The 72089-nt window shown below is 33.9% G+C and overlaps 1 protein-coding gene across 8 annotated transcripts; it reads right to left on the reverse strand.

The window, feature by feature from the left end:
- Nucleotides 1–23480: 23480 nt before the first annotated feature.
- POSTN (periostin) lies at nucleotides 23481–59181 on the reverse strand. Of its 8 annotated transcripts, XM_007097677.3 has the most exons (23): nucleotides 59015–59181; nucleotides 57609–57707; nucleotides 52492–52556; nucleotides 50566–50723; nucleotides 48015–48179; nucleotides 46962–47108; nucleotides 46321–46462; nucleotides 44981–45193; nucleotides 44266–44400; nucleotides 42946–43094; nucleotides 41705–41841; nucleotides 40390–40520; nucleotides 39720–39850; nucleotides 39511–39613; nucleotides 39337–39404; nucleotides 38567–38612; nucleotides 35030–35110; nucleotides 31813–31902; nucleotides 31055–31144; nucleotides 30247–30324; nucleotides 29772–29855; nucleotides 25437–25478; nucleotides 23481–24255 (listed from the first exon to the last, which is right to left on the reverse strand). In XM_007097677.3, exons 1-23 carry the CDS (start codon nucleotides 59131–59133, stop codon nucleotides 24218–24220), a joined length of 2511 nt encoding a protein of 836 aa, XP_007097739.1. In that variant the 5' UTR covers nucleotides 59134–59181; the 3' UTR covers nucleotides 23481–24217. The 8 variants fall into 8 exon arrangements, with proteins under 8 accessions (XP_007097739.1, XP_007097740.1, XP_007097741.1 ...); XM_007097678.3 differs by lacking the exon at nucleotides 35030–35110 and having other exon boundaries at nucleotides 23482–24255; XM_007097679.3 differs by lacking the exon at nucleotides 29772–29855 and having other exon boundaries at nucleotides 23482–24255.
- Between the last annotated feature and the right edge of the window lie 12908 nt (nucleotides 59182–72089).

The following is a 72089-nucleotide window of genomic DNA, read 5'->3' on the forward strand; positions in this document are numbered from 1 at the left end:
GGTTTAAATGATTCTAAGTTGCCACAGTGCCCAGATCTGTGCCTCAATAAAATAAACTTATCAAAAAAACTCTCTCTTTGAAAAAATTTTTCCAATAAGTTAATTGATTACAGGCTCTCCAGATCTGATATTGCCAACACTTACTAGTCTACCATGAATCATATATATGGCTAATGGAAAAGGACTATAGTTTGGGTGATAGTTTCCACATTCAATGATTTTAATTATAGTTACATTATGACTACAGAGCACATTACCTTCAAAATTAACTTTCTCCAAAGCTTCTTCAATCATCTTCAAACTCCATGACATTTCTTCATTATGTCATCTTAGTAGTACACAATCAGTATTTGTATATTGTTTTGATCTTTCTTAACATCACAAAGAAGAAAAATCGCAACCATATGCCTTTCTTTCCCCAGTTAGGTAACATTTGAGAGCACAGGTTACTTTTTCTTCCTGTTTTAAATCCCTTATAACAATCTAGTCCAGAAATAGAAATTAGTGTGATGAAGTTCTTTGTCATGTTCGATACCAACCTAAATCTGTGGGCAGATTTATTTGGTATGTTGATTTCCATGTGATGAACGTTCTTAGGGTATATCCAAATATCTAATATATCAAATCCTTTTGGCAATTACACATTATATATACTTAATATAGAGTCATGATTTGCAAACCACTGTGCTAGGCATTGGGGAGTAATAAATAAAGGTTAACATAAAGATGGTGCTCTCTGCCTTTAAAGTGAGATTAATTGAAAAGGGGTTGGGGGTATGGTAAAGCATACAGACTGAGAAGCAGTCTTATTTAATTTACCTTAAATAAGAACAAGGCCAGTCCTTGCACTGGAGAACCAGCAATGGTCCAGGCCAATTCCATTGCCCCCGGATATCTATAGCAGCACCTATTTTTTCTACCATTATTATTCCAATCTTTTAGGACATTAAAATTTTTCCTCTTTATAAAATCCTTTTTAGAACAGAAATAGTCCTTGAAGGATCACATTTAAATTATTGCTAGCTAATTTTAGTGATCTGGCAAAATTTTGGAAAGAATTAATTAGATGCTCAGAATAAAAATGGAGACCAAAACAGATTTTCAGTGGAGTTCACAAGGACACTAAGAGAACAGGTAAAAGTGCCAATTCATTTGTGATGTATTTCAGTGTTCTGTGAGGAAGAAAATGACAACAACCAAAAATAGATGATGGTGTTACCGTATAAAGAGAATAATTAAAATGCTGTTTTAGAGGTGTCGTTTTTATCAAGGAGAGATGTTTGTTTGTAATACGCCATAAAGTGAAAAAAGGATTTTTTTTTGAAGTGCTACAATATGAATATTTACTTTGTTGAAATACATATATGAATAGAAAAAATTGAAAATATATAGACCAAAAAATGTGTTAACCCTGAACAGTTGGATGAATTTATGGTTAATGTTTTAATATTTTTCTTCCAATATTTGGAGCAAGTATTACTCTGTACTTTTTCTACCATTTTTAACTTTTTAATTGATATACAATAAAGGTATATAAATGTGTGCAAATCATAAATCAACAACTTGATGCCTTTTCACAAATCGAGTATGCCAGTGAACACAGTACCCAAATCAAGAAACAGAACATTATCAAATATCTCAAGAGTAGCCTATTTCCTTCCACCTCCTTCCATTTACTGCCTTGTAATAATTTTCTTAAAGCTATTAACTTCAATCTTGGGTAGAGGTCTGTATGAACATACAGTATTATGTTAACGCACATACAACTTGCCAAATTCTTTTTGTGGTTAATACATGTTGGGTACACAAAGTTTCACATGTTTAACTGAATCAGTATTTGTGAATGTACTTGTAGACCCAAACTACATCACGCAAATGCCAGTAATTATTATTTTATACTTCTCTGACCTGAGAAGCAAAGACATAAACTGACTTGCTTATAATTTTCCTTCCCATTTTTTTAGTTAACTAATATTTATTTCACACAATTTGAGGTTGATCATGTAGGTAACAGGATCTAATGGAATACAATTCAAGGCTCCTGATGTGATGCCTTTTTCCTATTCCAACTCAAGGACTGGAGATTTGGCCATTTTTGTCAAAGTGGATGACTAGTTTGGAAAGATTACAGTTTAGATTGGATGCTCTTTCCTTAAAGAATCTGTGCTTGTCAGCTTCCCAAACTGGTCAAATCAGTGACCAAATCCCCATGAGACTGCACACATGTAAATGATATTTGTAAAGTCTCTCGGAGTTAATGAATGTGAAATTTATAGCAGCCTCTCATTTGGGGAACTAGCCTTCTGGATGGATGTCAGTTTTAACCCAGTAATTACTTCTCCGGATTTCTCTCAATTCCTCTAAGACCAGAGTATTTTCACAACTGGAAGACATCCATCTATTATTTGAAATCATGATTCTCAAATTTTGAATTAATAAAGTATAACCAAAGTAAATTATGCTAATTTTGAAAATGTATTAAATTATCATATATGGTAAACATAAAGGAAGCTAGTTATGAGAATATTTAAGATATTGACCAACAGCTAAATAAGTGTATCCTTTTACTTCTTTCTTTAGTAACAGTTTATATTAACTGACAAATTGTGAAGCCAGCTTGTATCAAAGAAGAATGCTTCTACAAAATGTAGGAGGTTTTGAAAAGAATGAAATAGTTCTGTATATACCAATAGGGAAGATCTTTACAATATATCACTATTTAAAAAAAAAAGATTGGCATAGGAAATAGTTTTAATATGCTACCTTTGATGTATAGAATGAATAAATAGATGAGTAGATAGATATGCTCATATTTACACAGTATAGTTTTGAAGGCAACACAGAAAATTGGAGAGAATGGTTAGAGGTAGGAAGGAAATGTTCTTTTTAAAAATAGGATAATCTGGGGGCACCTCGGTGGCCCAGTCAATTAAGCGTCCAACTTTGGCTCAGGTCATGATCTTGCTGTTCATGAGTTTGAGTCCCACGTCAGGCTCTGTGCTAACAGCTCAGAGCCTGGAGCCTGCTCCAGATTCTGTGTCTTCCTCTCTCTCTGCCCCTCCCCCACTCACACTCTGTCTCTATCTCAAAAATAAATAAACATAAAAAAATAAAATATATATATGATAATCTATATTTTGTATTTCATTCCATATGTATTTATTATCTCTACTGAAACATATTATGAAAAAAAGAACACAAAATACTCTGGACTGTACAATTTAGGACCCTAAGAACAAAACCAGACCTATAAACCCTTTATTCCAATATTTAATCCTTGCTTCCTAATGAAGTTGTCTTCTTTCTGTTTTGTCACACTGTCACTCAAGGCTACAGGTCTTTCATAAGTAATTTTTCTTGGTTTCTTCCTTAGTGTTTTTTCAAATACATGTTAATTAGTGTCTGTGACCAATCATGCATGGTAAGAGTGAAAGAATCAAGTATATGTAAAGGCAATGTATTCAGTTAATGAAGGTATTTGGACTCACAATAGGTTTTTGTAGTGTTCCAGTTGATGTCAGAGCCTATATACAATGGTCACTAAATCAATCACCCAGTTAGTTTATACTCTTCTCACAGATACTGTATTGCACAAAGAGGTGGTCAGTATTTCCATGGTTTATAGACTTTGCTATTATTTTTATATGGGGTAAACTTTTGTATTGTTTCTAAAGCTTCGTGTTCTGTTTTGTAAGAGTCACTGCTTTAAATGATCAAACTTACTTTTAACAAACATTTTATTTACTTATTTCTGATCTATTTATGTGTGACCCAAATAAGATTCAGTAGAAGGTAAAAACCCAAACAAAAGATTAAAATTTAAAAGATCAGTAAGGTGAAATACAACCAGATCAGGTGTTTATTTGAATCTTAAAAAAAAACCCTACTTTTGGGCAGCTGGTCCCATATAATACAGTCTCTATTTTAACAAATCCACTCTTTCAACTTCATGATTTTCTCTTCTTGCCATGTTCCAAGAGGTGATAGTCAATTAGTTTCAACTCAAGTGAATATTCTGAAGAATTGACTTTTATTTTATATTTTGTATACACTCTTCAAATTTATGCCAAATTGTTCATCTTTCCTGCTCTCTCACTCACTCTTGTGAACTTATTTTTCTACCTTCATTAAGACTCTTTTTAAAAAATCTAGTTTCTCATGCAGTTCTTAGTTTTATATTAATTCCATAGAGTATTAACTGTGCTTCTCTAGCTCTGTCAGCTCTTGTAGCCACAAATTTCCTCTTGTTCCTGCTATCCTGATTCCTAAAATTACATAGTAAACCTTCTTTGTATCTCCTTCTGGTGGTTTTGAGCTGATTAAGAAAATCACAGTATCTTTAGGATCATTGCCAGTATAAATATGTGGTCTAAATTGGAAAGTGATTGCCAACCAACAGATGAGGGTATATGGGGCATCCTTACAGGTATCTTGAAAGCTAGTGTGGCATATTTAACAACATGTAATTCAATATTCAGGGCACTAAAAAAAATCACAAATTTTATTACCTTGTCTTGGTAATACAAATCATAGAGTCAACTTCAACAGAATTTTGAAGCTAATTTCTTAACTCTGGGTGAGAAGCATTTAATTGTGACAAGTGTTTCCATAAAAACAAGAAAAAAATGGATAAATTACATAGATCATATTCCACAGAGAACTTTAGAAAGAATGAGTACTCGATGAGATAGTGTTCCAGAGAGTAGAGAACCTTTTTGTTCCTCCAACCCTAGGGACATTTGTTGATTCTTTGGGAAAGCTAATGATTGGGCCTGATCTTGACAGAAAATTTTTTTTGGGGAGAGGAAGCCAAAGTAGCACTTTTAGTAGTCATGCTAAGCTACAGTGACAATTTGGAAAGTTGAGACATATTCAGGGGGCATTTGATGACTGAGGCTCAATAGAAGGCTAGGGAGCTAGAATCGGCCTTCCAAAAGACAGAATGAAATCTTTCTGGCATAGTTTAAGAAGCCAAGCCTTCAAGTGGGAAGAGGCCAACTTAATCTCACTGTCAATCTCCACCTCAAGACATCTGTCAGAGTTTGAAGCCATATTGGCAAGAAGTTGGAAAGCTTGGCTAGAAATCTTTAATATTCAGTTAATGTTAAATTCAAATATTAATATCTGTTTTTAATATTTAATATTTTTAATAATCTACAGAATTTCAAGACTGATGAGATAGATACCTTCTAGGTGATTTCAATCTAAATCAAGGACACATATGCTAGAAAAACAGAGTTGACCCAGAAGTAGATAGATTCAAACTAAATCTCTAAAGATATGCAGAACAAGCTTATTTTTATTCTTAATTGACATAGTCAGCAACTTAGATAATTTGCCTGACAGAGGAAAAGGGCAACACTCTGGTGGAAGATATCATCTGTAATCTCAGGTTCTTTTGTACATGGTACTTATTCTGTGAGCAAATATTTATGACAATCATAAAATTACAAAAAATATGACTACAAATGAAAATTTTAAAAATAACTGACAACAAAGTCACAGTTAATCCAGATGTTGTAGTTAGCAGTCAATGACTTGAAATAACTTGATTACTGTTTTCAAGAAAATAGACAAAAAGTTGGACCAAGTAGATGAAAGTATACAAATAACATCAGAAAATTATAGAATGAATCACATTGATATTCTACACTTGAAAAAATGTGATATCTAAAATTAACAAGTCAATCGATGAGTTTACCAGCAGATTAGATGTATTAGAAAACAAGATTTGTAAAGTGAAAAAAGCACAATAGAACATAGCTGAACTGAAACACAGAATAAAAAGCATGGAAACCACTGAACAGAGCAGAAGTGTTTGACATCCTAGAATAATGTAACATACATTAATTGAAGTCTCAGAAAAAGAGATAATAAGAAAGAAATGATATTGAAGAGTTATCAGCCAAGAAATTTTTAAAAGAAATTTTAAATGAAAGACACAATACAGCTGTGTTCAAAAGCCCAGATAACCCAGAGCTAACAAAAAGATACCACATAATCAAATTGCTGAAAACCAAAGACAGAGAAGATCTTAAGGGCAGTCAGGAAACAAAACAAAACAAAACAAAACAAAACCAAAAGAAGACACATTACTATCAAGGAGCAAAAACTACTAACTTCTCACCAGAAGTGTTGAAAACCAGAAGATAATATGACATAGTTGCTTGAAAGAACATAATTACCATTATTATTCCATACTCTGTCAAGATATCTTTCAGAAAAGTGACATAAAGCATTTTCAGGAAGGGAAAACATGCCATATCCAGTCTGAACCAAAGTCAAAAACTAAAGGTTGTTGTTTTTTTTTTCAGGCAGAAAATTAAAAAGTTAAAAACTCAAACGAGCAGGAGGGAGTAAAGAACAAGAGAATAAGCATGTTGTAAACATAAATGAATATTGACTTTACTATGCCAAAATTATGTGTGCAGTTAAAATGCCTGACAATGCTAATGCAAAAGTTCAAAGTATGAAAGAATAGAGCTGAAAGGTTCTAAAATTTGAGCAGTATTAAGGAATTGGAAACTTCTTGTCATTATCCCTGTGATTATTCTAAATTTCTGTTATTCTCTTATAACACTCTGACCAATGCCTTTCCCTTTAAACCCATGATAACAGATGAATTTACTTTCTATCATAAAGAATATTCTGACATTTTCATTTTGGTAGTTACAAATAATAGACTATTAAAAATACTTGTTTTTCTCTAGAAATGGAATATGGAAGTGATACATTCTTTATACTGAAGTAACTTCTGTTTCTCTGCGTTGTAAACTCTTACTGGGTTCTGTTTCTTTATTGTGTGTTAAAGCCAGACGTTCCCAAAACTTTTTGCTGACTTTTTTGACATAGTTCCTAGACTTCACATTTTTTTTTCCTTCATTTGTTTATTATCAAAGCACTGATGACTGATTAGATATAGTCTTTCATATGTTCTCTGGGTTTGGCTTACATAGGCTACTTCATAGCCTCTGAAAATTGGAAGCAGTTAATATATAAGCTTGTACAGATGGTAATCAAGTGATGTTTCGGTTGTCTTGAATCCCAAAGGGCAGATCTCAGAATGTAATGGCATTTTTAAATAATGGCTCATGAAACTATGTGGATGTTCAAAAGCTATGTGGTTATTTTTTCGAGAATGAAAAGAGATCCAGACTTGAGTCTAGATATTCTGCATATAGAAAAAATATAGTTTGGAAATGTTTTACAGAGCTTATTACTGGTAATGGAAATAAATGTTCTCTTCTTTAGTGCCTTTTCCTCTTTTTTTTTTCCCACTCTCCACTTGCACTTTTAGTGCCAATGACACATAAAGCTGGATTTAGGCTTGATTTTTAATATATAATTCCAATTATCAATTTTACTTCATTATTTTAAGTGTCATAGGCAAAGATTTAGAGGAATTTTGATCAGAAAAAAGTATTTTTTGAAAATCAGGGTGTTGGATAATGTAGTTTCGCAAATTTTGCATTTGCCTGACTTGTCCAAATGAAGATCTTGCCTGTCCCAAATGAGCCTGACCATAAATAAAATAATGTCAAAAGCTAAATATCCATAAAAAAGAGAAACAAAAGAACACCACATATCTAAAACAAGTCTTTAAAAATGCATACCTGAGTAGAGAAAATTGTTTCAGGAAAATTATTTTCTAAATTTAATTTTAATAACTTTCATTTTCTTTAATTCCCTTCCAGTATTAAAAAAAACCCTGATTTCTATAACTATATTTCTTGGTGTGCAAAGTACATTCTCAGAGGGAAGCTTTATTTGTCTATAAAATAATGTCATCTCATTGTGGTGGCAAATTTTGAATTCTCTGTCTTGACTGTAACCAAGATGGCACAGCTGTTTTGAGGACGATCAGGAGTGAGATTCCTCAGTTCATTTCTCATTTCGCCAAGAACCTGGCTTAGAGATAGGATGAGAACTGAGTATGTGCTGCCAGAATAAGGTGAGGAGCAGGCGTAGGTATTATGGATGTGGAAGGAGACATGGGCAAATAAACAAGATGACCTCAAGGATGTGGAGGGGATCAGAGATGGATTCATCAGATATGTCAGAAGTGAGAAGGCAGGAGACCTAAAAATCAATGGACTTCACTTTAATAGATGCAGCTCTAGCGGTGCCTGGGTGGCTCAGTCAGTTAAGTGTTTGACTTTGGCTCAGATCATGATCTCACGGTTCGTGGGTTTGAGCCACTCGTGGGTTCTGTGCTGAAAGCTCAGAGCCTGGAGCCTGCTTCAGATTATGTGTCTCCCCTTCTCTCTCTGCCCCTCCCTAGCTTGTGCCGTTTGTCTGTCTCTCTCTCTCAACAAATAAATAAACTTAAAAAAAATTGCAGCTCTAGAATTACATTGTCTAAGACGCGCTGAAACTTGTGTTTTACTGTGGTTTATTCTAAGTTTTCCTATAGCAAAACGGCATGTCCTTTTAGAAGCCAACTACTCAGCCCATATATCTTTATGATTAAATAATTCTGAACATGATAATCAGGCTCTGAATATTTAGGATCTGTAACTAATCAGAAGTTCACAAAATAAGGAGTAGAATATATATACCTGTTCTTTTCCCCTTTCGTGGCAATCTGAGTGTAAAAAACAAATTCTGAGTATATTTGCGGCCAGCAGACTGTTCTGTTACCTGTAGTACACTTCAGAGAACAGAAGGTATGAATAGAGAACTTGAGTAGGGAGACAGAAGTGAACAGAATATATATTTTTGAAGGTGTAATCAATTTTGAAAAAGTATACATAAGACATACATGTGCCAGGATATTTTTGTTGTTCTTTTGCCATAGTATTTAAGGCTTGAATAGCCTTTAAACATTTTGTTTTGTTTTAACACTAACACCAAAGAATATGCCACATCAAAACTTGCAAGGGATCGTTTTGCTTGGATTAGCCAAACAATAAAAAATAAAAGTTTTCTTCAAAAAATATGCAGCCCATTTTGAAGAAAATATGGTTATTATTACTGATACTTTTTTATTTTCCTCCAATCTTCTATCTGGTTCAAGTAGTGAATTTAAAATTTCTGTTTGGTAAGCTAATTGCAAATGTGCCAGAATTTGACATCTGCAATTCTTAGTATATGCTATGTTAAGAAAAACAAAGTGTTCTTTTAATTAGGTATGATTTCAGACCCATAAACAAAACAGTGAAGTAATTTTTTCCTTTTGCTTCCTGAGAATGGATGTTCATCCAGATCAGTAGTTCTCAAATAGTTCTTATATTGGAATTAAGATTCATTTGGAGAATGTCTATAAATTGTAAATCCTTCTTTTCTCCACCTGATACCCTTTCGAGCTTCCTTCCAGCTATATTGCTATACCCTATGTTACAAACAATTACCAGGCATTATGCTTTGTCCAGGTGCCACGAGATTCATGAACCTTTGCTCTTGCCTTCAGGGATCTTCTGGTTTCGTCCAATTCTGACAAGAAAACCAATCATAAGATACAATGAGACGAATGCTATGATTTACAAAACGTGCTTTATGGAATCAGAATCTAAAATAAACAGATTAAGGAAAGCTTGCCAGAAGAGGTGCATTTGAGTTAAGAGTTGAAAGACAAGTAAATGTAAAAGGAGTTCTTATGTGAAAGGCTGTGTGTATTTACAGGTATGATTTGAGTATTGGGATTATTGCAGAGGACACTCTGAGCAAATGTGTATTCTAAGCTTATGCAAAAGTATGAAGGAGGAAGAATATATCGAATAAATAAATCATTGTAGTTTGGGTAAATGGTGCATGATAAGTGAAGTGAGAGATGTTCAGTAGGTAGGGGCTGATTTAATGGTTTAAAGTAAGGAGTTCAGCCTTTATCCCGAAAGCTTTAGATTTTACCTTAAGAGATGATGAGACATTTTTAAGATTTTGAAAGGTTTCTGATAATAAAGAAGCAAGGCTAGAGACAGTGAGAGGTTACTGTAGTAATCCAGATGAAAAATTACAGTAGAAAAATTAATGTCATAAAAGAGATAATGAAGAAAAGGTGACAGAAAGAAAATATTGAATCCGTATTTACCTCAACTGGATGTATATTAGATTTTAAAAGGTCTTTTAGATACATTTTTAAGTGGTCTATCTTCCAGAACATTTTCATTAACGGGTTGTAACTCAAAACATCTTGTTTCATATAATACTTAAAATTTACATTAATTTCTTCTTACTGAATGATTTTAGTAACAAAATTTGTAATGAAAGCTTTTCCTTAACAAATCTCTTCCCTTGATTTCTCAGCCTTCTTCAAGTACCGCCTCATTTTCTTTTGCCTCCAAAGACAAATTTGTCAAAATGTATCTATTTCTGCTGCTTTCATTCTCTTACTTTTCATCTTCTTGTCATTGACATTTGGCTTTTGTTCCCACCCCTTGCCAGGACCCACAGTGACATTTCTGTTGGAATATTCAAAGGGTGCACTTCTGTCATCCTTCTTCTTTTTGCCCCACTATTGACCAACACACCCATCGACTCTGTTCTTGAGACCCTTGCTTCCCTTGAGAGTTATGATCTTGGTTTCCCCCCTACGTTTGTTGTCGCTGTGTCTTAGTCTCCTTTCCTAGCTCCTCCTATTCTGTCTGATCTCCAGCTACTGAAGTTCTTCAGGATATATATCCTGCCTTTCTTTTCTTCCTCTTGTCCCCTAATCAAATTCATTTTATAAATTCAAAAAACATCAATGTGTCAATGCATACACAATTTATATCAACTCTAGTTAGAGGATCTTCTCTGAATTTTTCTGTCAAAAAACCTATTAGATATATCCATTTGTATGTTTATAGAGATCCCAAGAGTAATCAAGTCCAAAATTTATCTCTTGATTTTTCTGTTCATCTCCTTTCTCCCAAACTTTCCTATTTTATTAAATGACTTACCCATCAAGCCAATTACTTGAGCCAGGAACCTGGGAATTAGCCTTGATTTTTTTCTCTTCCTCTACCTTCCACTATCCACATGTCATTTCTACCTTCAAAATATGTATCAAAATCATCACCTTCTTTTCATCCTCATTGCCACTACCTTTGTTCAGGCCACCAGGATTTCTCACCCAGGTTATCTCAGTAGCTTTCTATCTGGTTCTCATTTTTCTTTTCTAGTGAACAGTACACCAGATGTTCTACCACTATCCAATCAAGGAAAGCTTTACAGAGTCTTTCACCTCCTTTCTGCTTTTATAAGCAAATGGTAATCCCTATCTTTATAAACAGAAAATAATACCTATCCTAACCTCTCCTTTTATTTATACCCGTAAATTGGAAGAAATGTTCTTTATCTGTCTTTATTTCTGCCTTCATAAACATCACCATATATTCTTTCACAGTTGGATGGAGTGCATGTAAATATATTAGCACAAAATTGAATATCTAAAGATTAATTTTTATAACTCTTTTATTATAACAGTGATGCATATTATTTTTTAAAAATTATGAAGCATAAAAAGTGTTTACCAGTAAAGAGAATCACTTTTAAGATATTGCCAAAAGTTGTATTTTTTCCTACGCATACATATTTTACTCAAATGGATCCATTCTGTATGTTCTTTGTAGTAACCTGTTGTATAACATTATTCTATTGTTCTTTGATCATTCTGTCAGATTCTTTAATGAGAGCGTATTAAAACCTTTTCTGCCTGAATATCATTCTCATAACCATAATTTAACATTTCTTTTAACTGAACTGAACTGAAAATTTTAATAAGTATGTAGTGTGCTTTTCTATTTCTTTTAAATAAATTACTGTAAGTTGAATTACTGGGCCAAAAGATTGGCATGTTTGTAATTTTAAATGACACTTAGAAAAACTGGTTCTATTTCTGCTTTTACCAGCATAATGTAAAGGCACCCAGATGAACTGTCAGGTAAGGTGAGGGGAAATAACTAAAACCACATCGTATGAGAACAATACTAAAGTTATGATTATAAAACATTTTGTAACTTCTGTGATATGGATAACTTTTCTGTTAGTAGCCAATCATCAGAGAGTTGTTAACTGTTATGGTACATATGTAGTGGCCATAAGCCCAAAAGTTTCAGCGATAAGTATTAGGGGAAATGTCTAAAATTCACGAGAAATAATAGTATTCTAATAAGCAGACACTAGCTTGAGTAACTTGCAGCTTGTGACTTAATAAAGACTGAAAATTTGCCTTTGGTTAATAAGTTAAATCTGTGTTTTGGTGATGCATGTTAAAATAAATTCCAACAAGTATTTTCCCAAATAGGACAGATCATTTTCCCTTTATATTATGATATACTCCATTAAAATAGTTTATAGCTAGAAGTATCAGAGTAGTTTATAGCAGATTTTTAGATCACCCGGGTATAAATAACACCTAGATATGGAAAGGACTAATAAGGCCTTGATGATTTCTTATAAGTGATGTGTATCTTCATATGTTTCTTACATTTTGAACAGTGACTAATGTTTTATTTAAACTATCAAATTTTGTTTTAAAAGTTATAAGAATCAGAAATTAGAAGGAAGGTTTTCACAGCTCTCATTTCCTTACCCAGACAAGGACACCTGTTCAGAAAAAGCAGTGAAGTCAGGTAAAGGGGACATCAGGTAAAGAGGCTGTTACGCATAGGATGGGTGCAACATATATAGTCACAAATGAGGTGGTAACAACAGAAACATCCAGCACCTTTCATCTCCCACTTTGAGAGAATGTCCGAACTATGATTAGTTCTTTCAGTGCCCAGAAACTCAATTTTACCTAACCATACATATTAAAATGGTATCACACTATTAAGATCCCATGTTGTTCATCCAAACCTCAACTCTCTCTACAAAGCATAGACTCCCCTGGTTACTATGTTATCTTGCACTTTCCATGCTGACTTTGTCACACAAGTCCCCAACATGTTACACATTGTTGTACATTGTGGTAGTTTTTCTTGGGAGAGATCTGGGTCTTCACAAAGTTATATGCATCCTTATTACTACATTCTCCTTCTCGCAGTGACTGGTCCGAGGAGTGGACACATAACTCAGGAAAATCAGTTGGTCTCCTTTGTAGGCACTGAAATATACAACCATTCTTTCTTCTGGGCTTTCTGGACTGGGATAATCAGTAACCATGTTTCATACTGTGGGAACACCCAGAGACAAAAAACAAAAACAAAACATCCAGGAAGAGTTAGACTTTATTTGCACTGAGTTTCCAGTTCCAGTTTCTAAGGTTCTGGTCTACAGCTTTATTTTTGAAACTTAGGAGCTATTTTATTATATTTACTAGTATATAAACTAAAATGCTTATTGTTTTGGTTCAGTTTATTATGTGTTGACTTTCTATTGTTTATAAGCTAATGACTCCTGAAAAATAAACACATGAATAAAAAAACTAAGAAGTTTGGGTTTAAAAAAGTAATGTGTAATATTCGATTAGATAATGTGAGAGCATGACATTTAACTTAAAAATTTTAGCTCTCATTTGTAGGGATTCATAATATTGAGAGAAATGGCATACTGCATTAAATTTAGTATCATTCTGAATTCTGTGTCCATGCATTTGTATATGCTCTGTGCACAGGCCTGACAAGTATTTATTATTATGCTTATGAATATATAATGATTTCAGTATTTTTAGAATAAAATTCTATAAGTTTATGAATTTTCAGGAGCTTATATTTGTCCTTGGGTCTGTGTTAGTGAGATCAGCATCATAATGGGGCTATCACTTTTGCCAAATGCAATTGTTCATTAACAACACACTATTAAAAACCAAATAATTTCTCAAAACCCCAAAATGGTAAAAATATGCAGTGATTTCAAAGTAATATCTCTGTGTGAAATGTTCTTCTTGCTGAAGGAAAGAAAAAGGACATGTGGAGTTCCCAGAACTATGTTCAACCTGACATTGATTATGGGCTTGTGAGCTTTACCAATATGAAAATGAGCAGGAAGCTGAGTTTTTGTACATGAGAAGGACTAGTATACCCAGACTCTAATGATGGTTGGCTAATATAAAAAGACTTTGAAGCAGAACTTAAATAAAACTTGTAACTCTTAGACATTTTCCTGTGACCAATAATGACCAACAGATGTATACAGATGAGCAACAGCTTGAGAAGATCTTGAGACCACTTTTTCCCTACAAATGCCTTGTGAACAGCCTTACTGTTGAGGAATGACTGTTAAAAATGGAGAGAAAGTGGACTGATTCACAGCTGGAAACACTACAACTTTGATTTAGGAGAAGTTGCTGAAAGGTATTCAATACAATTTTGAACAAACAAAAAGTATTTATTTCTCTTTTTTTCCAAAAGTATTTATTTCAATCATCATTAAGTATAATCTATGTAAAACTCACCTGATTAGGAGCCATAGGGATTTTCAGAAGATTAAAAAAGTGGTACTTTCTCTAAAATCTAACACTTTGTAGGAAAAATGACCATGAATATATAGCTTTATGTTTGCTGAATGAATTACCATAGGAGAAATTAAGATTGGCTATAATGTGTGACAAAAGAGAGGTTCCACTAAAGCAGTATGTGAGATCAGAAGAGGAAAGGAGGGTTGATTAGACAAATCAAGATGGGTGCTATGGGCAAGTTGTTATGGATTGAGCTGAGGCTTCACAGCATGAAGAGGAAAGAGATGTGGTAAACACCATAATAGGCACGTCTAGGAGGTCAGGAGTAATACATTAGTTGGTGTATTCAGGATTTGTCAAGTGAGTTAGGTTAATGTTGATAGGCATCCTGTATGCCTCAAAAGAAATTTAGACTTTCTTCTCTAGTTAAGTGAAAGTGTTCAAAGTTGCTGAGCAATGGAATGATGCTATCAGAGTTGGATTTTAGGAATAAAAATGAGTTGAGTTTTTACACAGGAAATAGGACCAAGAAAGAGACGCTAGAAGAATGATGCCCAGTTGGGAAAATATTGCTATAGTCCAGAAAATAAATCATAAGGATCCAAAGGATAGTAATGAGACTCAAGGCCAGATTCAGGGAAAACTGAGAAAAGAGATTCAGCAAACTTGAGCACAGGGTTCAAAATTAGTCTCCACATTAAAATAGCCTAGAAGTCTGGGAAAAGAGAAGCAAACAAAAACTATGGCTCAAGTGCTTGAAATTCAAGGATTGAATTTAGGAGAAATTAAATTGTGTTCTCTTAGAGCAAGATAAATTAGTTAATTTCAATATTTTAAAAAATGAAATGATGTCTTGCTTTGCCATATTAAGAAAAATATAGATTTTTATGATAAAGTTTTAGCCTAATAAACAGTTTCTGAAGTTTAATCAAATTAAGTTCGAGCTCCTTTTCAGAAATAATTCATTCAGCACTTGTTAAAATTCCTTTAATTGAGCTGGATACTTAATTTATACATTGTTTATTGATCCTACTTCTGTTCAGTTTTTTTTTTAATTCACGTGGAATATTTCTTTTTGAAAAAATCATTCATTGAGTTTATTCTTGGATTGCTTGATAGGATATAAATGAATTATCTAAATTATTGATGTCACTATTCCCCCCATGTTTTTCTTTCATACAATTAGGAAGAACAAATATGCTGATTCAAGTACATTTGAATCCATTTCAAGCCTGGATATTATTTTAATGATGACTTTGTATGTAGGTATCATTTGTAATTAGGCATAATGCCTTTCTAGGTTTTTTGAATAAGCTAATTCTAAAAATGGAATATTTCTTTAGAAGTAATATACATTCATTGCCTGGAATAGCAGGTATGTATGTTCTTGAAACATATACAATAGAGTTCTAATGTTATCAGTAAGCTTCCTTTATTGAAGCAGCCAGCTCCCCCTCGCACAAGGCATTAGCGCCTCACTAGTTTTCTGCTGATTCCTCCAGATGACCTGTCTTCAGTGTCTCAATTTCACTTTGCTTTTATTTCTTCTTTTTTTTCTTTTTAATTTATTTATTTAAATTCAAGTGAGTTATCATACAGTGTATGATGCAGAGTATCATACAGTGTAGCATTGGTAGAACCCAGTGATTCATCACTTACGTATAATACCAGTGCTCCTCCCAACAAGTGCCCTCCTTAATGCCCATCATCCATTTAGCCCATCCCCTCACCTCCCTCCCTTCCAGCAGCCATCAGTTTGTTCTCTGTATTTAAGTCTCTTATGGTTTGCCTCCCTCTCTGTTTTATATTGTTTTTCCTTCCCTTCCCCTATTTTCATCGTTGTTTCTTAAATTTCACACATGAGTGAAATTATATGATATTTGTCTCTCTGACTGACTTATTTTGCTTAGCATAATACACTCTAGTTCCATCCACATTGTTGCAAATACAAGATTTCATACATGGAATATTTCTTTTCTTTCCAAATTAAGTGTTCTTGTCAATTACTTGAAGCTTGTAATTATGGAATTGTTCTATTTATCTTTCATTGAATTCCATAATTACTCTTTATTTTTCATATTATTCTGTGTTTCCATAGCTTTTTGTGAGACTTCATAAAAGTTTAGGAGATGTATTAGTTTATTGCATTATTTCTGAAACAGCTTTATTCAAACAGCCTTATTCACATATGGTCTAGTTTTCCAAGTGTTGTTTTTGGAAGTTAGGTTAGTTAGAAAATTACCAGTCTTTTCTCACCATACTGTAGAAATTTCATCAATGAATATTTATCAGATGTTATATAAAACCTTTCAAAGACCCCACAGAAGACAATGAGCCTATATTTAAGAAAAATGGATATACTTAAAATTTTAAGAGCTATTATTTTCAGTGTTTTTTTTGATGAAAAGAAATATCTGTTCGGATAAGTACAAAAGAAATCTCAAAAAATAAAATTCAACTACTATTTCCTTTTGACAATTTCTTATTGGTTTATGTTTGAGACGTGTGCACATTATATCACAATGACACTAGCTCTAAGATATTTTATCTTGAATTCCTTTTCTGTTACTTATGATAGATCTGGTGCATCTCTTCAACATTTTCCCATCTGGCTGTTCTTATGATGAGCAATTTCCAGAAAATATATAGATCATAACAAATCTTAAAAGCAAGACCCCAATGGATCAAACTGTTTCAAGTTAACAACATTCTAGAACAAAATTCAAGAACATTCACAGGAATACAAAATATGCAGTACCCAACAAGACAAAATTTACAGTCTGGCAACCAACCAAAGATTACCAGGTGTGAAAAGAAACATGAATATATGCTGAATAATGAGAAGAATAATCAGTTCATTGAACTGACCCAGAACTGACACAATTGTTAGAGGATGTTGAAGCAGTTACTATAATTATATTTCATATGTTCAAAAAGTTATGGAGAGACATGCAAGATGCAAAAATATCAAAATAGGATTTCTAGAGGTGAAAACTACATCTGAAATGAAAAATGCAGTATGGATTCAGGAGCAAATTATATTACAGAAGAAACGGTTAATGAATATGAAGACACAAAAATAGAAACTTTCTAAAAAGAAAGGCACACAAATAAAATAATAATTAAAAAAATAAAAGAACAACAGTGAGCTGTGTGACACTTTAAAAGCAGTTTAATATATATGTAATCCCAGAAGGGAGGGAACAGAACAATCCCTGGTGACTGAGAAAAGTCAAATTTGATAAAAATTCTAAACCCACAGATGCAAGAAACTCAACACTTCAAGGAACAAGAAACATGAGAAAAACCACACCAATGCACATCATAATTACATTTTTCAAAACCAGTGATAAAAAGAAAATCTTAGAGCAATGATAAAGAAGGAAAAAAGGTCATATATAAAGCAAATAAAAAACAAGACGAGAAGAAAAATTGCAGTGAAATAATATCTTTACAATAGTGTAAATAAAAACTGTCGACCTAGAATTGCATATCCAGCAATATTTTTCAAAAACAAAGATGACATAATGATCTTTCGCAGGCAGAAAAATTTAAACTATTGCCAGCATATTTGCACAAAAGAAATGTTAAGAAAAGAAAAATGATACCAGATGGAAATATGAATCTACCAAAGGAACAAAGAGCACAAGAAATAGTCACTACATGTGTAAATAGATAATACTTTTCTTATTCCAATTTATTAAAAAGATAAATCACTTTAAAAAATGTTTATGGGGGCGCCTGGGTGGTTCAGTTGGTTAAGCGTCTGACTTCGGCTCAGGTCATGATCTCACGGTCCGTGAGTTCGAGCCCCGTGTCAGGCTCTGTGCTGACAGCTCAGAGCCTGGAGCCTGTTTCAGATTCTGTGTCCCCCTCTCTCTTTGACCCTCATTCATGCTCTCTGTCTCAAAAATAAATAAACGTTAAAAAAATTTAAAAAAATGTTTATGTATTTTGAGAAAGAGAGAGAGAGAGAGAAGGGGAGGGGTAGAGAGAAAATCCCATGAGGCTGCACACTCATCACAGAGCCAGACACGGGGGTCTATCTCACAAACCATGAGATTATGACCTGAGCTGAATTCAAGAGTCGGTTGCTTAACTGACTGAGCCACCCAGACGCCTCAAAAGATAACTGATTTTTAAAGCATATTTAGAAAGAAAATTATAAAGTACTTTGAAGTGAATGAAAATTAAAATATATAAAAAATCTTTGAGATAATACTGAACAATTCTTGGTGGAGGAATTTATACCACTACACTCTGGTAGTAGAGAAAAGAAAGTTCTTAAATCAATGACTTCAGCTTCTACTTGAGAAACTAGAAAATAAAAATAAAATTAAAATTAAACAAAGCAAAAGAAACACAATAATAAGAAGTGAAAATCAATGAAATAGAAAACAGAAACAGTATAGAAAATCAATGAAAACCAATAAAATTGATTGATGGCTAGCTGGATTGGTTAGGAAGAAGAGAAGACAAAAATTACAAAAATCAGGCATGAGAGAGGTGACATCACTAAAGATATTTAAGTGATAATAATGGAATATTTTAAACAACACTATACCAATAAATTTGAAAATTGTTTGAGATGGACAAGTTCCTTGAAAGATACAAAGTACTAATCCCATTCAAGAGGAAATAGGTAATCCAAATAGCCCTATTGAATTGTACCTAAAAATCATTCTTCAAAAACAATTCTAAGCATAGATGTCCTCACTGGTGAATTCTACCAAACATTTAAGGAGAAAAAAAAAATTACCACTTCTATAGACACTTTCTAAAAACTGAAGAGAAGAGAATTCTTTCCAACTCATCTTGTGAAGTTTGCATTACCATGATACCAAACTCAGTCAAAAAAAATTACAATAAAAGATAACAATAGATGAGTGTCCTTCATGAACATACATGTAAAAATTATTTTTTTTATTATTTTTTATTTGAGAGAGAGAGAGAGCACAAGGGGGAAGGCGGGTGAAGGGACAGAGGGAGAGACAATATCACACGGGCTTTGTGCTCAGTGCAGAGCCTGACATGGGGCTCGATCCCATGACCCTGGGATCATGACCTGAGCCGAAATCAAGAATTGGAGGCTCAACCAACCGAGCCAACCAGGTGCCCCACGTGTAAAAATTCTTAACAAAACTTTCACAAACTGAACATATTATGCTAAGTAGAATTCATCCCAGAATGAATGAGATAAATGGGATGAGGATTTAACATTCAAAAATAAATCCATGTAATTCACTATATTAACAAAATAAAAAAAAATGATCATATTAGTAGATGCAGAAAGAGCATTTGGTAAAAATCCAACATTCATTTCTTATAAAAATTCTCAGCAAAGTTGGAATAGTAGGTGCTTTCTTCAACCTGGTAATGGTTATCTATGAAAAAGCAGTGTTGCTAACATGAAATTAAACACTATGCTTAAGGGTAGATGACTAGATGAATGTTTTCCCTTTAAGATCATGAAGAAAAAGAATGGCCTCTCTTGACACTTCTCTGCAACATTATGCTACTGTTCAACATCAACCAATGAAATTAGGCAAGATTAAATAACAAAAACACCCAAACTGCAAAAGAAGTAAAATTGTCTTCATCTGTAGAAAACATGATTGTCAGTGTAGAAAATTTGATGTAAGCTATAAAAAGTTACTGGAACTAGTAAGTGAGTTTAACAAGTTTTCTGAATACTAGGCAATACACAGAAAATAAACAGCAATTGAAATAAAAACAATGTCATTGGTAATACCATAAAAAATATTAAGTACATAACAAAAATTTACAAAAGAGGTGCAAGACCTGGACCCTCAAAATAATAAAACATTAGTAAGGTAATTTAATAAAGAGCTATATGAACTGAGAGATGTATTTTGTTCATGGTTTGAAAACCCAGTATTGTAAAGATTTTAATTATACTCAAGTTGATCCATATATTCAACACAATCTCAATTCAAAGTCCAGCAGATACCTTAATTTTTTTGTAGGAATTGCCAAGCTGATTTAAAAATTCATGTGGAAATGCAAATAATTTGAAATACCCTCTCAACTTTGAAAAAGATGAGCAGATTTGGAAGACTAACCCTACCTGATTTAATGACTTATTTAAAAACTACACTAATCTAGTCAGTCTGGTGTTGCAATTAAAATAGACAAACAGATGAAGGGAACAGAACACAAAGAAGAAAAACAGAAATAGACTCATAATATATGGAGTTTTGACAAAGATGTAAAGACATATCAATACACAAAGGAAAGTCTTTTCAGAAAATGGTGCTGGCTTAATTGGCTATCTATAGGGGGAAAAAACCAACTTTGATTCATACCTGCACCTTAAACAAAAATGAATTAAAAGTGAACTATATACCTCAATGTAAAACCTAAATCTAATAAAACTTCTAAAAGAATATAGATCAGAAATTTTTGTGAACTTTGGTCAATGAAAGATTTCTTAGATATGACAACCAAAGCATAATCTATAAAAGAAAAAACATAAATACAACTTTGTTATCTTCAAAAACACTGCCGATAGAATGAAAAGATAGGTAACATATTAGGAGAAAATGTTTACACCTTATGTAGCTAATAAAGCTATCTAATCTATCTATCTATCTATGCATATACATAAGATATAAGAAATTCTCAAAACTCAATAATTTTTAAAAACACCAACCCAATTAAAAATTGGCAAAAGATTTGAACAGACACTTCAAAGAATGTATACAAATGTGAAATAAGCACATGAAAAACATACATCAGGGAAAAGCAAATTAATACCACAATAAGACTACACTACACACCTATTAGAATAGCTAAAATTAAGAAGATTGTATCAAGTGTTGACAAGAGAAATTGGAACTCCCATATACTTCCGGTGGGAATTTAAAATAGTAGAACTGCTTTGGAGTATTGTTTGGCAGTTTCCTAAAACATTAATCACATACCTTCTGTGTGGTCCTGTAATTCCACTCCTACATAAAATCCCAGAGAAAGAAAAGCAGACAAAGAACCCATGCACAATGTGTGATTCGATTTATATAAAAGTCTAGAAAATGCCATTATCTAGAGTGACACAGAGTAGATCAGTAGTTGCTTGGAGACTGTGGTCTCAGCAGAAATCTCTATAAAGCAATATTTCTCAAAGTTAGGGCTTTGGACTTATGCATTAGGATCAATTAGGAAGCCTTATTTGGAACTGCAGTCTTAAATTCAGTGTGCTCAAACTTATATGCTACTTATGCAGAGAACAGTTAGAAAAAGCTGAAATCAGGTAATATAGAGTCAGCACAATTAGGAAAATAAATGTGTTTGCTATACGCAAGTTTGTACTTGTTGAATAATGGAATTGTGGTAAGTTGATTGATGGCCTGATTTAAGAGTACAAGGTAAAAACAGTTACATAAATTAGTTGAGCCTCATTTTTTTCATATAAAACTGGAGATGATAAAACTTCAGAATTTTTATTTATTAAAAACATTTTTTTACATTTATTTTTGAGAGACAGGGAGACAGAGTGTGAGTGGGGGAGGGGCAGTGAGGGGGGTACACAGAATCTGAACCTGGCTCCAGGCTCTGAGCTGTCACGCGGGGCTCGAACTCAGGACCTATGAGATCATGACCTGAGCTGAAGTTCGATGCTTTACCGACTGAGCCACCTGGGTGCCCCGAACTTCAGAATTTTTAAAGGATTAAATATTGTGTGTAAAAGTACATACTACTCTGCCTTTTGAGTTTACAGAAAGTGTTTGGATAGGATTAATATTTATATTATTTATTTATTATTAAATCCTTATTTTGGAGTTTAAAATTATTTATTTTCATATATTTTAAATCTTATTTTTATTTGTATTATTGTTATAGTTTATTAATAATTATTACATTTTATCTTTAAATATATTTGCATGTGTCATTTGAAAGACTCTGTCCTTTACCAAAGAGATATGCTAGATTTTTGTATGTGTACTAACCAAAACTGATTTCTTTTCTCTTCTTTGGTTCAATAATAATAATGGAAAAAAGGGCAGGGCTTTAAAGTTAGCAGTCTTTAAAAAGACCTTAACGTCATTCCTATTGTTGTGGATTACCATGTTCAAAGTACAACTTGGGAACACTTGTCTCATCATCAAATGAAAACCCTGAAGGCGGCTAAATGAATGAGCCAAACTTCTATTTACTCTATGCAATAACTTGTGATCTTCTAGAGGATCATGAACAACATGCTGTCTGTTTGGAATAGTCATCTTTGTTGATGATGGTTCAGTATATTCTACCAGTACTACCTTATATAACCATCCCTCTGAATCATTTTGGGACCACCATGGCCACACTCTGTCCAGTTGAGATTGTAGTCCCAAAATTCTCTGCATGAATACAGAGTTAGTAGGGCATTTTGCTTCCTGGCAGAGGTTCTAAATGCTATACATAAATCTCACCACTATCCTGGACTAGAAAGCATTCTGGAAAACCAAGGCTCTTGAGCACTTCCTCCATGTCACTGCCATATCTTTATATTTTACTTCCTCATCCCAATTGCTTCCCCAAAAAACCAATGCTTTCACCTACCGCCCCCCCACCCCGACAAAATTTAGATCCTTTAATTGTATGTTAGTAGTGAGGCTCTCATCCAAGCTGGACATCTGTGATCAAGACTGGTATCTTGAGTTTGACCTTCCTCAGTTTTTTGTGTATAATAGAATTTTATTACATAGTCACCAGTTTCTCATGAGTATGGATTCTGTTCCCTGATTGCTCTCATTCACAAGATGACACTTGTTGAGATCTAAGTAGATCAACTGATATCTTTATCATTCTCTGCAAACAAATATTTTTCTTTTACTATACAATGGATTCCAGTGTTACTTCAGTCTTAGTTAAGGGAATCTCTGTGACTTTTCCTATATCTAGCAAAATCCTAAGAAAAATTAATGTATTTGTGTCCGTGTAGAACTGTTTATTCTTCTACTATAGCTCATAGTGAGTTATGAATTATTGGTGATTTGTTTCTTTACTCTTTGAAGACAGTAACTGTCTGGTTCACAACCTGGCATGGTTCTGGGGTTGTATTAGGTATTCAGTTGATGCTTAATGATTGCTTCATTGAGTAATGATTCTTTATATAACATAATAGTTTAAAAAATTCAAGAAACACTAAATTCATTCAATTTCCTTTATTGAGTATTTGTAATAAAAAAAGAGGTATAAAGTCTTGTTCCCAAGTCCAAACCACTTATTAATTTAAACCTTGAGTTTTCTGATTACCCAATTTGAAGTAATTCTTTTTGTAACTGAAAAAATTGTTTTATTGAAAATTTGAGATAAAAATATGTATTGAAAAAAGCATATGGCAAACATTTCAAGAGTACAAAATTAGTTGTAGAAATAACATAATTTACTGGTAATCCCACATTGTATTAGAAATGTGTGAAGTTTTTTGACATAAAAGTTTTGTTTGCTTGTTTTTTTAGTACTGAGCACCCAGTTTTATAGCTTAGCTTCCCATGGAGAGGTACCTGCTTGCATACATTTTATCTATCTCTTAGATTCAAGGCTTAATCTTCTCAATGGAATGTGAGACTTGAATTTTGATAACTCAGGTGACAAGAATCTTCTTTGATGGATTCCAAAGTTAGCTAGAATTTTTAATGTCAATATGTAAAAGCCTGTATGTAAGGTGTTCTATTTCCTTCAGTTCCCATCCCACAGCAGACTAACCCCCACAATTTCCTTCATGTTTCTCATTCAGAGAAAAAAAAAGATGAAATTTGTATTCAGAATTTTTCTGTTTGCTTTTTTTGTGCTGGTGTTTCTTTTCCTGAAGTCAGTGTGGCTCTCATAATTTTCGCTTAGCATCAGGTTATTGATTTAGGGTGGTATAAACTTTGCTGTCTGGTTGCTGGATTTTCACTGAGAACGACCTTCTCTGGATCGTCTTCTAGATCCTGATAGGAAGAAAGAAGAACACATAGATTGTAAATGTGATGAAACTTTAGAATTTAACAATATGATATCCTATGCATGACTATATCTATAAAGACCATCATTTCTTACTGTATTAAACATTAGATTCTGTTTTCTTAATATCCTGTTTATGGTGATGAAATCAAGGTTATCTTTTGATTAAAAGTGTATGAAAGTAATAATTTGAAGTTTGATTTTAGTTCTTTAGAAAACTTGGATGAATAGGATGTTTAGAAGAAATCCCTGATAAAACCTTCAATTAAAAAGTATTTGTATAATTGATTCTTTAATTTCAATTGTCTATGTTGGGTTGGTTTAAAATCAGATATACCTATAATGCATTTACAATCCTTGCAATTTCTTTTGACTATTAATATGTAATTATTTTAGAAAGTCCAATCTTGGAATTTGTTTGAAGTTCCACATGGAAAATCTGTCATTGTTTAATCTATTAAGAATGCAAGAGAACCTGAGTGAAAGATTAGAAAATGCATATAAGTATAGTTATGAAGAAAACTGTAGTGCATGGGTAATATATGCATGTATATGCATATAATCTACACATTATATCAAAATTTTGTAGAAAGTTATATTAATAACTTTCTATATGTGTATAGTTTTATTTTTTTATTATTTTTTTAATGTTTATTTTTGAGAGAGAGACAGAGCGTGAGTGGGGGAGGGGCAGAGAGAGAGGGAGACAAAGAATCTGAAGCAGGCTTCAGGCTCAGAGCTGTCAGCACAGAGCCTGATGTGCGGCTGGAACCCACTAATGTTTACTAACCTTTAATTTTACTAATGTTTCAAACTGTAGCCTGATCTCTAACATTTTTAGAGAGTTCAGGTTCACCAGCAACCAACTTTTGCTTGGCTCATATTCAAGGATTTCTTTTCAACTTAACTCTACTTGAATCTACTTTAGTGGTTTCAAAAATCTAGCACTTTACTTGAGTATGATTGCCTTTCCTTTAACATTTGTTATCCTTACATCTTACTGATAGTGTAGAACATGAATAAGTTATTTTCTGATTTTTATCAGCAAAATACTTTGCCTCAAAATTTGCTAACTTGTCTCCCTGAAAGACAACAAGATCCAATAAAATATATTAAAACATTACCCTTTGGACGTATCTCCTATGCACAGTACTATCAATACATTTACCTTGAACTCTTTTGTTGGTGTGTATCTTCCTCACAGGTGTGTCTAAAATTAAATAGTTGTAGTTAGAAATACTTTCAAGTTATGGCTAACATAGACAGGAGACCGTAATTAAAGAAAAGTATAAAGTTTAAAATAAGCATCACTTAAACATGTAGTTTTTTTTGGAATCATGAGACTTTTTCATTGGCTACAGACAGGCATTTGTTGTCCACTGATGAGAACGAATGTTCACTATTTGCAAAACATTGTTTCATTATGGCATTTGGAGCCCCATACAGCGTGTCATTTTCCCATAGAGTAAGTGACTTACATGACTTTTTCACCTTTTTTATAAAAAGCATTGCTTTATGATGAAGGAATATTTAATATTATATACAGTGTAACAGAAGTGTCTTCCCAGAGATATTGAGTCATTTTTCCAGTCATTCCTATTTGTGATGTATCAGACTTCTGCCTCTGAAATTCTCATTGTAAATTAATTCACAATTACCTTATAGAACACCAGGACAACAAGATAGCATTGGCCTAATAACTCTAGAAATATAATATTAACCAACTTAGGAAATGTGTGCCAACATACTCCCAAGTTTAATTCCAATCCTGTAAGACCACTTATAAAATTAACTAGTTAAAAATAATAAAAGCTTTCATATTTAAGATTTTAAAGTGTTTCATAACTATACAGTTTTTTTGTTGTTATAGTTGCATAATACTTCCCAATTCCTTGTTTTTCTTTAACTCCTCAAAAAGACCCCCTGGTAGGCCCAAATTCACATTTTCACTCTGCTATTGGATGCTTAAGATCAAGGTTAAATGTGGTTTCTACAGTGACTTCATTTTTCTGCTTACCTTGTAAAATTTTTCTCTATACATTTCTTGCTTTTATATATTATTTATACCCAATAATCAGGTCAAAATCTTTCTATTATATATATATTTTTTTTTTCAATTCTCTGAAATTTCATTAAAAAGTAAAGCAAGAAACTGTCGCCAACAGTTATGTTGGCTGTATGACACCAAGTAAGAAAGAAACATTTTAAAAATGTTTGAATAATTTTGTTTCTACATGGCACATTTCCAACATGGTTTATTTCCCACGGAATGTAAGATGTGTAATCACTTATGATACGTTGTTAATAGAGTAAAATAGAATACAGAACTGTAGAAAACCTCATTAGGTTCGATATTGAGTCTAAGTTTTCTTGAGATAGAAAAGTCTGAATTATGGACTATGGTCCAATTGATATATTTCCATTAACTTCAGGTTTATTTGGTAACAAAATAAGGGCTTATAAAATATAGTCAAGAAGAGATGGATCCAGTCTTTAATTAGTGAATAAGACCATTGTTTATAATGGACTTATTAAACTCCAAATAACAGTTACTGTATAATTTAAAGCAAGCTCACCGAAGTATTCGCAGCATTACGTTTCAAAACAAGCACTTACACTCCGATTTTCTTTCATATACTTGGCAGCATCCAATTAAGTAATTAATTTGTTACTAGTTTGCTATGATAATATTAAAATAAGAAGTATTAATTGTTTGCAAAAAAATCTTTAGGAGAAAGTCTAATAAAGTGTAGAAAACCAGATTTGTTCCCAGTGGCTTTCTGCTATCTCAATATGAATGAAAGTGGGATCAAGTCATATGCTTAGAGAAGCAAAATGTGGGAGAATAAACCAATCATATGAATGATCCCACATGAAGGCCCCTCCCTACCATGTTTTATGAAACACGCAAAGTGCTTCAGCCCAATTATTTATAGGATTTTTGCATATTTACCATGGGTATGGCTCTCAGAAATTTAAATTAGGTGTAAAATATTACTTCATTACATTTATACTATATAAGTGTATTGTGTTAATATAGTTGGCCATGATATGTACAGTAGCTAGCATTACTGGGAGCTTGTGTTTACTGAGCGTTATTGCAAGTGCTTTTCATACATTAACTCATTTATATGTAAGTGACATTACTATCCTCATTTTCAGATGAAGAATCAACTTAAGTTAGTTTGAGTTGGAGCCCAGATCAAAAGCCAGACCTGCAAGCTGATCCCTATTCTCTACACAGCCTTTACATGTAATATTGGCAGATTTGTCAAAACCATCCAAAATGACTTGTTTTTTGTTCCTTTCTCTATAGCTTGATATTCTCCCTTAATTACTTTGGTAGTTTTAGTAAATGTAATTTTATCTAAGATAAGTGTGAAACTTCTATGCATTTCATGAGAACATTTTTTAGTTGGGGGCTGGGATGTACTTCAATGATAAATCACAATATTGAAACCAAAAGGGCCACTGAGCCATGTTACTAGTCATGACTAGAATAATTGAGGAATATACTCAATTCATCAAAATGTACTACATGTATCACTATAAGCAGTCTAGATAGAAAACTCCAAGCTTTAATATGAAGACTACAGTTTGGATAGAGATCAATTATCTATACTATGAAAGAACAAAAGCAAGCCTTGCGTGGTGTACTCTTTATTCACAACAGCTTCTTTGGAAATAGGTATCTCAGGATCTGGACACTTATAACTCAGTGATGACGCATCGGCTTTACAGGGCTAGGAAACAAAAATACTAGCATGTCTAGTTAGTTTCCAGATACTAGTAACTATGCTTCTTATGTTGTCTTTCTTATGAGAAGAAAAGCCTTAGAAATGTTTTTTAAAATTTGTGATGTGGCGTTGTGGAAATTAATGCTTTATAGATATGTAGAGAAACCAAATATTGAGAACTAAAGGAATCAACCTCTGGGATAAAAGAAACAGGAGTTAAAGAAAGATTTCCTTAACTAAAATTAGAATATCATATTCTTGTAGCAGGTATATTTTCTTTTGCCTGAAGTTATTGTTATGTACTTAGTTCACTGTCTATAATCGACTTGTTAACTGGGGCTTATTAAAGGTGAGGAAAACATACTTACCTGAAGTTTAAGACTAAATAAAGCAAAGCAATGTATATATAGGTGCAGCTACTAATTGATTCATTCTCTAAAAAGCACTGCCATTCTACAAAGCTGCTTACTATGGCAAGGACTTAACAAAAAAAAAAAAAGAATTCAATTTAACCTTCATAATATCTTCACCACTTCCCTCAAATCCTTGTTTTCCTAGCTGACAGTTAAACATTTGTGGGTAGATGAGTAAATTCTGTATTAGATCATACAGAAAACTTTGATTCTATTACGGTTTTGGCTGTGTCACACTCTCCCTACAGTCTGAACGGAAATCTTGTATTTTTCAGACACATATTTTTCTATTGAGGGGAAATTTAATCATTGGTTAAATAAAAATTATTTATTTTTACTATCGCTGAAGGGTCTCAACACTATATATAAGAGATTTTACCTATATAAAATAAAGAATAAAGAAACAGTTGCTTAAAATATGTGTGGTCCCAAAAGAATTTACATCTTGGACATAGTGATAACAAATTAAGCAGAAAAACCATCTTGGACAATACTTTGGAGAAATACCAAGTTTCAGTTGTGTTTCTCAAATATTTCAAGACGTATTTTTGATTTTTGTAAATAATTTATATGCTTCTTTAAAACAATTTGTCATCTAAATACTTTCATTTTTAATAAAATGAACTAGAAATTCATTTATTCAAATGCCAATTACCCAAATAATATTTCATTAGTATTTACTATTTCTTTGAATAATTACCATTTAGAGTTTGCATAAGATTTTGAATTCTTTTTTTTCTCCTTTGTTTTTAAAAGTAGGTCCTTTTAATGCCATAGAGAACATTCATACTTTAAAGATTAATTTCATATGCAAAATAATTTACATCTCCAAGTATAGATTATCACTCAAACTGTTAGAAGAAACAGATATTCATTCTCAAGAATGTAGTTTGGAAAAGAAAATTGCTAAATGCACTGTTTTGTTTTTATTTCTGGATCTATGCACTTAAAAAATCTATAAACATGCTTTTATTATTGTTGTGGGGGCAGTGAATACATTTTTTTAAATATAAAAAGTATGTCAATTTAGACTTCTTTAAACAACTACCAATTTAAAAAGTATTCTTCTTTCAGATACTTAAAATATCCTTACAATTATCTGTATCAAAGAAAAAAAATATTCATTGCTCCCCAAGTTTATACCATACAACTTTTTAAAGACCGTTTCAACTAGTAATCATTTCTTCATTATTATTACTTAAACTTCTATTGAACTGATCAGTCTCTTAAGACAACGTATGATGTTGTCTTTTTCAACCTTATGAAAAGAAAAACCTGAATGTTCAGTCTTTAAAAAGTTGAATTCAGTCACCAGAACCTGTTAGGCGGGTTAGTGGTTTTCCTTTTACTAACCTCCCTGAAGCAGTCTTTTAATGTCTTCATCTTCAAATAAATGACCATCACCTCCTTCAATGAATTTGGTGACCTTGGTGACCTCTGAGAGGATACATGTTTATAGCAGAAATTGGTTTATGTAATAGAAACACAGGAGACTTGATGTGATACATAATGGCATCTGGCAAACAATGAATTCCAGACCAACACTTGGTTCTTTTTCTATCTTTAGTGTTGGTTTTTGATAAGTCAGTTTTCTTATAAGGCTATTGAACAATATATCACAAAACAATCAATACAACCCAATGTCATTTGGATTTCATTCTCTATCTTTGGGCTTTTTTTCACATGTTGGCATGGAACTTGAATGAAAGAATGAGATAGAGTAGAAAACCTATAAAAGGGCTCAAAGATTATCTTAGACTGAAACAGGTAGCTTAGGTCAAGTCACATTTTAATTTTTCTACACCTTCTTGCAATATTTATTGCTGACCTTCCTGCAATAATTTCTTCAGTGTTTCTTCTGTTTCTCCACCACCAGTGGAAATCCTAGTGTATTTTATTTCAGGACCTGAAAGAAAGAAAAAAAAAATTTTTTTTAAAAAGGTCTAAAACAGCGATGGGCAAACTTCCTACCGAAAGGGCCAGATAGGAAGTATTTTAGACTTTGTAGGCCATATGGCTCGTGGTGCAGCTATTCACATTGCCATATTAGTGTGAAAATAGTTACACACGTTATACGAAGGACTGATCACACTGGGTTCCAAACAGAACTTTACATAAGTAGGTGGCGCAAGCCATGGTTGCTGACTGCTCATTTAAACAAATACTTAAAACATAGCTGAATTCAGAATTTTAGGCTAATTCATTGGTGGGAGACTGACACAGAGGTTTGCTAACTGATCAGTTGCCTTATACAAACTTGTGTATATTTCAGTATGTAGATGTGTAATAAACCTTAAGCTAAATGGAAAATCAAAGGAGGGAATCGTTTTTCTTCTAGGATTTACTAACTCATTACAAATAGCAAGGGGAAAATGTTATGTCACAGGTATGAATATGTATAATAAAAACACATGCTTATAGATTAGTCCACAAATTCCAATTCAGAGAAAAACACAGATTAAATAGTTAGGATAATATTATTGCTGTCAAAAAATGATGTATCTTCAGTAACCACCATGAAAATGACTTAGTCAATTTCTCTAGTGATTCTTATAGAGACAGAGCTTTTTTTAAGATTTACTATGGTTTTATCTTTATAATTCAAGCATAGTTCCATGTATGGAATCAAAGATTACCTGTAATGATTCGTTCTTCTCTTGTCTCTTTTTCGGTTATTTCCACAGGCACTCCATCAATGATTTTAGTGTATTTTTTAATAATTGGCTCTAAAAGTAGGGGAAGAAAAATGCATATGGTATATCCCCTCATGATGCCTAAACTGCCAAATGTAGACATTTTCATTATTAAATATATTTCTCAAAGCCATACCATTTAGAATTCAAACATAATCATTTGGGGGACATATCTTAAATAGGTTTAGATCAACAAATGTCTAAAAAGCGTAGTAGTTATGTCCTGAATCTTGGGTGAGGGAGAGAGCTAACTCTCCATGCCATACTTATTTTCTGACAATGGAGTGAGTGTTTAGTAAGAATCCAGGGAATTATACATCATTAGAGTGGGAACCCTGCTGGAGAGTCCCAGCAGTGACTGATTAGTCAACCTTATACAATGGTCATTTTTTCTTCTAAATCCAATAGATCACTTTGTATTGACATTATTATCATTAAATTTCATAATCATCACTTGCATATGCACGATATGCATATGTTGGACCTGGTGACTTAATGGTTAAATTAACTCCAATTTGTTACATTGGCTTAATTTCATTAAAGGTAAATTGTATTTTATTTGTAAGTGAGAAAAATATTCCCACAATTTATACAAAAAGAAAGCCAAGAGAAAACATCAGATGTTCAATATATTTAACCAACACTATTTCAAAATGATCACAGTGATCCTAACTAGGCTTTAGGAAATACATATAACGCACCTCCATGGATCACTTCAGTTACTGTTTCACCTTCTTTAATCAGTCTGAGCTCAGGTTCACCTTCAATTTTGACCTTTGTTATTGTGGGTCCTGAGGTATTGTTTTAGGAGACAAATTATCATGTTAAGGCAGTTCTTTAACTTTGACAGAACAGGAAATTTGTTTTAACACTTGGTGTTATTCAAACATCAAAGTGGTTTCAGGTTCTATGAAATCAATTTTAAACATTTCCCATTGTCTTCAAATTAAGCAGTATTTATGAGACCAAATGACTCAGTCTATTGGTGTGCTACTACAATTACTTTCATGATTCATGTTTTAGCATTTAGCATAAGTTCATCCATTCATTTGCAGTTGTGAAGTAGAATCACAGAAGGTATTATATGTCGCTGTACTTTGTGAATTATACAGTATGTACAAATTTAAGTTGCTCTAATGATAAGTAATTTAGATCTTACTTTACTATGCTGATATCATCTATAACTTTTATTAAATTTTTAAATTTAATTTTTAATTACTCAATACTGTACACTTTTTATCAAATGTGCATAAGACTGAACATTTAAAAAAACCTCAACCTTTGGTACATATATTTAAGACACTGAATTTCAGATTTTCTGGGAAAATGAATTTGAGTACTTACCTTATATATGAAAATTATTTATTAATAATTACTAATTATTTTAATAATTAATATACTAATTAATAAAACAGTCCTTCAAATGCAGAACTTAAACAAATGTTGCATTTGACTTACAAAATGATTTTGCTCCCAGAGAAAATCATTTTGAATGTTAGAAAGCTGATTACTACATTAGTTGACCAAGACTATTTTATAGAGAAGAAAAGTAAAGTTCAGTACATTTAACTCATACTGTAACACCCTTCAGCAGTTGAATGTCACTATATTTGCTTATCCTTGAGAGGCTTTATTTGTTTGTCTAGAAATTTTCAATGTTACACCATTACCCAGAGTTAGTCTAAAACAATCTAAAATGATGAAGATAATTGTTCATTCAAATAATAAATGAATGATATCATAGTATTTGATCTGTGGGACCAAGGGATATTGAAAATCAAGTGTAAGTCCAGGTTTTTAAGGTGTAGAAATTTCAAAAGGAAAATACACCTAAGGAATTTAAGAAGAGAAATGAGTTAATAAAACATCCAAATCAACATTTCTTTTGGAAAAGCCTAAACTGGAATTTCAGAAACACCCTCTATCATGATGCTCTATGAAGGTAGGGATTTTTATCAAATCTTTTTTTTTTTTTCACATTTGCTGCCAGCACTTAGGAGAATGCCTAGCACTATAATAAGATGCTCAGTAAGTGTTTGTTGAAATGAATTTCAGTTAATTTATTCTTAATTCTATAATTGGTTAAGTACCCTTTATAAGAAATACTTTAAATTGTATTTTGGAGTCTAGTATATACTTAGTAAGAATTCAGGAGTCATTAATGAACCTGCAAAAGTTCAGTGATAGGGAAATGCCAGTAGCAATGTTAGAGCTGGACAATTGTGAATGGCTGTCAAGATAATTACGTGTTTCCTTCAGTATGTTACACAGACATAAAACCTCTGAATCTTTGAACTTAAAAATTTTTAATACGTCGGTGACATGACCTCATTTGTCATCCTTGTTCCCTTTCTAGGAAGAACCCAGGTAGAGTTGATGCTCCACTGGGTGCCTAATTCAAGAAAGATTAATACAATAGAATCCCACTGGCAAAAATTGGGAAGATAAATGGGTTAAATGAAGAAGCTTGAAAGAAAAGATAGGAATCTTTGGAAATAAGAAAAACACATGTGAATGATTTTGATTATAGAAGCTGTGTACAAGTGATTATATAAATTTTTAGGGAATCTAATTTTAAAAAGAGTATAAGAATGTTAAAATCAAATGTATTACCAAGGATTATTTGATAATTTTCATTAAAATGATCAAGAAAAATTTCTCAACAAAAATTTAAGTGATTTAATTTCTTAAGACACCAAATTCTCATCAAAATATAAAAGAAACCAAATGACCATAGGTGTAGTATTTTTTTAGTAAGCACAGATTTCAAAGCCTACATCAATTATCAAATTTAGGTCTCAAGAATAAAAATATAGATAATTAGCTAGGAAATAAACTTTTATGTGTATGTTTCCAATACTTAAATGGAAATCATGGTCTGCCTTTAAAGGAACAGACAAAAATATTCAAGAAATTGCCATCTCAATTTACAGAATGAGAAGAAATATCAAAAATAATCAAAGTTATATCAAATAATCAAAAATAATTAAAGTAATAGTTTTTTTGACATTCAATTGAGAACATGATTTATTCTTTTTTTTGAAGATTGTTTCTATCCTTCTTAAGAATAAAGGAGAAATCCTGGTCTTTTCACGTGGTAAGTCACCACATTAAGATGCTTAGACATAAAATGTTCTTACGGTCTGACCCTTGGTAATAATTAAAATACATGAAATAAAGGTGGCATCAAAAATGTTGGAGTTGACTAACAGACAGTGACGGCAGAAAGAAAACTATTTAATATTCTAGTCTGAAATACCAGAAGGAAAATAAATATACCAATTGATGTATATTATATATATGTATATAAGAATATGTGTATTCTCAATATGTAAGTTCAGGACTGCAATTAAGAATACTTATTTCTTTTTGACTTAATGCACCAGCTGCTTATTCCTTCATCTGTTTCTGGTGGCCTGATTTAAAAATATATCATATGTGGTTACTATTTTAAAAGCTTTCATCAATGTGCAGCTTCAGTGCTCTCTTAGATGGTTGACTGAAAAATGCCTGTATTTTTGGAAGAGCTTCTTATAACAAGATATCCATGTGGGGAGATTGGAGATAAAGCTACAAAATAGTACACTGAAGGAGTCTAATTGCAGTATAAAATAAAGCTCGGATTTGTTTATTTGTTTGTTTACTTATGTATTTATCTGGGTTCTAGTGCTAATGCAATGGCCAATTAGGTTGAAATGAAATCAAGTACAAGCAAATGTACTGAAAGTATTAGGAATGCACCATCTACTCTGCTAAATAATTTGCATTCCGCATTCTGCAATCACATGAGCATGCCATTGATATAGAAATATTTAGCATGTTAGTTTCAAAAAGAATGTAGATACATTCATAGAAATCAGTCTATTACTTGGATTTTTTTTTCACAAAGAAGGAACCATGTATAACAGTTGATTTTACCTTCAGTTTTGATAATAGGCTGAAGACTGCCTTCAATCACTTTAATTTTTGGTTCCACAACTTTGGTTATAATTTTAGTTGCTGAAAGTATAGAAAGTGGAACATAAATGATGTTTACATAAAAACAACCTGAATAAAATTGTCCTCTCTCTCTTTGGTTTAATCTTTGCTGGGTACTGAGGTATAAGGGGTGGTAATGTGTTCAGGCAGTCAGGTCCAGTAAATATTCATGGTACATTATCTATCGTCTTCTCATGTCCAGATGGTGTACTCTGAAGTCCAGACACATGGATTTGTTCCAGTGAAATATATACACACTAAGTGAGGAATTCTATCTAGAGACCTGTAATTTTGAACTGCAACACTAAAGCTCTTTACCTTCTTTAGTACTTCTTGAAAATATTGGCTGCATAGCAACAGAAGACAAATAAACATGATTAATTTCATGCGATTCATATCTTCAATTGCATTGTTGGTTTTTTTTTCTCATAAGAAAAAATGAAAGACAAAGACAAAATATTTTTCATGCATTTGGTAACAGTGATATAGAAAGGAAAATATGCAAAAATAGTTCGAAATAATTAAAAGTAAAAATAAATTTCAACCAGCCAAATATGAGCTCTATGCAACAAATATGATATGATCAGTATTTAAATTATAGGCTAAAATGTTTAATTTTCAGCCTTAATATCATCATCATTTTTTTAAAACTTAGAAGTACGTATTTGAAATGTGCCATCCACCCAACTCAGAAAATAATATGCAAACTTTATTTAAAATAGCAGCAAACTATTTGGTTGACTTTTTTTTTTTTTTTTTTTTTGTACAGATTAACTGGAAATGTGCCTCTGGAGCCATACAACCAGAGCTACTGGCTTTTGTCATTTCTACTTAGAAACCTTAAAAGATGGCTCCATTAGGGGTGCCTGGGTGACTCAGTCAGTTAAGCTTCTGACTTCAGCTCAGGTCATGATCTCACAGCTTGTGGGTTCAAGTCCTGTGTCGGGCTCTGTGCTGACAGCTCAGAGCCTGGAGCCCACTTCAGATTCTGTGTCTCCCTCTCTCTCTACCCCCCTCCACCCCAACTCACTCTCTGTCTGTCTGTCTCTCTCTTTCTCTCAAAAATAAATAAACATTAGGGGCGCCTGGGTGGCTCAGTCGGTTGAGCAGCTGACTTCGGCTCAGGTCATGATCTCACAGCTCGTGAGTTTGAGCCCCGTGTCCAGCTCTGTGCTGACAGCTCAGAGCCTGGAGCCTGCTTCCGATTCTGTGTCTCCCTCTCTCTCTGTTCCTCCCCTGCTCATTCTCTGTCTCTCAAAAATACATAAACATTAAAAATAAATTTTAAAAATAAATAAACATTAAAAATGTTTTTTTTTTTTAAATGATGGCTCCATTAGATAGTGGGCCACACTAAAGCTAACTGCAATTATAACAGATTGTGTTGACACATTAGAGATGAGATGTTAGCACAATTTGGTTTTCTGTCACATTCTCACCTTTGGTTTCTGAAATGTTTAGCTGTGTCAACTTTTAAAAATTCCTATGAGTTCCAGACCTTAATTGTGACTATGTTTCAGTCATATCAAATTTTATATCTTGAAATCTTAAATTATGAAGCTCTGAAATATATCAAATCTATGCATCTAATTACTGATCCCACAAGTGGTCTTGCCACAGGAAACCTTTCCATGAAAACTAAATCCATAGAGGTCTCTGCTGCTACTATCAAAATGGGTTAATTACTTTTAGCATAAATTTTCAAGTGGGACTCAAAGTACGGGATGTTGCTATAGGTTGGTAGCTTTGTTTCAATCTTGCTTGACTGAAGACTTAAATAGTTTTGACAAGTCCTGGGCTGAGGATCAAATACTGATTTTATTCTGCTGTACCTCAAATGTTATGTATTTGGCAACATATACTAAAGAGAATTTTTTCCCCATACAATTGAAAACTATGATATTTTGGGGATAAGAATAATATATAGCAAGGAAATTAAAGAAATTTTAGAGACAAGTCAATAAAGGAACATAAAAATGGAATCTTAGTTTTAATTACTCTCCACCTCTATTTGAGGAACACTTCTAAATAGCAGCATTCCCATGTGGGGAGGAGTTAAAGAAACATCTGGCATCAGAATGCAAATCTCTGAGCAGTTTCAAGAGCTTTGAGTAGGTAGACAAGGTGTATTAGACTTACATATTTTCGTAAATCGTAACGTATTTTCTGTGAGTGAGGATCCAATTTTAAGAGAGGAAAATAAAGGAATTATAAGATTGTGGCTCACTCTAGGCAAAATATTGCATTGGCACATGTAGAAAGTAGTGGACCTTTAATGGATAAAGTAGGAAAGGTAAAGAAATGTAGTATAGTTATACATCTTTAGTGAGAAAGATGACATAACATTTCTGATGAATAGAGCCCATAATGATTCTTTAATTTGTTATAAAATATATACAAGATTGTATACTTCCATACTGGAATTTATACCAGGTTGAATCATAGCTATTCCAGCTCCATCTTTCAAACAGTGCTGAGCTGGCCTGATACTGGATTTGCATGTGTTATTATTACATCATTGAAATCAGCAGACATTTTGTTTTGCTCCTTACATTTTCTTTATTCTTTTTCCATTATCTAGTGTAAATCTTAAGGAATTTTTTTTATTAAATACCAGAATGATCACAGTATAAAATGGAGTTATTTTCTAGGCAGGGTAAATGTGGGAATTGAAGTAATCCTTTAACTACTGGTGCATTTTGAGTGTTTAATTGTAGAGTCAAAACAAAATGAAAAGAATTTCTGCTTTGAAAGCTACAACAAAGGAAAGAAAAAAGACAAATGACGAAAAAAGCACATTGGAAAAAGAATACTACACGTCACAGTTATGAGAATGAAATGCCCTTTACCATTGTTAAGTAGTAGAGGTTTAATTTTGATAATCTGGTAAAGTCAGGGATAAAAGAACCTTGGAATCTAGGAACTTAGGTTTATTGCCTGGCAAAGTCCAATTTTTGGATTTGGATTTCTCCCCATCCACTTTTGGATGGGGAGAGTTTTTGAACTGCCAATTCATAAACATTAGGATTCTTTGGCACACCCCTCCCACCGTGCCCTTAGAAAGCTGATGGCTTGAGGGTGGAATGAACTACAAATCCTTCAGCAGTGTTACTTCTGTGTCCGTACATCTGAATTTTCAGATAGCTCTGGAATGCCTTTTAGCTGTCTCTCCTCTTCGTGTGTTTGTATGTCTTTTTTTTTTCCATGCTAGCAATTATGTTTTACTGCTATTCCCATATCCTATCATTCTTGTTTTTCAGATGAATGGGAAAGTGGTCCATAGAGGCTGAATGGTAATGGCCCTGGCTGAGAGGTCTCATCCAGACCTTAAGCCTGTGTCAAGTGGGATGAAATTTGCCATTGTTTGGAATTCTAAATACCAGATTATCAGTAATTTCCAAGTACAAAGTAAATATTGTGTTTTCTTTTTTTTACATCTTGTCACTTGTATATGACAAATATTCATTATGTACTTACTGTAGACAGTCATGGGGATTTCTTTGAAGGTGCTACCACGAACAAACTGAAAATAAATACACTTGTATTTAGTAACATGAAATTAGTAGTTTTATTAACAAAATTATGACACCACTTTAATTCTTACTAAAGTGAAAATAGTGAAGGTATCATTACATTTAATAGAAATGGAGTCTTCATCTAAACCATTTTACAATCTCCTGCTATTGGGCCAGATGGCGTAAAAATTATTGAAGGTGTTACTCAAGAGTCTTAAAAATTATGGAATAGTTAATCCAAAGTTAAATGTTTATTAAATAATATTTCATATGTTTTCTGATACTTTGACTTTATAAGGATAAAGGGGGAAAATACTTTTTTGCCTTTAACTACTGTGATTAGTGATAATTTTTTTACAAGTACATACTTTCTCTTTCCCTTATATTCTGTAGCAAAAGCATTTGGTGATAGAAAGATTATAGTATTTTTTATCTGCATTTCTTTTCTTTCCAACTGGACTGTATTTTTTAAATAAAGGGACATCTCTGATTCAGCTTAACATTTCCCATTATAGTTAATACAGTGCTTGAGCCCAAGTAGGTTTCAGAGATATTTGTAGAATAAAACCATAAAGAAATTACCTCATTTACTCACGGGTGAGCCAGTGGCACATAATCAACAAAGAGCGGTCCAAGTCCAGGGTACATCTAAGCTACTCATGTATACATTTCTAGTCTTTTATGTAAAACCTGCAATATCTGTTTAGGAACAAATCCAATAATGTTCTGTACCTTAATCTGGATGTATTTGATCAGTTTATTAAGGATTTCCAGTAGCTGATCATTTCCAACAGGTGTGTCTATGAAGAGGAATATTAAATTAATATTGGTAAGAGCATTTGAAATACAAATATACGCTTCTATTGAAAAAGATGTAGCCCACTAGTGAGTTCAGTAATTACCAACCTGCAGGGTAGAGGAGTTTATCTACAACATGAATGACACCATTTGTTGTCATGATGTCAGATTCTTTTGATTTCACTTCATTCACCAGAAGTGTATCATTTACCTATCAAAACAGGGGATAACATCAGTGAGAAATTTAATGAAAAATTAACACGAAGATAATTGAGCAATAAGTGAATGCTATCATAAATTCATTCTAGAGAACTCACTCCTTTCAGATAGATTTTGCTTCCTTGTGTGGTCTTCAGAATGTTAGTAACACCGGGTTCGAATCCCTTTCCAATGAAAACTCCTGGTGTCAGGTGATAAAGGATGATGTTTTGAAGGGCATTTTTGTCTCCTGGAGGGAAAAGTATATATTTATTTATAACGTGTCATATTTTTTGATAATTTGATACTAGAAAAACTAAGGATAAAAATATTTCTTTGTCTTTAGTTTTTCCACACTGTGATTTCTCATCATTTCATTGTTCTTTCAAGTTGCTATCAACGAATGCCATGTCAAAACAGTCACTTCAGTCTGTTCAATCAAAATATTAGCCAACTTACTGGGAGGAAAAAAATGAAATTATTTTTGGAATTATAATTGTTTCTTTCCTTGTCACCTAGTTGTGTGGACTCGAATAGAAATAGCATAAGTGAACATTTAGGTCAACAACATGACGGCAAGCAACTGCTAATGTAATGTAATTACTAATGTAATTAAGAGCATTAATGAGTGACTTTCTGTATATTCCATGTGGAATTAAAGGAAACTAATGCTAGGCACGAATATTAAAGTGGGGACATTTTTGAGGCTGACTTCTCTGCAGGAATGCTTGAGGAAGAAATGAGATCCTGAACACAAAGGACAAATATCTGGTATCCACTTTTACTCACGAATCAGAATTTCTTTTTCTTCATTTGTCATTCCCTTAAAGGCATCATTGGTTGGGACAAATAAGGTCCAATCCCCAGGTTGTGTCAGGAGCTCTTTCAGGTCTGCGGCTTCAAGTAGGCTGAGGAAAATGCTAAGCAGGAAAGATATGTATATTTATTCTGTTAGATTTAGATTTAGGTATGCTCACCCACAATGCATGGAATAAAATAGCATCCATATATTCTGGAAAACATGAGAAAGTGTTCATACATTTTCATAGTTCAGATGCAGTTTACCTGTTAAGAAAGTTTAATCAGGGGAAATTATTTAAATATACATATGGTTTTTAAAATTTCCTAAACTCGGGGAGTGCCTGAGTGGCTCAGTCAGTTAAGCGTCCAACTTTGGTTCAGGTCATGATCTCACAGTTCGTGGGTTTGAGCCCCATGTCAGGCTCTGTGCTGACAGTGCAGAGCCTGGAATCTGCTTCGAGTTCTGTGTCTCCCTCTCTCTCTCCCCCCTCCCCTATTCATGTTCTCTTTCTCTCTCCCTCTCTCTCTCTCAAAAATGAATAAACATTAAAAAAAATTTTGTTTAATTTCCTAAACGTGGTTTTTATCCTATAAAACTTAATAAGGTCACACTTTATAACAAAAAAGCGTGTAGTTTTCATTTAAAATTCTACAAACTAGTCTTGGCTAGTATATAATATCATTTTTAAAAATTAAATATTTACTGTTTATTAATAAAATACTTATTAATTAAATATGTATTATTTTAATTATTAATAAATATTAATGATTTTAACATTTAAAAACTTGGGGCGCCTGGGTGGCTCAGTTGGTTAAGCGGACAACTTCGGCTCAGGTCATGATCTCGCGGTCCGTGAGTTCGAGCCCCACATCGGGCTCTGTGCTGACAGCTCAGAGCCTGGAGCCTGTTTCAGATTCTGTGTCTCCCTCTCTCTGACCCTCCCCTGTTCATGCTCTGTCTCTCTCTGTCTCAAAAATAAATAAACGTTAAAAAAAAATTAAAAAAAAACATTTAAAAACTTAAATACAAAAAAAATTTGCAAGGAATAAGTCAATCTATTAAATTGTTTCACTCACCAAATCATATTATGGTGAACTAGGAAGTAAAATAGTGTTAACATATTTCAGTTTTGAAAACATTTGCATGGACTTCTTACTGTAAATTCTACGTTCAGTATTATTGAATACTGAATGCCTTTTGGAATACTATGAAACAAAACTATGTTAATAGTTCTTGCTCTCTCTCTCTTGTGTGTGTGTGTGTGTGTGTGTGTGTGTGTGTAAATGAAACTAATAGGCTTACCTAAAGCGTTTATCTTGTTTTAGTTTTTCATGGAGGGATTTCTCTGCTGGTTTGATGATCTCTCGGAATATGTGAATGGCACCATTTCTTCCTTGTTTGCTTCCTCTCACCATGCATGAATTTTCAATGCAGACAGCCTAGCAAAAAAAAGAAAGACACAGCTGTACATGTCCTTAATCGAGATGTCCTAAGTGGAAGTAGTTGCATAGTTGAGTTTCTGGAATGACTCTTCTAAGAGGTCTTCTGACCTCTGTGACTGGAAGAAACAGCATCTCAGTTCTGTTTTTATGGTCTGGCACAATCTGATCTCACACTTCTTATTCGGTCAGTTACTAGCTAGGCTACTCTATGTATCATCATCAGGAAATAACAAAAATTCACCAGGAAATAGTTTCATCAGGAAGTAACAAAAATTCCATAGAATTCCATGCCTACATCTTTCATCATTCTTCTCCAGGTTCTAACTATTCTTCCACACCCCCTTTAAGAAACTTTTGCCCTTTAACTCTTTAGGACCTTCTTTATTCCTGACTTCAGTGCCTTTTGTGATCTTCACAAATACTTACTATATTTTCCTGACTGCGAGTCCCTATCAATTTATTCTGTAGTGTCTTTGATCAAATATATGTATATGCAGCCCATTTTCTGCAGCCTGTAAAATGTGTGTCATGGAATTGTGGAGCCATAGTGAGCAGCTGCTGTGTGCCCTATCAGGTAATGCTTGACTTCCTATGAAACCTTTGAGCTGTAGATGCATTTGTTACCTGGACAGAAATCGAACAGCACTGCTAGTTGAATTATAACCTTCATTAGTAATAACTTTCTAGAAATTTTCCCTCAGAAAAAATATGTCAGAGCCATTTTATAGACATCAGAGATCTTTATGTGTCTATAAAAAATTACCTTGTAAACTGCAAAAGACTTCATAAATCAAAAGCTTGCTTTAGAGAACTTTTAGTGATTTCTAGAATTGAAATAATAAATGCCTTAGAACATAAAGTTATTTATAATGAAACAAACTCAAATTATCTGATTTATTAATACATTGCACTTCTTGTGTCCTTTCCTCACAGTCTTTTCATACATTACTCAGTTCCCTGATCCTCCTCTGAATATTTACTATTATAAAACCACATTAATAAAGTTCTGGAAACATTCATTATAACAACATTCTTAGACAAGGACATGTCATTTGACATTTAGGCCAATGTGGATGTCTTATATTTTCCTGATTTACTTACTGTTCGATAGACAAAGACTCTGAGCTGTTTGCCTCCAATGGTTTCAAGTTTTTGTCCATTGTAAAGCTCATTAAGCCCAACTTTTACTTTCAGTATGTGATTCTGCAGAATTAATTTAAGAAGCCGCTGATCCATGCTCAGAGTATCATCTATAAATAAATTCACGAGGACAAGGATTAATTAGAAAGCATTAAATTTCCTCCTGGTAAGAGAAAATCATGAAAATGGGAAATCCCTAATGCTATCCATATTGTGGATTCTGCGCTCAAAACGTATATGAGTCAACTAACTGCTCAAGGCTATGAATTCTATGCACCAATTAGGAACTCTGTGAGATACTCCATCAAATGAATACCATTTGATGATAACATTGATTTGATAACATCATTCGGAGGAGTCCAAACGATGGACTCCATCTCGGTAAGGGCTACATAGTGTTGTGTGGTCATTGGCAAAAGTTAAGCTCTAATATTGGCCATGATTTTTTCTGAGAATTTGATATACACTAATCACATGAAAGACTATGGATGAATCATTTATAAATTTATATTTACCTCTGCAGAGAAAATCAAAATACATACACTCTCTTAAATGTGGGTTAATGTCAATACATGTAGATATAGTTATTACAAAGAGGAATAATAGTATTTCTAGGAATTTGAATGTTTTATTAATAACACTATGTACCACAATTTAGCATTTCAAAAAATATTTTAAAAATAATGCTTGTTTGTTAACTACTCAATTTTGCCTTATAACTTAAATACATCTTTATGAAATCACTTTTCTGGAAAAAGTGGCAGGTTGCATTAATCTAAACACCATCCTTGATTAGCAGCTCTTAGATAAAACTTATAATAATAGTTTACATCATAATATGAAAGTGATAATAAATAGTCTCTTGCTTTTATTTATTTATAATTTGACACCTCACATCAAATTTTGAGATGGAATATATACTTATTTTTTCTTAAATATTATGTTGGTGTTAAATAAATCAGATTTATTTTTCTTAAGATCTATTAATACATACCTTAAGTGTGCTGGAAACATGATTAGAGTCATAGAATAACTGAACATCCTTTATCAAAAACTTTCACTCCCTGTAGGCTATTATCTATTCTAATGAAATGTTTTGAAATGAAGGACATTTTAACAGAGACGACGTAGTGCTAATGATGTGTAGTCAATAAAGTAATAATCAGCACCTTGTAGAATGTCTATTATTCCTTAATGCAGACAATCATGGTGAAGAAAAACGGTGCCTGAAGGTTGGTGGGGGGTGGTGGGAGAGTAGGAATGACAGTATCCAGTACATACCTGAAAACGCATTATTCACAGGGGCCAGCAAAGTATATTCTCCATCTGGCCGCAAAGCAGATGCCAAGCCTAGTTGGGCCACGAGGTCTGTGAAAGTGGTTTGCTGATTTCCAGCCAGCTCAATAACTTGTTTAGCTGTAAAGGAAACCATCACCATCCCAACAACGTCATCATTGTTATTATCATCATTCTGAAATCAGTAAATCAATTCTTGGCTGTTTTCTATAAGCTATTTACTGCAATCACAATGTGATAAGATAGTCTGCCCTTCCCTAGTAATAGTTCCAGATTCCCTTTTTTGGGGTTGATACAGAAAATTTCAAAAAGAAAATATCTTTCTGGCTTCTTACTTTTCATTGTCTTTAATTCTCTATTCCTCATCTTCCTCCTCTCTCTGCTGTTGCGAATGCCATAGTTCTTTCATTTATCCAAAGCTGACCATTTGGTTATATCTTTCCCTCTGTTTTCAGGAAAAACCATGGTACTTTGAGAACCTTGATAAATTATTAAGTGTTAGAAACTTTGGAAAGCTGATGTTCCATGCATGGAATGCCTGTGATTAACAAGCTACCTATTTTAGTACTCAGTTCACTATTTTGTATCTGTGCTTCACATACCATTCCTTATACTACACATTCATTTTTCGTAGACTTATTCTTGAGGCATCATAATTGGTAAACAGTAGTAGGTAGAAGAATATGAAACTGTTCCTCACCAGAATCAGGAATTAGGACCTGATCAATCAAATGGATAACACCATTATTTGTCACGATATCTTTTTTGTTCACCATTTTGATTCCATTTACTGTTATACTGTCACCGTCACATCCTATCTCAATGGTGTTTCCTTCCAGAGTCTCAAAGACTGCTCCTCCCATAATTGCCTCAGAACACTGGAGGGTGTTCAAAAGGTGGTACTTCATGAGGGCTGGAGAATAAATTAAAAACAGCAAGTTTTTAGATCAAGAGAAACTGCACTTAACCCTTAAAAGACGTGTTTCACTGTGGAACTAATTATTCCTAAAAAATAAAATACATATAAGACCTAAGTATTGACTGAAGATTTTTAAATTCTGTTTATGTTCTAGGAAAGCTTCTTCCATTAACTATACAATAGTAATAGCTCAGCTCAGTAGGAAGAAGAGAAGATCAGTTGTGTGAAATGATTTGTGTAGCACTAGAAAATGTGTTAGAGAAACTTTTCACTATCATAAGAAAGTAATTTCTGATGTGAAAAAAAGAAGAGTTGCTCCTTTCAAAAGGCCTGTATTTATTTGTGATACCTGTTCCTAAGTGCCCAAGCAACCTCTTGCCTTAGCCACTCATAACAGAATGTCTACATATAATTTGTAAAGACATTAGTAGCGGAAGATTAGTAGGGTAAGACAAATCATTCCCTAAAGAAAACATCTGGAGAGTAGACAAAATGAAGATGATTTCTTGGAAGATACTGAAGGAATTTTAATGCCTCAACTGTTTTCTATCCATATCTGCATCATCCAAGTTTTTCATTTTAAATCAGTCAAAATATATTTTGGGAGAGGCTAAGTTAAATGTGCTACTCACAATGTAAAATCGATTTGAAAATAGAAAGGGAGATTAGAAAGAAGGCAAATTCTGTGTATCAAATAAGTAATGGCCAAAGAGAACCATGAAGTTTTCTCAACTCAATGATATCTTTTAGCATAAATTTAAAATGAAAAGCATCGCATAATACATGTATGATATTAAAATTTGATGATCTAATATTTATTTTCAACAATGGCTAAATCCTTTTTAATGCCTGCTATTTATTTACTTGAAAGCAGTACAAAAGGAATGTGATCTTTAGGATATTCTTATCTTTTAAATTCATTATTTAATTACTCTGCCTACTCTTTCAAGGGCTTTGTTTTCTTTTAAGATTTTTAGAGTCCACCTTAAGAACAAAAATTTTTCTTTGCCTTTGCTTATAAAAGCTGATAATCTTGGCATGACTTAATCTTTTTTTTTTTTTTTTCTCTTTTCTTCTTGGAATTCTGGGAGGGTTCTCAAAGAGGAGGACATTTTTAGTACCTTCAGAAGCCACTTTGTCTCCCATGATCCTTTCTAGGACACCTCGTGGAAGCTTCTCAAAAGCCTCATTGGTGGGAGCAAAGAGAGTGAAGTGACCATCTCTTCCAAGGGCCTCCAGAATATCAGATGTGATAGCAGCTGCCTGAAACACAAACGTGCTTTTTAGAGGCTTGTACACTGCAAATCCAAAGGCAAATGACAACACACTTCACCTAGGCTGATGCAGGGAGCTGATTCTACAGAAAACTATAGAAGTTTGTTCTTGCTAGATCTTTAAAACATTTTTTGACACAACCAACTATGTCCTTTCCAACTTTTTTTGTAATAATGGGAATTCTGCCCATGCTTGTTTGACTGTAGCAATATCCAGCAGTACATGTAACTGAGATGGACACAAACTAAATACACCAAATACACTATGGGCACATAACTAACCATTCTTTATCTGTCATGTCCAAATAAATATGATTATGTCATAGGAGATGATTTCTTCCTTGTAAAATAAAAGTCTTTTCATTTCAAGAAACACATTTGTTATATTTCTGCCAGAGTTTTAAAATAGCATTTTATGGTTAGACTCTGGGAGAGAAAGGAGATGTTTCAATGGTCCAAGGCAATCTGCTGTTATTTCTTCTACTTACTCTAAAAGATGAGAGTTCATCTTCTGCTTCAATAAAGTCTTGAATTGAGGTACCAATTTGTGTAAGGACACGATCAATGACATGTACAACACCATTTGTTGCAATCTGGTTCCCATGGATGATTCGAGCGCAGTTAACAGTGACAACCTATAATTATTTGGGAAAATCCAAGTGCAGAAATCAGAGCCATCCATTGACCACTGACACTGAAAGGCCATTATTTTTCATTTCTGCTAGTAAATGTAACATGAAGGAACCAACATTCTAAATGTAAATGTTAAGGATGAAGACATATATTGTTCTGTCTAAAAAAGAAACTAAGAGGAGATAGGACCAGTTGAAAACCCTACCCAGTTACACTCAACAAATCTAGAAACTAAGGCAAAAAAGCATTTTTTTTCATTTGAGTTACTGCTTTTTTTCCTTCTCTTCCCTTTACAGACATAGTCATAAACTATTTCAAATGCAGATCAATGAGTTACATTTAAAAAAAGTCTATCGGTCCTAAAATAAGTTCTGAGAGAGAGAAATAATTATTGAACAAATATAATCAGTTCTATTGCAGTGATTTCCTAATTATTGCCTCACTGTTGACCCTTTTCATCCCTGGAAATTTGTTGAAAGAGCCCTATGACCCTGCTGGAAGTTTCCCACAAAGACTTTTCTCTAAATACACAAGAACATAAATCAGTAGAGTAGTTAGAGGATGAATAAAGGAATACTTATTCTGTGATTATTTTTTGATAAACTCTTATTTACTATTTTTTCTTAGGTTGTTATTTTTAAAACATATCAACTACTAAAATCTCCTTTATTAAGAACATCTAAGTCTGCTATCAGTCAACTGTGAATTTAATTTCTTCCTCACGATCACTCTCAAGTAGAAATCAGCCACAGAATCAGAAATTTACATGCTATAAATGTGGGGAAAAGGCATAATATAGTACTTACAGTCACTAACATTTTACTGTTTCTGTGAATATTATATAAAAGGTATAGAAAAAATTAAGGGTGCTATTACTCAGAAATGTACTTTTTATTAATGAAACTTACCCCATTAGGATAATGGTTAATGAAAAGTCCCAAATTGTTATACATTGAGGGAATAATCATGCCATTTTTTAAGTCCTTGGTCAACATTCTGTTATTAACCATGTGGCTATGTAAAGCATTCAATAATTCAACATTTACATTGCTCTCCAAACCTCTACGGATATCCTAGGAAAAAATTGAAATAGTAGAAGTTTATTTTATTGAGGTTCATCATTAAAATACTTATAATCACACTATTTCTTACTCTCTTGTTACTTTCTCATTGCATTTCCCAGATGATTAAAGTCAAATCAACATAATTAAAATTATATTATTTCAATTGATTAAGTAATTTTGTAAATTCAGGTACTGAGTTAAGGCTCCTGAATCTGATAGAGTGCTTGGACATTGATAGTGACAAAAAAATTTTTTAAATAAAGATATTGATGAAGAGACAAACTTGATGTAAATTAAAGGCTTAGGGCAATATGAAATTATCAGACATTTGAAATATTTTAAATGGTAAACAAAACAAAACAAAAATGGCATTATATTTTTGTACAACATTTACATTTTAATGAGGATGTTATGTTTATTTCATATCAAATTCAAGAATTCAACCATACTGTACCTTTTTTTTTAATCCAATATATATCCTATATATGTGTAACATATGTATATCCTATATTACATGATACTGTATATGGCTCTATGGGAAAGTCTCTATCTTTAAGGTACTTATGATATAGGGGCAGTTAAAAATAAACATAGTAAGGGGCACCTGCCTCAGTTGGTTAAGCGTCTGACTTCAGCTCAGGTCATGATCTCATGGTTAGTGGGTTCGAGCCCCATGTTGGGCTCTGCGCTGACAGCTCAGAGCCTGGAGCGCGCTTACGATTCCGTGCCTCCCTCTCTCTCTCTGCCCCTCCCCCACTCACACTCTGTCTCCCTCTGTCTCTTGAAAATAAATAAATGTTAAAAAAAATAAACATAGTAATATAAAGAATAGAAGGAGAAAAAAATGCTGCTAGGGGTCAAATGAGGAAGAGCAGCCATTCAAGGCTTGGTAATGGATCTTGAAGGGTAGACAGGGTAAGAACGGTAGTGATCGTTCTCAGTCCAGTTGCTGACATAGGGTAAAAGTTGGGAGAACCGATGCTGTCCAGTTTGGTTAGCACATACTTTTATCTTTCTTAGATAATATTAAGAAAGAATTTTAGAAAAGTATGTGGGACAATAATGTGGAAGACTTTAATGCCCGACTAAAGTATAAACTAAACTGGCAACAAAGGGCCACCGAAGATTTTGTGGCATTGGAATATAATGTTTAAACTGGGCTTTAGGAAGGTTAATATAGGGATAATGCATAGCAAAAAGGAGGTATCAATTAGGAGGATGAAAATTGAGATATAGGTAACTAATAATAGTTTGTAAGAATTAGAACAGAAATAAGATGACTAGCAATTTTCAAGCCTGAATACTAAGATTGATACTCCCAATTATGGGGGGGCGGTGGGGACTGGGGGAAGCCAGCAGAAAAGCAAATGTTTATGTGAAGAAAGAAAATAGCATTCTCTTAGATATCTTTTTGTTTAAAGATGCAGCAGTGTAGCTAAGGGGAGATATTAAAATGGACATTAGAAATACTCTCCTGGGTTTCCAAGGAGAGCAACTACAGAAACAGATTTCGTGGTTATACACGCTAAAGTTATAGTTGAAGTCATCAGAAGTATATATAAAGAACAGAGTCTAATTCCTAGTAGAGACTTTAACAAGACCCATTCTTAAGGAAGGAAGAAGAGGAGTCAGCAAAAAGAACCAGAAGGGTGGTTAAGAGATGAGGTCAAAGACAACCAGAAGAGAGAGTTCCATATCGCAAGCAATTAAACATATAGTTAATGTATCAAGATAATATCTAGAGGAATATGCCTAAGTTTTACTAAATATTTGACTCTAGTGGTAATTATCAATTCATCTTCATATCAAATAGAAAGTAAAAATATATTTCTATACTAATTTTACAGATTAGAAATTTAGTGTATTATAAAGCAGATTATGCACAAAATGTGAAAATCAAATGCATTATTTACAATATTTCATTTAAATATTCCTACACATATATACATATGTCAATGTCTGAGCAGCCATATATATTTACATATAATTAAAAGTAATTAATTGCATCTCTAGAATATGCCTTTATAATAAATTTTAAATTCCACTAGGCTTCTTAACTTACTGTTCTATTAGATATGTCATCTAAAACTCAATAAATCTCTTCCCATCAAAAAAGAAAGAGGATGGGAGTAAAATAGAATAATGACAAACACCAGTTCAGTCCACTCTTGGTTTTCCCTTTCTTAATTGGTCTATGAACCTACTGGGTAAGTTATTCCACTTATGGATGTATTAAAATACTTTACTCCTTACATTTAGTAACTCATCCTTTCATGTATCCTCATGTATCTATTATAAAAAGATATAAAATTTCTATTAATTTCCAAGTTAATAAATCCATTCAAATGGAATAACTACAATAAAAATAATTGTATTAATAAAAATAGTGAATTACAGAATCCAAGTTGTCCCAAGCCTCATTACTCGGTGCAAAATAAGTAAATGATCCCTTTCCTTCAATCTCTTCCCTCAGTCTTGAGACATCAGAATAGCGTTGTGTTGTGGTGGCTCCCACGATGCCCAGAGTGCCGTAAACATGGTCAATAGGCATAACTGAAATAATCAAGAAATCAAGATCTTAGAATAATATTTCAAGGATATTATTTCACAATCATTTGAACTTTATACTAAGTTCCTCAATACATTTAACTGAAAATTTTAGCAATAAAATTCTCTGCATGAATGATCAGTTTTATACAAAGATTGTCACTTAAGTGCTAGATGATAAAACACCACTGAAAACTATTATTTCATATATCTTTCATGTTGAGGGAAAATGAATTTTAAATTATCATCTTGGTATAACACTTACTCTATGTAGGTTTGACTCCTCTTATGTCAATAATAGTTCAATTATAAGTACCAATAAATATTTCTGATTCACTGAACAGAAGAATATGCTCTTCACTTCTCACTAAAAGAATGGCCAAAGGTAATATTTTCTTTTATGTTGGCTTAAGGCTCTTAAATGGTATAATATTGTTAGGTATTGGGTTATTAATTTTTATAGATTTGGATTTCTAAAAGAAATACATAGACCTGCTTCTTTTCAGCATAATTTCAGGAAGGAAATAGATGGAAGTATCTAACACTTCCAGAGTATTTTTCCTGAACTTCAGAAGAAATATTAATATATGAATATCAACCTGAAATTTGGTACAGCCTATTTATTCATTTTTTGACCCTATCTTATTTGAATAATACCATAGGAGAAGTGGTTATTACATTTGTGAATATATCAAGACTGGGTGACACAGTTAATAATCAAATTATAAAATCAGAATTTAAAAGACTCCAAAAGGATGAGGAAAATGAGTCAAGATTAACAAGTTAAATGTAACAGAGTTCCATGTATATCTTTACGCCCAAGCTGAAAATATAAATCCTAGAAAAAGAGCTGACTTGATAGTATTCATAGTCAGATAGGCCAGACTTGAAGTTGAAAAACAAATCCTAGAGAAATGCCCAACTCGATAGAAAGAACTGTAATCAATTTTTAACTGATCATAAATTCATTAGGAGCTGATGATAGCATATGGTTACCAATGACAGTAACCAAAGTTCAGGGGCCCCCAAAAGTGAAGAATTTGTCTTGATGATATTCTCTCAGATGCTGGGACCCACATAGATTGCAGACACCAGTCTGGGATCAGATTCAGAGAAAAGATGACTGGACTAGAGGCTTTTTATGTGTTGGTGTCCATGATGGTGACAGCTCCAAAGTTTATGTTATATTAGAAGAATTGGGGATGCTTAGCCCAGAGAAGAGAAGAGTCTGTTGGGGAAAGGAGGATAGTGGAGGAAGTATGTGATGATTGGTATTAAATATATGAACGTTTTTTCGAAGTTGTTTCAAAGAGGAAATAGATCAACTTTTTTCTCCAGTTGGCAGTTATAGGAAACCAGCTTTCAATATGAGGGATGTTATAAGATCAGAGCTGTTCAATTAGAGATTATGCCTTTCCAACTAGTCCACTCCATGTTTGTAAACAAATTCAAAGACAAGGATTTTGTAGAGAGGATTTTCATTCTTGAAGGAAAATTGAACTAATTTGAAGTTACGATCAAGCTCCTATTGTCTGGTCCAACATTCAATGCATGAGCAGTAGGTTTTAATACTTTATCACCATGACAAATTCATGATTAACACAAAGATATTGGTGGTTTATCTTGGATTTATTATGGTGCTAAGTACACACACATACACACACACGCACATGCACTCATACACAAAATTGGGTTCTCTACAGGCTAAGCTACCTCAAATCTCTTTCTTCACACAAGACAAGCTCCTCATTTATTTCAGTAATTGAAATTTTACCTGCTGGGCAGCCTTTCATTCCTTCCATCCTCATATAACCAGGGCAACATTCATATAACACTGTCCTGTAGGTCAGAAGAAAATTAATATTAAAATGGGGAACTACATAGAATTCATTTTGTTATAATCTTAGCAGAAACATACCACTTACTGTGATGATTTTTGAGACTCTAGAATTGTTTATTTCCTGATATCAAGTTATTTACATTACTTTGATTTCTCTATACAACGTCATGGCATTATAGAAAAGTTCCAGGATCTTGAGGCAGAAAAATGGGGTTTATGGTTCCCAGTTCTATACTTGGTGGATGTGTGACTTTGAGCAAGTAATTTAACAAATTCAAGTGTCAGTTTCTCCAACTATTTAACATGGATATAGTATCCCTGACACCTACTCACAAGCTAGTTGTGAGTCTCAAATAAAATGATGCATTGGGAATCACTTCGTAAACTATAAACGGTCAGAAATGTTTATTAGTATAAGGTTATTAGAAACTAGAAACATCAGGAAATATATTAACCTCTTTCAATCAATAAAAGCTATTCTACTGCTAACTAAAATAATGCTATTTTACATTTGAATTGCCACTAATTAGTTTGATTATACTAAATACAGTCCTTAATTTATTTAATCCAATGTATTGTATTGTTTTCAAAGACAATACAATATTCAAGAAAATGCTATTCTGTTCATAGTTAACAAAGTGTATTAAATTATATAAGGCATAATTAAGGCAACAAACCAGAAAAATCAGCAAAGATGTATCCAAATCAACTTTGTATAAATTACTATATTTTGTGGGAAAATAGTAACCTGAAATCATCTATCTAATTTCTTTTATTTTTTTACTTTATTAAAAATATAATCCTGATCTTCATTTTATCAAATTCCATTTGACATTTTCTGGTCTTCTTCAGATTCTAGCATAGGTAATCTATTTTTAAAAATATTTTTATTTATTATTATTTTTGAGAGAGAGAGAAACAGAGCACGAGTGGGGGAGGAGCAGAGAGAGAGGGAGAGAGAATCAGAAGCAGGCTCCAGGCTTTGTGAGCTGTGAGCACCGAGCAGACATGGGGCTCGAACTCACGAACCGTGAGATTATGACCTGAGCCAAAGTCAGACACTCAACTGACTGAGCCACCCAGGCACCCAGTAATATTTTTAATTAAAATTTTACATAATTCTCTGTTTCCTCTCAATAGAAATATGAAGGTGAATGCACAAAACAAAAATTGGAAATGGGGGAATATTATCACTGAAGAGGGCATATAGACCATTTTGTAATTTTTAATTGATAAATTCCATGTCATGCAATTTAAAATAATGACTTATAAGCTGGTTATCTTGCAATTTAGTAATTAAGCATGCATTAACTAGTTCAGATATTTTATTTTGGCTTTTTTCTAGTTGTGATAATTGTACTCAAGAAGTATGAGTAAATGAAAGAATATATTTAAGAGAAAGGTCATATTTTCTTAGAATGATAGAAATTACAATAAAAGAAAAAAGGAGAATATTAATAAGAAATTATCTTATATAGCTTAAAAAGTAAATAAGCTTTTCAAATTGAAGCCAGGTCCATTAAGTGATTATCCATGATTTGTGGCCCTGTTTGTCATCTTAGAATCCTATTTCTCAGGGGCGCCTGGGTGACTCAGTCGGTTACGCGTCCGACTTCAGCTCAGATCACGATCTCGCGGTTCGTGAGTTCCAGCCCTGCATCGGGCTCTGGGCTGATGGCTCAGAGCCTGGAGCCTGCTTCTGATTCTGTGTCTCCCTCTCTCTCTGCTCCTCCCCCGCTCATGCTCTGTCTCTCTCTGTCCCAAAAATAAATAAATGTTAAAAAAAATTAAAAAAATAAAGAATCCTATTTCTCTATTTTCTTGATGTCAATTTAAAAAGTACAATGTAACATTATTTATTCATACCCATATATGCAGTAAAATATGAAACACGAATGAAAGAAATGTTTCTGGCATGGAATATTAACTTAAAGATAGTTGACAGATAAGACATGGACAAATTTAAGTGGGGAATGCCAATTTCAAATTGTTCTTCAATTTCAAAATAATTTCAAGAATAGTTGGTATTAGAAACATATGGAAACTATATGGGAACCTTAGGCAATTCCTAGCATGGCCTCTGAAATAATTTATTCACTAACATCCCCATATAAATAAATTTGAATACTTGGATGCCAAAGGACTGATTCAGAATGTTTCCACGTTAGCTTTAGCATATATTATACATGATTAAAAAACTGAGACACATATTTATTGGTCCAATATTGATAGTAGGGACTTGATGTAAAATAGTGAATAGAAGAGGAAATTGTTAAAGTAACAAAAATTTCTATAACACTTGCTAATATGAACCAAAGATTAGCCTTACTGTAGACAGTTCACCAGATGGAACAAAATTCTAAAATAATCAGTTGCAATTTAAACTGATAGTTGAACAATATGGTTATGTGAGTTGATATTTTAAAAACAGAAAAGGAGGTTTTTTCAGGAGATCATTTATTCTACACAAAACTTAAATCTCTCACATGGTTGGTAGAATGAAACAAGAGTAAAAAAGAATCATAACTGTGCACATCTCTGAAAGTGGAAAATCTATCCTCATTTTCTGAATAGTATCTAAAAATCTCATGATAATGGAAGCTGAAAGGAAGACTACAAAACACTATATTATTCAGCCAATATATATTATGGAAAATATCTTAAACTTAGGAAATTCATGTTTATCATTAGACCTGCCCAATTATTTCCTTCAAATCTGCAAAGCAACTGTTCAATGAGAAGACAAGCATTTCTGTCAACTGATACAAAGAGTCCTAAAGATGCCTCTGGATATTTTAGCAGCTGCAAGCAGATGGCAAAACAGACATTCCTCTTGTCAATGTTATTGATTTATTTGATTATTTGAAACTAGCAGCTAGCATTTATATTTATATCAGAGCACAAATGTAAATGTGGTTGTGAAAATGAAGCTACTTGGGGGAAATAAGCTAATATAGTATAACAAAGGAGACACTGTTATGTTTCTGATAAAAAGCCAGGCTTCGAAACGGGATTTTTTTTTTTAATGGAGAGCAAGAAAGAATGTTGGCATGACCTTTGCACAAGCCTTGGCATCTCTAACCGTGTTTAGATGGTTAAAGTGAGATTACATCATACTTTCCTAACTTTCAGGAAGAATGCAGTAAAGATATCCCCTGAATATTTCAGACAGCAGGTCCTTTCTTATGTAGTTGGTGTGCATTCCAAATATGCCTCATGGTAACCAAGAATGTGAACAAAGGAAGGAGAATCCAGAGTTTTGGAGTTCCCAGTTGGGGCCCAGCCTGCATTATGGCCAAGATCATCGCAATCACTGACTTGCATTGTAATTGTGTGAATGACTCACAAATCTAGCAGATGTCTGCAAACAAGTAGGAATTAGATCCAGGCCAAAAAGTAACTCTATCAAATCAGTCGAAACTCTATTAAGCAAATGAATAGGAAGAGGCAGCAAACTCCTGTGGTGTCCTAGACTTAGTTCCCATGGGGAAGTAGAGTCCAGCTAAGGTTATATACATTGAATATATGATTTTTATCTGGAAATAAAGATAATCTTATGTATTTTATTTTTTTTTTAATTTTTTTTTAACCTTTATTTATTTTTGAGACAGAGAGACACAGAGCATGAATGGGGGAGGGTCAGAAAGAGAGGGAGACACAGAATCTGAAACAGGCTCCAGGCTCTGAGCCGTCAGCACAGAGCCCGACGCGGGGCTTGAACTCACGAACGCGAGATCATGACCTGAGCCGAAGTCGGACGCTTAACCGACTGAGCCACCCAGGCGCCCCAATCTTATGTATTTTAGGTAGGGATCTGGTTACAACCCCTTTTCCCACCCACATATATCCATTTGTTAAAGTAGTTTACACTTAAGGACAATTGACATTGTGAGTTACTTAGCGATTTCACAATCATCAAATCATTCTACCCACCCCCCACCCCCAGAAACTCTGTAAGTATAAAATCGACATTCACAGGTAAAGAAACAAAGGCTCCAAGAAGTTAAGTGATGCCATATTTAGTATTTGTACCAATACTATTAAGTTAGGAAGAAGTTTTTAACAATCCCCCAATCTTCCACCTGAAGTTTAATGATGATCTACTAAGCAGGTTCTCATTCAGATATTTAATTCTCAAGGCATTCTTCATCAAGAGTGGAGTCCAAATTAATAGGAAGCACTCTTTTCTTGATCGGGAATGGTATCACTAATCTTTGTGATACAGCAACTTGCTCTTTCTATGACTCAGCTCCTTCCTTTTAAAATGAAGAATTAGACCACTCGAGTAACTCTCAACTTGTATATATGCTCAGGATTGTATTTTCCTACCAAGGTTTATTGATAGATTAAACCACTATGCATGTTTATCAAGTAATAAAAAATATTTTCTTCTAAGTAAAGAGTGATTGTCTTTTTGGCTATGGAAATAGTAAATACAATGATGGGCTTTATCACCTTTGTGGACCTCTGGGGATCTGGCAGTTTGGGATGGAATAATTGGATTAAATGAAGAGACGGAACTTAAGTTCTTTCCAACTTCAAGTGTTGATGAAAACTTTTAGGTAAACTGGAGTAATTCAGATAATTTCCAAGTGATTGTAGGGAAACATTAATTAGTGCTTCAAAAATCCTGATATTTTAGATCAGTTTGTTTTTCTGGCCCATTTTTTTTATATAAAATGAGGAAACTGAGGAAACCATTTTTATAAAGTGAGGCATAGAGGTTAAGTGTCTTGCCTAAAAAAGAGGGCCAAACCAGGGTAGAAATGCCATAGTCTCCCACTGATTCCATACCAAATTACATGGCAATGTGGTTGCCATCGACCTCTTTTGGACCTCTGTGACACATAGATTCAAGGCTCATGAGAGGTGCACTAGCAGAGGGAGAAATCCAGGGAGAATTCATTTATTCACCTTTATGATATATATATTTTTTTGTTTTTAAAGCTTTCAATTTGGGAGAATATTTTCAAGAAAAATGGTGCATGTGTCCAAGGAAAGGAGTAGTGTTGCTTTGGGGACTGGGACATTAAGGAAAAGATGAGACTTACGTTTTCTTTCCACAGATGGCACCTTGGTACCAGTTCCTACAAGTGCTGAAGTATTTCTTTTTGGTGCCTAAAATCTGTTGAAGGGCACAGACATTTGGGCTGGAAGACAGAGGGAAGGAAAGAGAGTTAGTGTCCTAACGACAACCAGTGTTTCATACCTTCAGGTCAGATGATTCAGAAAAAAAGTTAACATGTGGACTCAATTTTCAAAGATGTGATTCTAGTCTTGCAAAAATCTACTTCTTGATTCAATCATACTGAATCATTAGAAAAACTAAATTCTATGGGAGAGAAAAAAGAGAGAGGAAATTATACATCCTTGAGAGGAGAACACCAGCATTTCAAAAGTTAATTTAGTAGGAATATTCAAGCAGCATTAAGTTCAACTTAGTTTTGTTGTCATGTGTGTCTTATTACTTCTAATAGTAAGATAATCTACTGACCCTTCCTAAATCAAACATGTGCTCATTTGGGATTCTAATCTGGAACAATGGACTCTGGAACAGTGAGGAATCAGAAAGCAAAAGAGACAAGTTTTCCTATGTCAAAAAACACCGCATTCTGTCATTTTCTAGGTGAGTAATCACAGAAGTAAATAAGTATTAAAATTAACTTGAATAATATGGCTGCACAAAGGAAAATCTATGTCTTTGAGTGGAAATAGATCAGAACATCCTGTGCCAGGATTTTAAGTGTTTTTCTCTCTTAAAGAGATGGAAGTTTTATTTCCACTGTAAAGCAAAGGAACATTTGAGCATTGTGAAAATCTCTCTGAGACATTAGAAGAGTGCCAAGATCCATTTCAAAAAAAAAATTATAAATGGTTGGTTAAGTTACTAAATTATGCTTGGTAACTTTAAAAATGCTAAGTTGTAGTTGGGTTGATTCCAAGAAATATGTTACTTTTGCAAATTTTACAGAATGCAGAATTTAAAAGCATTCCTAAATGCTTTAAAATATTCAAAGAGCTAGTTCTATTACTCATTATTTTATTTTCATACATAATTTAAATGAAAATTTCCTTAACATTATGTGAGATATTTCAAAGATAACTTACTTAATGAGAACCCTAACCATATATATTTTTAATTTTGGAAACCTCATTTCAGGTTTTTGGAAGGAAACAAAAATACAAATAAATAAAATAATAAATAAATGTCCCGTTAAATGTTGTCAATTAGATTAAAATTATGTAATGCTTCATAAAAAGCAATTACATGAAAATTACCTTGACAGAAATTTTTAAAGTTGAAAACACATTTATAAATCACAGAATACTCATTTTTATTGTTACTTTTTAGTAAATAGAAAAAAAAAACCTGAGGCATATATAAGGAACTTTATGTATACTTAAACATAAAACAAGCTAAGACAAAAAAAATTATAAAACTGAACTACTGACTTACCCCTGATCCCGGCCCCTGATTCGGCTATGAGCCAAGATCTTGTCATAATGGCCATTGGCATTTGCAGAGTTAACAACAACCAGCAAGAGTAGAGAAAATATGGGTAAGAAAGGAATCATCTCTAGTCTCTCCGTTACAGTTAGTCCACGAAGAGAACTGGCAGTGGGCTTTGGAGAGCTCAGAGTTTATATACATGTCAGAGTCGTGGGAGGGAGCACTGTATAACCTGGGAATCTGAGCTCTCTCCAAAAAACATCAGCAACTTCAATTTGGCAGCTAAAATGCACTTTTGTTATGTTTACTGAACACATCAAGCATCTTTTACTTCTCATTCTGAAGAAGATATCTATTTTTATTTTTAAATAATTTATATTTCCCCTTAATAGCTGACTCCTTGCATGTTCGTATTTCAGTTTTATTCTTTTGTAAGTTGGAGGGGTTTATGGAAAATGCTTTTGTCTGGGTTTTAAGGAATATTCTGCCATTCATCCCTTTCAGAGTATATGTCCCTGTGCTCAATGAGATCATTGTTTGATCTTATTACATCTTATCACATTTAGCTCACATCAGAACTGAAAGAAAGGTTATTATTTTTCACCAGGAACAAATGTAGATGTAAGTTTGATAATTTTAAGGCAGTAATGGCTGTTGATCAAAAACAGATGTTGGATAGATTTAAAACTTGTACAAAATATGAAATAAGAATTCTGATTGCTGACAAAACACGAAGAGACTACATTTTCCTTGCAATCCTACTAAACTGGGAGATACCTCCCACTTCACTTATTTTTTAAAATATTAAGGAATAGATAGAGTTAACATAAATCTACTTCTGGCAAGTTTTCCTAACTCTTGAAACGAAGCAGAAAAGAAAAACATTTGTGCTTTATTGTTTCTTCATTACATACTTCACACGATGATGAACTTGTCTAGGTCGCGCATCTGATAGCCACTGGGTGAAAGCAGCCCCTATTGGAAACAAATATTACTAATCTAGCTGTAATAGGTTAAACACATATAAGAAACAAAAGTATTGCCAGAATTATTCTTCTGATTTTACCGAGAGTAACTGAAGTCTCTTAATGTTACACTATGCGATTCCTATCCAAGAGAATATGCGTTCTCATCCCTCCACTCATGATACGTCAAATGTTCAGAACCCTGGATAAAAGAAACCTGAATGTCAGATGTCAGCAATAAGCTGAAATGATAACCTACAATAAGACTCCTTGAATAAGTAAGTTTCACACTCTCCTAAAGTAAAAGTGTAATTCCAATACGTCTTGTTGCAAAATTTTCCCTCTGTGATAGCACATCAGTATTGTTTCCCACAGGCAATATGGAGAAATTTTGTACTAACCATGTTTTCCAATTGGAAGGGCTTTTGGGGGAGGTTGGTTGGGCCTGAGAGGATTCCAGGTATCAGGAGAGTTACATTAAGCTTGCTATAGAATTTTGCTTTGAGGCACTAAAATAATTCTGTAACTGGCTGCTAGTTTACTAAGAAAGCATACAATTAGACAATACATTCTGAAATACGATGCAGAGACCTGTTTGAAAATCTTGGTATGAAGGTATAGAAAATGAAAGAGCAATTCAAAAGGAGACCTGGAGAAAAGAGGGCATCAAAATATAAATTAAATTCTGTCCCTGGCCCCCTGTGGGAAGAAAATTAATCTAACATTTATATTTCTCTGAGTGAAATTATTTTGACTTCATCTCTATGTTACTGGTTTGCTTTATATAATAGGTTTCTATTATTCTCTTGTTGTGTTAATTGGTATGTGGTCAGTAATTATTTATTGAGTAGGATCGGAAGACTGTTTTATGGAAATAAGGTCTTCTTAATGCCAGTAAATTAGCTGCTGGAATATTGTTGGTAACATAGTTATATAAAAATCTTCAATTCTAGACTGGTTCGACATTATAATGTAGATTACTCATCTTCTAAGGCATAATGGAATTTTGGAATTATAGAAGGGTAAGTCAAACTTATAAACAAATCTCTCCAACATCACCATTGTAAGTAGTCATTCATTCTTTACTGGGATGCTCATTGCTGTTAATGCAACCCTTTTCCTCTTAGACAGCTGTAACCATTTATAAGCTTTTCTGTAATGAAGCTGAAATCTGCTGAAATCCAATGGGGTTCGATTGGAGAGGAAGGAATGAGGTATTGGGAGAAAGAGTTATAGACTTGGATAATATGTATCAGGGGTAAAAGAGCTCTTTAAACACAGTCCAGAATGATGACAGACTTGATTATGAGTACGGGGTGCAGGCAAAATAAAAAATTTCCTGTCACGTTACCTCCTTTCTTAGTAGTGCCTGTGGTACATTGAAAAAATATTGATAATTTTTAAGAACAGTTTTGACCTACTTTTTCTTTGTTACCATTTTTTTATTCATTCCTAGTTTTATCCATTGGAATAAATGGCTTCCATTCACCTGGATTCCTTCTATGGTCTAAATGGACAAGGAATTGCATTCATATTTCAAAAGAGGACTGCACCTTTCTGACTGGAGACACAGGTTTACTTTTTATAAAACATGTGATATATGCTCATACACTAAAAAGTTTCTTAAATCTTTCTTTTCAGAGTTTCAAGTAACAGAGTCTTAATCCATCCTGGGCATCATACGGGAACTTGTGTAAGTCCCATGGATGTCAACAAATGCTACCCCTCAGCAAATATTTACACTCAGGATAAGTAATACCATCAAGGACAATCTTGAAAATGAGGGCCAGACTGCACATAAACTACATGTAAATTTAGAGGGTGGAGAGGGTTCCAAAAGAAGGAAAACCTTAGTGTAAATATAAAAACATGAGAGTACTGCAACTGAAAAAGCCAAGCTCAGCTCAGGAGTGTGATACTATATGATATTATGGAGTAGTAGAAAGTCAAGCAACTGTTTTAGCCAGGATCCTAGCTTCTGGTAGACAAATTGAACCATAGTCCCTATCTGAGAGTGCTGGGTAGGCCGAGGGAAGGAAAACAGTTTCAGAGAATGGGAGAAAAGATAGTCTAAGGTGTGGAAAAGAGAAAAATCTCTCTTGTCTGAGCGTTCAGCAGGGTCAATGTCTCTCTCATTCTTTCTCTCCACACAGGGCCCTTATTCTTTTGCTTCATGAAAGGATCCTGCCTCTGGGTTGGCTACGTAATTTTATTAGTAGTTTGTAGGAGGGCTGACATCTTGGCAATTGAATCTAATTTTCAGGGTTGTAAAGTCTGACCTGGAAATGTAAGTCATTAATGAAAAGGAAGTGGCTTATTATGCACCCAAAGAAAAATAATGTGTCTGAAAGATAGAGCCATTTGTTTCTAGCTATCAGGTTGCTAATTTATGGGCAGTTTTCAAATTATCCAGTGGATCTTTGCCGCAAGCCTTGTAGCCTCTGGAGACTGTGAAATCATTGTGATAGTATGCTTACTCTTGCTAGCATGTAACCAATATGGCCCACACACTGTAGGGTTGAGATTGCCTATGGATTCAACAAACCTGGATACCCAAGCCTAGAGTAGATTTTTTAGAAGACATTTCCTTGGTTTGGAATGATCCAGAGTAGTTATTTGCCTCAAATTATGTATAAACTCCTGCTTTTTAACATATGTTCTGTGGGATATTAAAAACATTTCTTGGAGCACCACATTGCTTTCTCATAATAATTATAAAACATGGTAAGGCCTTAAAGCTAATGTCACACATTCTTGGGGGCAGCGTGACTCAGTGTCCAAATGCTTGGTTAGTGAAGGTCTTAGCCTTTTTTGGTACCTGGGTTTGCAGCCGTATAAACTGAAGTTCTGACAAAGACCCAGTGATCTTTGTTTCCTTTGAGTAAGAGACAGTCAACAGTAGAAACATTCAAATTAAGCAAAAATTAAATTTTTCTTAGCTTTAAAATATTAGCTAAAATATAGCTAAAAGAAAATTGAATGTCAGTGCCTGACTTAAAGAAGTCAGAATGGCAACGTATAAGCTCAGATACTTGTGGCTGACACACTGTAAAGCCTGTAAGAAGTGGAATTTCCCAAGCCATACTCCCAATATTTTTCCAATGGATTAATCTTCTCTGCTTCCATAGATCTTCCAGGCATGGTCTGGCTTACCATATTTAAGGTAATGAAATCATATTCAGAGAAAAAGATGACTAATTTGGCCCCAAAGTAAATGGTGTCTCTTTAATGTTCATTCTTTTGGAAGCATACAGAAGGTTTTCTGTGATAAATGTGGGTAGTATGCCTTCTTTCTTAGTTAAATTTAGATGCTGTTTTCCTTTAAAAGCTTATCAAGTAACAGATCTCACTTTAAAACTTAGTAATTAATGTAACTGTTGTCTCTCATTGAACTGAGCACTTCTGAAATTTTTAAACTGGGTACTTGTTATCAGTATTTCTTATTAACAGTGTTTACTTGTATTTCTCTGGAGACATCTAGTGGAGAAAGTACAGTATGTGTTTCTAGAAGCATAGATACTATTGCATTTTGATTTAAAGAATAATTTATATGAAATTGATATGAAAAAATCTTAAACATTTTATGTACATTTCAAAATGCCAAATAACTGAAGATTAATAATGATCTCTTAAATAAAAGATTTTAGAGCTGATTTAGATTAACCACATTAATGATGCCAAATCTAGATTAAAAAGTGAAAAATCTAGGGGGACAAAACACAAGAGACTCTTAAATACAGAGAACAAACTAAGGGTTGCTGGAGGGGTTTTGGGTGGGGGGATGGGCTAAATAGGCAAGGGGCATTAAGGAAGACACTTGCTGGGATGAGCACTGGGTGTTACGTGTAGGGGATGAATCACTGGATTTTACTCCTGAATCATTCTTGCACTACATGCTAACTAACTTGGATGTAAATTAAAAAAAAAAAGAGAGAAAGAAAGAAAAAGAAAAATCTAGGGTGCTTGGGTGGCTCAGTCAGTTAAGTGTCCGACTTCGGCTCAGGTCATGATTTCACGGTTCATGGGTTCAGGCCTCATGTTGGGCTCTGTGCTGACAGCTCAGAGCCTGGAGCCTGCTTTGAATTCTGTGTCTTCCTCTCTCTCTCTGCCCCTCCCCTGCTCATGCTCTGTCTCTCTCTGTCTCTCAAAAATAAATAAATGTTAAAAAAATTTTTAAGTTAAAAATCTAGTCTTTTTTTTTTATGTGACTGAACAATGAATTGCTTTACTTTTTATCTGAGATTTTTGTTGTTGTTCTACACTGACATCGACTATTGACAAGAATAAGAAATTGTGACAGATTTTTCAACTTCACATAAATGATCGGAAATAATAGTCTGTTTTACTCACTGGTTCCCTTCACATTTACAAACCCTTTCTTTCTCATCTCTGGCATCCTTGATACTGTTAACATTGTGCCTTTCATCTTTTCTCTCATTTATATCTGGACAAGTTTGTTTCAGAGACTGCTAAGACCCTAATCATCACATCTGTCTCCCGCTTACAAATAACTTCTAATATTCTTTCATATCAGACTGTAAGATGAAGGGGTGCATAATTACTGCAATCAGGAGAAATCTGTAGATGGCCAGAGCTTGTAGTAGGAGAGTTTCATCAGCCCATCTGGCATATTTAGTCTGATTAAAGAATGATTCAAATTATGATCACTTTATAATTAATAATCACCCATTTATCACCTTCTTGGGCCTCTTCTCTCTGAAATAGAAATATTTTCAGGTCCCATACTCAGATGGCCATCTGCTGATATCCCCTCTGTTTATTTGTCCATGTCAACATTGACCTCAAATTCGCTTCATCTTCTATTTCCAGTGTTTGTAATACGTGGTATATATTCTCTCTCTCTCTCAACTTCTGAAAAGCTTCTTGTACTTCTTCCGGGGGGCAGGGGGAACAGAAATTTTACTTCTCATTTTCTAACCATAATGTGTCTGGTGTCCTCAAAGACACTGAATATATTGTGTTCTAAAGTAAACTGTTTCTCTGCTTTTCCAGATATTAATCTTACATGATTAATTTCCAATTGCAGCAACTCAGTATTGTTACTGATAGAGATGCTTTCTTCTTAACTCTCCCCATATATCATGAAGTTTCCTGCTTTCCTTATGCAATTTTCTCAAAAATGCCAGTTCTTCTCTAAATGTGTGGATCTGATGAAGGTTTTTATTCACTATAATTTTCTTATACGCAAACCGATCTGGGATGCTGTGGGGGAACAAAAATGGAAAAAAACTCTATTTGTTTTATGCTAACAAATATGCAACGTTCTTTATATTTTTATTCTTTTTCCCAGTGATACCCATACTTGTGGAAAAAATGGAATTAGACAAATCTCAGGACTCAAGTTATGTGTATATGCCTGACCTGCACAGAGGTTTGGTTTCCCAGTATATAATGAACAACATTATTAGTTTCCCAGTATATAATGAACAACAAGAAAGAAGGTGACATTATTAGAAAAAGTTCTGGGAAGGAAAATTATTCAAGTAGATGTAGAGATTAATTCTATGGTTCTTATTCGGGGGAAAAAAAGCCTATAGTAGTGAAAGCTTTGGGCTTTACAGGAGAAAAAAAATCTTTGATTCTTTAAGTCTACCTTTAAGTTTCATAGACACAAACACAGACAGTTGTACATTTTTTGCCATTAGCAAATCTTTCAGTTAAACAGCATAAACTCTCAAGTATGCAGAGATTGGTTAAAATCGTAATAACAATGACAGATGCTGTTTACAATGGATATTGTCATATGCATTTGCACTGTTTGGAATTCATACAAAGGAAAATGTGGCAGGAAAACCATTATTTAGGGTGGAAGCTGGTAGTCCCAATACAGCAAGAGATTTTAATAGCCAAACAGTGTAAAGCCACAGAGCTTGAAAATTAATAATTCTTCAGTCTGAAAGAGGATTTGGGGAACTTCAATTTTGGAACATATTATGCCCAATTTTCAGTTGTATTTAAACATCTATCGGCACATATTTTTACCATGCAGCAGCTTTCTCTCCAGTTTTTTTCTCCCAGCCCTGACTCTTAACAAGATTAATAGCCAGAGGGTGGTTGAGAAAAGCAAGCAAATCATTTGCCCATGTCGACCCATGATTTGGATAATTCTGCTTTGACAAAACCCAGGTGAAGGGAGGGAGCTCAGTTCATTCCTCTGGGTGTTCTAGTTATCTATTTCCGCCTGACACATCACTCCAAAGTTAGTGGCATAAAATAGCAATCCACTTGCTGCACTTAGGTTTCAGTGGGTCAGGGATTCTAACAGCGCACACTGGGGATTGCTTATAAGCCATCGTGCTCCACGATGTCTGTGGCTTCAGCTGGAAGCTGAAGGGTAACTGGAAGACCTGGCTCAGCTGGGACTATCAGGGGAGCATTTCCATGTGGTCTCACCAACGTGGTAGCCTCAGAGTACTTGGGCTTCATACACGACAGCTCAACTATCCATTTAAAAAGCAGAAGATGCATAGCCTTTATTTAAATGTCTATTTAGTTTTGAGGTGGGGGGGATGCACACAAGCAGGGCAGGGGCAGAGAGAGGGAGACAGAGGATCCAAAGCCGGCTGTCAGCAGAGCAGAGAGCCCTATGTGGGGCTTGAACTCATGAACTGTGAGATCATGACCTGAGCTGAAGTCAGACACTTAACGGACTGAGCCACCCAGGCACCCCCGCATGGGCTTTTCTGAGCTGGCCTCAAAGCACACACAGAGATCTTCTGCCAAGTTTGCTAATGGTGGAAGCTGTTACAAGTGAGCCCAAATATAAAAGGAGAGCATATAGAACCCACCCCTCAAATGCAGGAGGATCCAAATGTTTGTAGCCATGAGAGAATGGCATTTAGGCTCTTGAGACTCCTCGTAGACCCAGAAATGCCTACAGTCTTCTAACTTGGGGTTAAATTGGGTAAGGTATATGGATGTAATATATATCTAATAGTTACTTCCTTTTCATAAATCATCACAGAATCACAATGTTGTTAGTGCATCATCTTTTTGTGTTACCGGATTACATTCCTCTTGGGATTTTGCAGTTTGCCTTAAATACAATATAAAACACCTATCCATCAGGCAGGGAATGCATTGAGCTTTTTGAAAGGAAAGAGGTGTAAATAATGGGAGAAAATTTAGAAAATATTTTGAAAATCAGGTACAGAGTTCTGAACTGGATGAGCATCATATTGCAAATTTAAACGTCTGACCTCTACTGGTTGCAACTAATTTTTGCAACTGTAAATCAGTAGGCTTTTTTTTTTTTTTTTTTTTTTTTTTTTTTTTTTTTTTTTTTTTTTTTTTGAGATGAGTCCTCACAAAGTACTTTACACTGTTGGATCTATTACAAATGATAGATTTTTTTTTCCATTTCAATTTTCAATTGTCCACCGTCAGTGTTTTTTTCCCCCTATTTTTTCTTCTGGGATTTTTACTTGTCTGGTTTTATGGTTAGGTGTTTTAATCCATTTCAAGTTAATTTTTGTGAATTAATTTTTCAAGTTAATTTTTGTAACATAGGGATCCAGTTTCATTTTATTTTGCAGGTGAATATCCGGTTTTCCCAACATCATTTATTGAAGACACTATCCTTTACCCACTTAGTATTCTTGGTTTCCTTGTCAGATATTAGTTGACCATATATATGTGGGTTTATTTCTGGGCTTTCAATTCATGTGAGTCTATGTGTATGTTTTTATGCCAATACTGTACTCTTTTGTAATATACTTTGAAATCAGAAAGTATGATGCTTCCAGCTTCGTTCTTTCACAAGATTACTTTGGGTATTCAGGATCTTTTGTGGTTTCATAGAAATTTTAAGATTGTTTTTTCTATTTCTGTAAAAAATGCCCTTGGAATCTTGATTGAGATTGCATTAAATCTATAGGTGGCTTTGGGTATTGTTGATTTTTATTCTGAGCTTTACAAAAGATAAGTCTGAATATTTTGGATACTTGTCTTACTGTGTTCAGACTTGCCCTTACAGAGATGACAGCGTTTTTTTTTTTTTTGGGGGGGGGTGATTAGCATCGATTTATTATTATTATTGTTGTTATTTTAATTTATTTTTAAAATTTTCATCCAAGTTAGTTAGCATATAGTGCAACAATGATTTCAGGAGTAAATTCTTCAATGCCCCTTACCCATTTAGCCCCTCCCACAACCCCTCCAGTAACCCTCTGTTTGTTCTCCATATTTAAGAGTCTCTTATGTTTTGTCCCCCTCCCTGTTTTTACACTATTTTTGCTTCTCTTCCCTTATGTTCATCTGTTTTGTGTCTTAAAGTCCTCATATGAGTGAAGTCATATGATATTTGTCTTTCTCTGACTAATTTCGCTTAGCATAATACCCTCTAGTTCCATCCATGTAGTTGCAAATGGCAATATTTCATTTTTTTGATTGCCGAGTAATACTCCATTGTGTGTGTGTGTGTGTGTGTGTGTACACACACACACACACATACATACACATATCTTCTTTATCCATTCATCCATTGATGGACATTTGGGCTCTTTCCATACTTTGGCTATTGGTGATAGTGCTGCTATAAACATGGGGGTGCATGTGTCTCTGTGAAACAGCATACCTGTATCTCTTGGATAAATACCTAGTAGTGCAATTGCTGGGTTGTAGGGTAGTTCTATTTTTAATTTTTTAAGGAACCTCCATACCGTTTTCCAGAGTGGCTGCACCAGTTTGCATTCCCAACAGCAGTGCGAAAGAGAGCCTCTTTCTCTGCATCCTCGCCAACAGAGATGACAGCCTTTAACACAACATGGCATTTTCTCCAAGGGCTCTCAAAACTTCAATCTGCTGAATAATCTTATACCAGAATTAGGGCTCTTTTGCTTAAGTGAATTCGTGGACAACGCAACCTGTATTTATACCAATTAAATTTTCTGATCACTACATTTCTAATTAAGTGTCTTGTTGCTAACTTTGTGCTAGTGGTCAGGAACATACTCGGAACATCTATATTTTATTTAAGTAGTATATACGTGATCATGTAGCTTAAAAATATGATACATTCCAAAATAAAAATACACTTGTTTTTATTTTGCTTTTAGCACCATTAGAAGTTCTTGATTTCTACTCATCCAGATTATTAATTTCATTATAATAGTTCTTCATTAATGTGTTAGTAAAACAAAAATAAGTGATTTATTTTTCTTTCAAAGCTTCAAGAAGTATTTTCTTCATAGCTTATTCAGATATAACTAACCTAATTCCTTTGAGATTTTATTGACAAAATAACAAATCCAGGATGTAGCAGATGAAAATATTTTTGATAAACTGTTAGTGACTAAAGCCTTTTGTAAAAAAAAAAATCTTTTTAACGTTTTTATTCATTTTCTGAGAGACAGAGAGAGACAGGGTATGAGCGGGGGACAGGCAGAGAGAGAGGGAGACACAGAATCTGAAGCAGGCTCCAAGCTCCAGCTGTCAGTGCAAAGCCCAATGCAGGGCTCGAACCCATGAACCGTGAAATCATGACCTGAGCCAAAGGCAAATGCTCAACCAACTGAGCCACCCAGGAACCTTAGTAATTAAAGTCTTAAAAGTTGACTTTTAACTTATCTATATATCCAATTATAAATCTTAAAAAAAATGTAAAGATTTTATACTTATTTAGGGAACAAAATATTTTGACTATCAAACAGCTGATTTGGACTCTAAAGCACTGTTATATAAAATGTCTAAATCAGTGTTGGTTGACCCTTACCTACATATTAAAATGACCTGAAGAACTTTAAAAAATATAGAAAGCCAGACCATCACCCCAGGAAAAAAAAAATAAATCAGCACTTCCCTGAGAAACAATAATAAGCAGCCAGGTTTGAGAACCACTGATTTCGGTGACTCTGACACAAAGTATATCAAATGGATTTTGTTGTTATTCTTTTTAAGTTATTCAAACAAATACTTTATGCTTCTAATAAATTGAGCATGTAAAAATCCTTTGAATAGATAAAATATTTAGAACTGAATATAAAGATTGTGGGTTTTGATTAGTCCAAAATAAAACGATTCCATTAATTGAATCTTAGGATCACTTTTGATTCAAATAGTGTTCTATACGTTCACACAGTTGAACATGTGAAGATGGGATGGATGGTGTTTGGAGTGAGCCTGGAGACCGCAGTGATCCTAACTGTCCAATCTGATGGCTGAGCTTACTGCTCTTACTGGCCATGTTCTCAGAGACCAGCAGAGACTCTTTTTCTTCCCTTCTAAATTCTTCATCCTTCTAAGGTCCTCCACCATTTGATGTAGCCTGAAATTCTATTGTATGGAAGTCTTTATTTTTAAAAAAGCTTTTTAATGTTTATTTATTTTTGAGAGAGAGACAGAGTGTGAGTGGGGGAGGGACAGAGAGAGAGGGAGACACAGAATCTGAAGCAAGGCTCCAGGCTCTGAGCTGTCAGCACAGAGCTCAACGCAGGGCTCCAACCCATGAAAGCAAGATCATGACCCGAGCCGAAGTCGGATGCTCAACCAACTGAGCCACCCAGGTGCCCCAAGAAGTCTTTATTTCTTAACGAATTTGATCTGGTAAGGCACGCTTCTGAGAAGCAGAAGTAACTTATCAGTTACTTTTTTTTAAATTAATTTTTTATTGGGGCGCCCGGGTGGCTCAGTCGGTTAAGCGGCTGACTTCGGCTCAGGTCATGATCTCGCGGTCCGTGAGTTCAAGCCCCGCGTCGGGCTCTGTGCTGACAGCTCAGAGCCTGGAACCTGTTTCAGATTCTGTGTCTCCCTCTCTCTGACCCTCCCCCGTTCATGCTCTGTCTCTCTCTGTCTCAAAAATAAAACAAACGTTAAAAAAAAAATTAAAAAAAAAATTAATTTTTTATTTTTCAAAATTTATATCCAAATTAGTTAGCATATAGTGAAACAATGATTTCAGGAGTAGATTCCTTAGTGCCCCTTACCCATTTAGCCCATCCCCCCTCCCACAACCCCTCCAGCAACCCTCAGTTTGTTCTCCACTTTTAGGAGTCTCTTATGTTTTGTCCTCCCCCCACCCTGTTTTTATATTATTTTTGTTTCCCTTCCCTTATGTTCATCTGTTTTTTTCTCTTAAAGTCCTCATATGAGTGAAGTCATATGATTTTTGTTTTTCTCTGACTGACTAATTTCACTTAGCATAATACCCTCCGGTTCCATCCACATAGTTGCAAATGGCAGGTTTCATTCTTTTTGATTGCCAAGTAATACTCCATTGTATATATATACTACATCTTCTTTATCCATTCATCCATTGATGGACATTTGGGCTCTTTCCATACTTTGGCTATTGCTGATAGTGCTGCTATAAACATGGGGGTGCATGTGTCCCTTTGAAACAGCACACCTGTATCCCGTGGATAAATGCCCAGTAGTGCAATTGCTGGGTTGTAGGGTAGTTCTATTTTTAGTTTTTGAGGAACCTCCATACTGTTTTCCAGAGTGGCTGCACCAGCTTGCATTCCCACCAACAATGCAAAAGAGATCCTCTTTCTCCACATCCTCGCCAACATCTGTTGTTGCCTGAGTTGTTAATGTTAGCCATTCTGACAGGTATAAGGTGGTATCTCATTGTGGTTTTGATTAGTATTTCCCTGATGATGAGTTATGTTGAGCATTTTTTCATGTGCCAGTTGGCCATCTGGATGTCTTCCTTGGAGAAGTGTCTATTCATGTCTTTTGCCCATTTCTTCACTGGATTATTTGTTTTTTGGGTGTTGAGTTTGATAAGTTCTTTGTAGATTTTGGATACTAACCCTTTATCTGATATGTCATTTGCAGATATCTTCTCCCATTCCGTCAGTTGCCTTTTAGTTTTGCTGATTGTTTCCTTGGCTGTGCAGAAGCTTTTTATTTTGATGAGGTCCCAGTAGTTCATTTTTGCTTTTGTTTCCCTTGCCTCCGGAGACGTGTTGAGTAAAAAGTTGCTGCGGCCAAGATCAAAGAAGTTTTTGCCTGCTTTCTCCTTGAGGATTTTGAAGGCTTCCTGTCTTACATTGAGGTCTTTCATCCATTTTGAGTTTATTTTTGTGTATGGTGTAAGAAGGTGGTCCAGGTTCGTTCTTCTGCATGTCGCTGTCCAGTTTTCCCCAGCACCA

The sequence above is a fragment of the Panthera tigris genome, chromosome A1 (assembly GCF_018350195.1).
Source record: "Panthera tigris isolate Pti1 chromosome A1, P.tigris_Pti1_mat1.1, whole genome shotgun sequence".
In the NCBI taxonomy this organism is placed as follows: Eukaryota; Metazoa; Chordata; class Mammalia; order Carnivora; family Felidae; genus Panthera; species Panthera tigris.

Coding starts and splice junctions, on each gene's coding strand:
- POSTN (XM_007097677.3), bottom strand. CDS start 59,133: ATGATTCCTTTCTTACCCATATTTTCTCTACTCTTGCTGGTTGTTGTT. Junction 50,724..52,491: donor AATGAAAGGCTGCCCAGCAG/GTAAAATTTCAA, acceptor TGATTATTTCAG/TTATGCCTATTGACCATGTT. Junction 41,842..42,945: donor GAGTCTTTGTCTATCGAACA/GTAAGTAAATCA, acceptor TTTTTTTGCTAG/GCTGTCTGCATTGAAAATTC.